The sequence below is a fragment of the Camarhynchus parvulus genome, chromosome 4, assembly GCF_901933205.1.
Source record: "Camarhynchus parvulus chromosome 4, STF_HiC, whole genome shotgun sequence".
NCBI classification, from domain to species: domain Eukaryota; kingdom Metazoa; phylum Chordata; class Aves; order Passeriformes; family Thraupidae; genus Camarhynchus; species Camarhynchus parvulus.
Window position 1 is genome coordinate 24992838 of NC_044574.1, and position 72089 is coordinate 25064926.

General features: G+C 38.5%; 2 protein-coding genes across 6 annotated transcripts; one reads left to right on the forward strand and one right to left on the reverse strand.

The window, feature by feature from the left end:
• Positions 1-6266: 6266 nt before the first annotated feature.
• On the forward strand, positions 6267-29009 carry GUF1 (GUF1 homolog, GTPase). Its single transcript, XM_030947351.1, has 17 exons — positions 6267-6512; positions 8174-8285; positions 9164-9312; positions 9508-9588; positions 9918-9995; positions 10819-10902; positions 11328-11392; positions 13208-13411; positions 14921-15060; positions 16205-16328; positions 16685-16817; positions 18160-18303; positions 19230-19363; positions 21212-21313; positions 23318-23437; positions 24330-24366; positions 25376-29009. Exons 1-17 carry the CDS (start codon positions 6381-6383, stop codon positions 25511-25513), a joined length of 1977 nt encoding a protein of 658 aa, XP_030803211.1. The 5' UTR covers positions 6267-6380; the 3' UTR covers positions 25514-29009.
• Positions 28764-36421, reverse strand: GNPDA2 (glucosamine-6-phosphate deaminase 2). Of its 5 annotated transcripts, XM_030947355.1 has the most exons (7): positions 36287-36421; positions 34727-34890; positions 34325-34426; positions 33652-33834; positions 33156-33340; positions 32888-33062; positions 28764-29779 (listed from the first exon to the last, which is right to left on the reverse strand). In XM_030947355.1, the coding sequence occupies exons 2-7, from the start codon at positions 34848-34850 to the stop codon at positions 29721-29723; spliced, it is 828 nt and encodes a 275-aa protein (XP_030803215.1). In that variant the 5' UTR covers positions 34851-34890; positions 36287-36421; the 3' UTR covers positions 28764-29720. The 5 variants fall into 5 exon arrangements, with proteins under 5 accessions (XP_030803215.1, XP_030803216.1, XP_030803212.1 ...); XM_030947356.1 differs by lacking the exon at positions 34325-34426; XM_030947352.1 differs by having other exon boundaries at positions 32888-33340.
• Between the last annotated feature and the right edge of the window lie 35668 nt (positions 36422-72089).

Below are 72089 nucleotides of genomic sequence, written 5' to 3' on the forward strand. Positions count from 1 at the left end.
GTAAGAGAGTTCTTTAGGAAATTTAAAGATGATTCATTGCCAACTCTAATATTTTCAGGAAACAAAATCCATTCCTCAGGAGAAAAAGCCTCCAATCATATTTATGCATTGGGGGTGATTCACCTTTTAGAAGAAAAATAATATTTATATTATTAATAGAGGACACTTCTTTTTTGTCAAAATCCTATCCAGCAACCCTTATATATGTATGTCACACAGTAAGGAGGGTTTAATTTGTTATTCTAATAGCAATACTAGAAAACACCGTGTGGTTCAATTTTAAAATAGCTGTATCCAGACAATTTGCATACAAAACTTTTAATACTGGCTGACAAGCTCTTTGAACCATTAACATGGCTTTCCAGCAACTCTTGAAATGCTGTCAGTTCAAGAACAGTGACAGAGGAAATGTGTTTAAGTTTTTAAAGAGGGCAATTACAGACCTGTCAGCTAGATGCCAATCATATGCAAAATAATGGAATTGATGCTACAGGACTATAATCAAGAATTAAAGAAGGATATCATAATTAATGCCAGTCAACTTGGATTTGTGAAAAATATACTGCATCAAAATAATTTTTTTTCTTGTTTAAAATAAGGTTACAAGTTGACAGTGGTGGTAAATAACACTCTCAATACAAAATATGTAGGTTTCTATTTGTCATGTAACTTTAATAACATGATAATTTTTATTATAAAATTGCAACAAAACTTTTAAACTGGACATCAAATGGATTGGTGTTATTTGCTAGGTCTCAAAGGTTTGGTTTGAGGAAATGGTCATCATGTACTTGTGCCTCTAGTGGAAGTCTAGGAGAGTTTCCCTTGCTTATAAACATTTTAACAATTCTGTTTATTATTTCTAGGAAAGTAAATTCTAATACAATTTAAAATAACACAAAGATTGAGGATTATTTAGATAATGAGAAACATAAATCACTGATACAAAGCAATTTGAATGGTACTGTAGGGTAGGCATTATCAGACCTGGTATTTGTGATGGGGCCAAATGTTGTTACCCCTCTAGGTACAAACTGGTTTCTGCTCCTATGGCAGCAGCATCAGCTTCAGAAATTTTGTGTCAACACAATTACCCTTTAACACATAAATAGTTTAATAATGAGGAAGGGAAAGCTATGCTACTAGCCTTTTCTCATTAAAAAATCATTAATAGAGAACAATGCAAATGTGATAGGGAAATCGATTAACCGGGAAATAAAGGAAAATAATAACAGAAATGTAATTCCTTCAATCAAAACCTTAGGGAACTTAGTCTGGCTTACAAAGACCTTAAGGAGGGCCTACTAATCAGGTAAGAACTTATAGGAAAGAGAATCTTTCCAGATGGTCTTTTCAGTCCTGGCAACAGGACACTGAGTAATTCAGAATAGATATAATTCCACTTTTTAAAGATCTAAAACTAGGCAGCTGTTAGAGTGATCATCCAATGTAAAGTGTTCTGCATCGCTTACAGCCTTTTAAATCAAGACTCTAGTTTTATTAGTAATTGTATTACAGTGCAAAGAAGAATTAAATCCAGAAAGTACTAGAAACTCTTATTAAGCGCATGTGGAACATAAAAGACCTTTTTTCCCTTCTATCTAGATACATATGATACTTTTTTGAATATTTTGAAATGCCTAGACTGAACTTTGGATGAGTTCAATTTACTTCATTAACGTTATGCTTTTTCGATTCAGAATGCTCTAACACATTCCTTATGAAGTATCCTCTAAGATTTAGAACATTCTCAATAAAACAAACTGGATAATAGAAGGGTGAAAATACATTTAAAAATGGTACATTTCTATGAAAAAATTATTTCATTAGAAATAAAAAAAACCTTTTTCTCAACATGTAGTTTGTTAAAGTAATGAAATCATAGAGTAATTTGGGTTGGAAGGGACCTTTAAAGATCACCTACTCCAAGCCTCCTACAATGAGCAGTGACATCTTCAACTAGATCTGGTTGCTCAGAGCCTTGTTGAACCTGATGTTGAATGTTTCCAAGGGTGGGGCATCTAACATCTCTCTGACTGGCCTGTTCCAGTGTTTCACCACCCTCACTGTTAAAAACTTCTAATCTGCATTAGCCCTTTTTGAATTTAACATCATTACCCTGACAAAAAGAAGTTTGTTTCCCATCTTTCAGTCTCTGTCAGAGACTGAAATATTATAGTTTATGACCTAAACATTTTCATGAAAAACTTTTGCCTATTATAGCAGAACTATGTAAGAAAAGTTGCAGAGATGACCACCACACCCCGAATGGGGCTCTGAGAGGCCCTACAATGTTCACTAAGGATGATAAGATAAAGTAATAACTCAGGATGGGGACATTCTCAACCTTGTATCAACAGGGATGAACCTATTAAATATGTTCAAACTGTTTTGTAAACACAAACCAAGCTAACCCATCTAGTATTCGTGAAGCCTTCCAAGAAAATCTAAAAATAGGCAATTTTCCATTAGACTGGTAAACACATGCAAAACTCTGTATACCAAGAATATAATATAGGGGATAATAAGGGGATAATAAGGGGAAGTAACTTTCTTAATCACTGCTTATTAAAAATACGTTCAAATTACAAGCCCAAGGAAGTTAACAGAACATAATTCTAAAATATTGTCTTTCTGCTTTATTTTTAAGGTAAGAAGTATATATGTGTCTGCTACTTTTGTCAGTTTGGCTACAACAGAAATATTTGGCCATCAGCATCATGAAGTGCCAAAAAAGAAAAGATTAAACTGCATTTTCAAGCAGAATTGGAGAAGAACTTGATATATTGCAGCAATCTGACAAGTCAGCATCAAGGAACAGCTCCAAAATGGAATTTTGTCCTAAGAGGCAAAATATTAACTTCAGTCACTGCTGCCCTTTGTCCATCATTGCTTTGGTTAAGAAAGGTGTAGAGCAGATATAACAGCAAGTATGGATATTGCACAGGACAGTTTTTGATGACAAGAAAAAAGGAAGAAAAGAAGAAAATGATGGAAGAAATATAAAGGATTTGCTAGATTTTGTCCTCCCAAGAACAAGGGCCTGTCAAACTCAAATACCCTGAGGAAAACTGGGTGACTACTCCAGTTAAAAAACTGGCAGACCAGGTTAGTTAATTAAGGTGTCTGTTCAGGTACCTCATTCTGCCACATAGACATTTATTAAGAAGATGAATGTTAGTGACCTGTCCTGTAATGTGTTTAGTTTGAGACTTCAGGTTTTTTCCTGGGTAAACTTTGTCCTTTTAATTCAGGTCATTACTGCGCAATATAAAGTGTTTGAATTTGGCTTAGGAGAATGTACTTTACAGATCTTGAAATTTCTGCCAATGTTATCTTTTAGGTACTAATTCCCTTCTAGCATCTGCTAGAGGGGAAAGAAAGGCTTTTGTCACAGCTATTGCATTTGCACAGTAAGTACTTGTGGAAAATAGAAATCTGTTCTTTTACAGAAATGCTCACCAATGAAAGAATGAAATATTCTCTTCTTTTGTTTTTTGCTCACAGTTCTTGAATGTCACTTTGTTCTTATTTCTGCATTTCCACAATCTCACAGTGCTACCAAAGACTGCTTCCAAATGCAGTGCACTGATGATTGAGTAGCAAGTGGTGCAGTCTCTGCGGTGTTTCACAGATACCACTGATTACAGATCTATTTCGCCTTCTGCATGCAGACATATCTTACACTATGAAATCCTATTTGCATTTTATCAGCTCATACTTCACTACCAAGGAAATGCTGCTTTACCTTTTGTATTACTCATTGTAATGAGTAACTCATTACAATGAGTAATTACAACTCATACTCTTCACCCTTTGTAACTCATTGTTAGGGTGTGCTATTTCACCCTGTGTGACTGTCATAGAAGTTTAGCAGATAACTCTGATCCCTGACTGGGTAAATGCTTAATTTTGCTATATGTTCACTTTATGGGAAAACACAATTCCTGTTAAAACTCAGGCTATGAAACCATGTCATTTAGGGAACATATTTGTTTCTATTGAACACAACTGCCAGGAAATAATACATAACACTAACTGGTTTGCATTTATGGCAATTACATTATGTCTTCAAATTAAATGGTTATTGATAGGACATTCAACACCTGCAGTAAAGTGTAGCTGAAACAAGATACTTGGGAATCAGATGTGCTTGTATTTTGTTTTCACCTTTTCAGTCAGGAATCGGTAAGTATCTGAATTTACAATTTATTTACCATTTATATGCTTGGCTCCATTAGTGAAGGCAGCTAGTGACAGGTACATTTAATTTATCCTCATTACAACAAATGGCTTTTGATGTTCAGGAAATGTGTGCATCCATCCATCATATTTTGACATGTAAATGATCACTTGAAAATTAATATTTCTTGCTCCTGGCTTGCTGTCACATAAATACTTTAATATTTATTATTCTGATGAAGCACACATCATTCTATAATATTTCCACTGAATGTGTTCCATTGTATATAGAGCTCAAATTGATCAAAAATCTTAATATTTGATTAATATATTTGAGCTGAAAAGTAAAAAGAAAGACATGACTGTAATTTTTTTGTGCTCTATCCTAGCTCATGATGGACCTCCAATCTGAAATCCTAGTTAATATATTTTGTTCATATGATTAGTAGTCATGCTTGAAATGCAGTTCTATCCCAGTTTTTCTTCATCTATCTCAGAACTCTAAAATACCTGCAAATAACTTTACATTAAGGGCTGCTCTCTCACAGCATGGACCAGCAGTCACTCCACAGGTGTTCACTCAATGACAACAGGACAAGTTCCAGGATGAAGATGCAGCACATGAGCTCATTCAGTTACTCCAGCACAGCTCCTTGAATCCAGCCACCTGAGTGTGCATGTGGTGCAAACACAAGCCTTTGTTCTCCAAGGTGTAAATATGGAGTGCAAGTGCAACCTATTTGGTTTGAATCATCCTGTTTTTCAGTTATTTTTGAGACTATGTGATTTTGCACATCCCTACACGTCCTGGTAGTGTGAACATGGGGTTTAGCTACCCCTGCTGCTGTTCTTGTGGAATTGCTGAAATCTGCCATCTATGTAAATTGCTCGATGCAAGAAAGTGCTCTCTCTTTAATACAGTATTTAAAGCACATTAGTTTAATTCCCACTAATAGAGCATTTTCTTAGATTTTTTGATATTCATGTACCTTAGGGCAGCAAAGACACTTATCCCTTTAGGAATGACAGTAGGAATGACAGTATTGCCATGTATTGGTCTTCTCTGCTATTGCACACAGGTAAACCAATATCCACAGTGTGCCAAACTTAATCTGTGTGTAGCAGGGAGAATGTTTTCCTCCAAATACAGCTCCTATACTCATACGCCTGCCCTAGATCATGGCTTGGGATTCTTGGTTCCTGTTGCATGTATTCACCATTCAAAGGACATACTTCTCCTTCTTTACACATCTTCATGAATTTGCCAAGGGACTCTCTTTGTCCATTACTACCCAATTTCCATGGGATCAGCCCAGCAGTAAACTACATTAGCAAATTCATTACCGCACAATCCTAAGTAATTGTACATGGAACTCCTGCTGTCTGCACTGCCTATCCCTTTTATGCAGCCTTTTGAGACCAAATCCTTCTAAGTTAAAAAGGAGTAAAAATTTTATACTCATCTCCTGAAATTAAATGATTTTGCCCTCACAATTTACTGTCTTGCTTTATTTGGCACATGCCTAGAATGTGAATCTGATTAAATATTTGCAGTTTTCTTAGCTAAGTGGTCTGCTGGCATTTCTGAAATATTTTACATAGCTACAGGTGAAATCTTAATTAGACTGAGCAAAAGAGAAAGGAGGAGCCAATACATGTAAACAGAACAGCGACTCTTGCCTGCACGTTCTCCCAGGTCTGTGGAACCTTAATGCAAAAATTTCAAGAAAAAACAGCTGAACACGCGGTCACTAATAAACGCTAAACTAGGAAAGCTACAACCTAGAAAAATATCTGAAAGACCCGCAAAGACTGTGATGAAGAGTAACACACGGAAAACGCGTTTAAGAATACAACATTTTTCTGCTTCCAGAATTTAACAAAGCGCAGTTTTGACGGCCACAACAGCCATATGCCAGCAGAGCAGCTGGCATGGCACGCAATAAACCCATCTGTAATGCCCGCAGAGCCGCAATTCCCAGCAGCAGCATCCCTCGGTGCCACCGAGCGCCCCGGCAGCGCTTCCGTCGTGTCACAGCGCGGCCACCGCCTCCCGCCCCGCCCCGTGCCTTCCGGGCCGCTGCGCCCGCCCTGCGCGGCGCGCCCGCCGCGGCATGAGGGTGCCCATGGAGGGCTGGGCTGAGCTGGGCTGAGCTTGGCTGGGCTGAGCTGGGCTGAGCTAAGCTGCTGCCTGCGCCATGGCCATCGCCGGCAGGGCGGCGCTGCGCTGGGGGGCACGGCTGCCGAGCCCCGGCCCCGCCGCCGCCCGGCTCTGCCGTCCGGCCTGGCTGCCCGCGGCGTGCGGGCGGCCCTACAGCTCCCGCGGCAAGGTGAGTCCCCGGGCAGCCCTACAGCTCCCGTGGCAAGGTATGTCCCCGGGCAGCCCTACAGCTCCCGCGGCAAGGTGAGTCCCCGGGCAGCCCTACAGCTCCCGCGGCAAGGTGAGTCCCCGGGCAGCCCTACAGCTCCCGTGGCAAGGTATGTCCCCGGGCAGTCCTACAGCTCCCGTGGCAAGGTATGTCCCCGGGCAGCCCTACAGCTCCCGCGGCAAGGTGAGTCCCCGGGCAGCCCTACAGCTCCCGCGGCAAGGTGAGTCCCCGGGCAGTCCTACAGCTCCCGCGGCAAGGTGAGTCCCCGGGCAGCCCTACAGCTCCCGCGGCAAGGTGAGTCCCCGGGCAGCCCTACAGCTCCCGCGGTAAGGTGAGTCCCCGGGCAGTCCTACAGCTCCCGCGGTAAGGTGAGTCCCCGGGCAGTCCTACAGCTCCCGCGGCAAGGTGAGTCCCCGGGCAGTCCTACAGCTCCCGTGGCAAGGTATGTCCCCGGGCAGCCCTACAGCTCCCGCGGTGAGTCCCCGGGCAGTCCTACAGCTCCCGCGGCAAGGTGAGTCCCCGGGCAGCCCGGGCTCCTGCTCCAGGCCGGCTGCTGCCGGCTCCCCTGGGCTCGGCGCATTGCCAGGCAGCCCACGCTGGCGTCCAGGAGTGAGACGGATGCGTTACTGCTTGGTAAAGCTGCCTTGCTAAGGAGTAGGGCTTGACATGTTCCAGCGATCTCAGTTCTAGGGACAGGTTAACAGAGCTTGGAGAGAACGATGTACTGTTAGTAGTGGGCCCAAAGAAAGCAGAATTCACGGGCCAGAAGGACAGAGCTCCCAGGATAAGGAAAGAACTAACAAAGTCAACTCAGCAAGTGTGCTGAAATCGGCTCTGGCTGAGTAAAAAGGTACTTCTGGCAGGGGAAGATCACAACCCGAGAAACCCACCGACTCAAGAGAAAGAGACCATGCTGGCTAGCTAGCATAAGTGAGGCAATTATTTAACCAATAGAATACGAATTAAAAGACAACTATATAACTTTTAGGCAGTCGATAATAATGCCTTTGTTTGCTAAAATGTATAAATAGTACAAAGTTTTGATAGTTGTTTGCTGGCTTTGTGGATTTTCCACCAAGTGCCCCTTTCTGCAGAGAACTGTAAATAAATAAAATACTTTGACTTTTGTGTGTGGATTGGCTTTTTTCACACTGTAGCATCCTTTTTCACTGTCTGCTTGCTCCTTGTGATAAGGTTGCTACTCAATGAGTCTCTAGGTAATGGCTCTGTATTCCTATCATGCTTGTGAAGAATGATGTCCTTAATGGCCCCCTGAATCCAGTTTTCTTAATCCTTAAGCTTAGTAGTTTCACCAATGTGAAACTGTAAAACAAAGTTTTCCAGCTCCCTATGTACATAGGAACATAGTACCTTTTGCATACTTTCCAGCATAGTTCATGATTGTTTAGTGATAAAAGAATACATGTGTCTATATGGCTAAAGTGAAATGCTGACATTTTAAACAATGGTGACAATTCAAGCTTTTGTATCTCTTTTGTATCAACCTGTACTACTTCTAGAGAAAAAATATTAAAATAATTAATTTGGTTTTTTAAAGGCCAGGTCATATGCTATGTAGAGACTGTAACCTTGATTTATGAAAAGAAATTCCTGTTTTTCAGGAAGAAATAGATATGTCAACGTATCCTGTTGAAAGCATTAGAAACTTCAGTATTATAGCTCATGTAGATCATGGCAAAAGTACACTAGCAGACAGATTGCTGGAAATTACAGGTAAGCATTCTCATTTTATACTACATTTTCTTGTCATGGAGGGTGGCATCTTAAATTCATGTACCATTGATTATACTAAAATTTCTAATATTTTTGCTCTCCTAGTGTTGCTTGGGCTTTTAAGCTCTCAGTTGTGTAGTATTACAGATATATGGACTTTGTGGTTGAGATCTACCTACACATAGGCATAAGGAAGTGAACTCCTGAAAAGGAGTTTGATGTTCCTTGTTCAAGGTGTCACTCCTGTCACTCTAACCAGTCATCCATTAGAACAGTACATGTTAAGTTTATGATGTTTACTGCCTGTGGTTGATGTGGACAGAAGGGGTGAGACTGTCATGACCTGGAAGTTCTGGACTCTCATTTAAGGGTGATTGAAACAAAACCGGGGAGAGAAACTTCTGATGAAAGTTATTTTTTATGATTACCTCCCATGTGTCATCACCATGAGCCTTTTTTGCCTGGTGCCTGTGATAGAATGAGATTTTGAATTCAGGTCTGTCACTCTATGCTAATGCTCGTCTGGCTCTTGAGATTGATTTTAGAGCCATGGGCCACTCTTCCTCAGTGGTAGGAGGGGAAGTTTCCTTAAGTATCAAAATTGTTTACAATTCAAGGGAATTTTTGCTTCTTCTTAATCTCTTAGGTGATGTTTTTTATCCTGCTTATTCAGTTTAGTATTTTACGTAACTTTATTGCGTCAACTTTATTTGACAAATGTAAAGAGTTGATACACTCTTTTGTTTTTGATTGAAAATCTTTGTTTAGCTTAATTGTATGGGAAAGCTTCATTTGCTCTTGGTTAACTTTTGTTTAATGGTATTTTCAAGATTTATGTAGTAAATTAAGTAATAAAGCTTTTTTTTTCTTATTTTTAGGAACAATTTCTAAAACTGACCGTAATAAACAAGTGCTGGATAAACTTCAAGTGGAACGTGAAAGAGGAATTACAGTTAAAGCCCAATCTGCATCTCTGTTTTACAGTCATGAAGGAATAAACTACCTCTTAAATCTTATTGACACACCAGTAAGTCAGATATAAACAGTGTTGGAATCACACAAATCTAAATGTCTTTATAGTTAAAAGTAGGAGATTTCTGGCTTCCTCTGTTTATTCAACTCCTCTTTTATAAGAATGTAAACTTACAAACAAATGAAAGCAACCTAGTACAGAAATTTTTGCAAAAATACCTGAAATTGTAAACATTTGTTTTCTCCATAGGGCCACGTAGATTTCAGCTATGAAGTATCACGGTCACTGTCTGCCTGTCAAGGTGTCATACTTGTAGTGGATGCAAATGAGGTGTAGTACTTAATTCTTGTTTTCTGTTTAGAATTTCAGGATTTCCTTTAGCTAGAGGGAAACTAGGTTGTGGGGTTTTTTTAGTTTTTCTGGCAAGTGTTTCTGCCCCTGGGTTACCTCCATGAGAGTATTACATTGCAGAAAAACAGTAGTGGGATTTTAAAGCAGTTGCGTATAATCAAACACTTTTTATTTATCCATCTCCTAAATGAAAGAGTTGATAGAAAGCAAAGTAATCTTAAATTGTATAGTATGCCTAAAAATACTCCCCAAAACCACACCAAAACTGAGGTGGTTTCTGTGTTAAACTTTATGATGTTATTTTCTAGGGTATTCAGGCTCAGACAGTGGCAAACTTCTATCTCGCCTTTGAAGCACAGCTTTCAATAATTCCTGTCATAAATAAGGTAATAAAGTTATTAGCATTTTCTGTTGAATACTTGGGTTGTTTAAATGTGTATAGTGCTGATCAGAAATGTAACCTCAAAGAGAAGTAAAGAAAGTTATTTATTATAATATTTATAGGATTTAGATTTAACATTACTTGGAATTTTCTGCATTTGCTATCTTTGTAAAATTTTACAGTAACTGCTGTGAAATTTTTAATTTCATGAAATACATTTAGGTATTTAAAAATGTAGCACTGAAGGATGTGCTTAGTAGTGGACTTTGCAGTGCTGGGTTTATGGTTGGAATTGGTGATGTTAAAAGTTCATTAATATTGAGGAAATGACATGACTAGGAGCTCAATATTTAAAAAGCAGAGTCTTAATTTTAAAAGAAATTCTAAGTGTTACTTTCTATACAGTTTTGAGAGCTGTGTTATTAGAACCACAAGATTAATTACTGCTCAGCTTATGTTAATTGCTCTTTGTAGATTTATATTGTACTTAATATGAGATCCTATAAACAGTGTAGGTAGCAATTATTTCAAATTGCTTTGTAAATGGAAGATTTTTACAAACTCTTGGACAAAGGTGTTTTACCTAATGAAACAAGCCAAAACTAGGCTGGTTACAGATGGGATCCTTCCCAAAATCAAGGAAGGAAGACTTTATAAAATGAATATTGATCTTTTCCTAAAGATGGACAATATTTACTCATAAATACATAAAGGTTCTTTGCTGTACTTTGCTGTTCTTTTTGTACTTTCTACTGTACTTTTTGTACAGTACTGGATGATGTGGGAGATGTGGTTTCTTGTATATTTAGCAGTTTGTTGTTTTACAGATTGACTTGAAAAATGCAGACCCTGAAAGAGTTGAAAAACAAATTGAGAAGCTGTTTGATATCCCTACAGATGAATGCATAAGGGTAAGATCTCTGAGTTTTATAACATGGCTGATAATATAACTTTGTAACTAATGACTGACACATGCATGTTGTAAATTAAGAGAGTGCTATCTGCCTGTTCTTGTCTGACATAAGAATTTCTTTAAATTTTGTCTCCAGTAAGAGTGGAGAAAATAAGTCTCAGCTAAAAATTCTAGTATTTTTTCAGGAATAGAACCTGGGATTTTAAATTATTTCTCACTATCAATCCATAAATGATTTTTGTTTCTATCATAAAATTAATTGCCATTCACAAAAGACAAAACAGTCTTTCTTAGTAATAGCATTCTAGAATGTCCTTTTGAGTGCTTTTATGGGTGCCACCCAAACTGTCTAAGTTCACATGACACTATTTAATTAATAAGTGTAAGATGTGTCTTATAAAGTTGTTGTTGGATTTGTTTTAGATCTCTGCTAAACAAGGAACAAATGTTGAAAAAGTTCTTCAGAAGGTCATTGAGAAGATCCCACCGTAAGTCTGTATTTAATTATGTGTCTAATTAACCTTATAAAGTAATTAGAAAAGCATGAGTTGCATTTATGTGGTATTGGCAGTAGTTTTACACTTAATATGCATCTAATTTACTGAAAATATTTTATAGGGAGATGTAGGAGAAACAGAAGGAAAATAGTGACTTGTGCTTAAACAGGAGAGGTGAATTAGTCACCAGCGAGGCTGAAAAGCAGAGGGATGCTTTTTTCGCGTCTGTCTTTACCAGCACTGTTGGGCTTTAGGCCTGGGGAGCAAAAATGCAGGTTGATGCACAGATCCACTGTCAGTAAAGAAGGAGTTGGTATGTGAACTATTACAGGAGTCTGACCCCTGTGCGTCCATTGGCCCTGATAGTATCCATCTGAGGATTGTAGGAGAGCTGACTGTGTCTGTGCAGAGCTGCTCTTTGTAATCTTTGAGAAGTCCTGGAGTTCAGGGGACATCCCAGAAGACTGGAAGAATGCTAATGTCCAATTTGCAAGAAGAGCTTAAAGGAGGATCCAGGAATTTATAGGCCTGTCAGTCTTACTGCAGTCCCTGGAAATGGCTTGGAACAAATCCTCCTGGGGGCTATGACAAGTCAGATGAAGTGATTGGGAAAAGCGAGCAGGGATTCACCAAGGGCGTATTGTGCTTGACAAACCTGATCACCTTCTACAGCAGAGTAACCTGCTGTGTACTGTGAGCGGTGGACAGTGGCTACCTGGGTTTCTCTCTACCTGGATCTTAAAGGTTTTTGATAAGGTTTTTCACAGACTCCTGGAGAAACCACTGTCTTACAGTCTGGAGTGTTCTGTGTCATGGGAGCTGTCTGACAGGCTGCACCCAGAGGGTGGTGGTAGATACCTCCTTTTCAGACTGGCCACAAGTAGGGTCTGCCAGGGTTCCACACTGGGTTCAATGCTGTTTCTTATCATAATAAGTGATCTGGAAGTTGGGATGTGTACCCTAGTGAAGTTTGCCAGTGATACCAAACTGAGAGGGGAAGTAGACACTTCAGAAAGAGGGAGCAACTTTGCAGGAAGACCTAGATAGGCTGGAAGAGTGAGCTAACAAGAACCCTATGAAATTCAACAGATGCAAAGGTCTTGCATCTGGGAATACATAATTCAGGAGCATAGCACAGGCTGGAATCTACCTAGCTGGGGAGCAGCTCTGTGGAAATGGACCTGGAGGTCTTTGGGGACAACAAAGTCAATGTGAGTGAACAGTGTGCTGCTGCAGCAAAGAAAGACAACAGCATGCTGGCTGGGTTGCCTTGGGACACCAAGGACAGGGACATCAACAGCAGAGATGAAGAAGTCGTTATCCCACTCTGCTCAGTGGTGGTCGGTTCTCACCTGGAATACTGTGTTTTGTTTTGGCCCCTTCTGTGTACAAAATGTGGACCAGCTGAAGGGGGGCCACAGAGATGATTGAAAGACTGGGCAGCTTACCCTTTCAGGAAAGGTTGAGAAAAATGGACTTGTTCAGCCTTGAAAAAAGAAGGCTTAAGGGAGACCTTTTGCTCTGTCCTGGTATTTAAACAGCAGCTACAAAGAGCCATTGGAATAATCTCTCCAGGAAAGTGGTGGATTCCACAACATTGGACACTCTCTGGTTTGTTTGGGCAGAGTGCTAGGCCATCTGGTTAAGCCTGTGTTTTTGTCAAGAAAAGTTGGACCAGGTGATACTGGAAATCCCTTCCATCCTCGAGTGATTCTGTGAAAGTGTTTGGAGTCGGCATGCTTGCTCATTCAATATTGAATGAAAACACACTGCATAATATATTGTTCTAATTTTTTTTGGTGACAGACCCCAATGTAATACTGCTGATCCATTGAAAGCCTTAGTATTTGACTCTACCTTTGACCACTACCGAGGTGTCATAGCTAACATTGCGCTTTTTGGTGGGGAGATTGCGAAGGGACAGAAAATTGTGTCTGCACACACTAAGAAAAGATATGAAGTAAATGAAGTTGGAATTCTGACTCCAAATGAACAGCCAACACATAAGCTGTAAGTAAAAACTTCTTAAAGTGAAACAAATCATATATTGGGGTAAGCTACAATGTCCTGCATTTCTCTTTGATTTTTACTTTGAGAGGTAAAAACTGGGAGATGTCTAGGTTTTTGTTCTTGTTCTTTGGTGGTGGGTTATTTTAATAATTACTATTTGCAATTTAATGCTCTGTGTAATTTTCTATTTTGGGTATGCTGAGGTAGAAGGTTTAGGAAGTGCCTTTTGGGCATTGCTGTGGGAGGAATCCATTATTTTCTGTAGTACATGGAACATCTGGACAGCTAGGTGTTTAAAGGCTAGTGTTCTATATTCTTATTCAGCTGTCCAATTTATTTCTAGGAACTGCCCTGTTTGAGAGTGGAAGGGAATGGGGCTTCATCTTAGTTATTGCTGCAGCATATTTTGAGGGTGGAAAACTTAAAATCTATGAATGCAACAGCTTCCAGAAACTGGCTTCTCAATGGCAGCAGTGGGAAGAAAATCAGGTACTTAGAATCAGTGGAGAAGTTTTACCAGTTTGCATCCAAATATACATTAATGACTTTACTGGGGTCATTTTCAGGTTACATTACTGTGTCTGATGGGTTGAACCCAGCCAGCAACCCAGCCAGCCCCCTGTTCACTCCCCAACCCTAGCAAGATGAGAACTTGTAAGAAGAGGTACTTGTGGATTGAGATAAGGACAGTTTAATAAATGAAGGAGAAAAAAAAAAGAAATAAAATCAAATGATGCAAAGACAGTCCATTATTTGCCACCTCCCACAAGCAGACTGATGTCCTGCTAGTCTACAAGTAAAAGCCTTGGGAAGACTACACTTTTAAATTGCTAAGCATGATATTCTGTGGTATGGAATGCCCTTTTGGCCAGTTGGGATCTGTTGTCCTGGCTGTGTCACCTCCCAGTCTCTTGCACACCCTCAGTCTGTTCACTTGCAGGGGCACAGCAAGAAACCCATTGGGCTTGCTCAGCAATACCTACATTGGTATGTTATCAGCACTTGTTTTAGTCACAGTTCCAAAACACAGCTTCATACTAGGCTGCTTTGAAGAAAGTTACTCCATCCCAGCCAAAACCGGTACACTGTGTTTTGCTCAATATTTACCATTTATTTCCCTCCTATTAGCATAATGTGCTGATGGAAAGTGTTTATCTAGTTTCATCCTAGAGGTATATGAAACTTGCAGTGCTGGCAGCTGGGAACTGTTCTAGTTTCTTTGTCTTAGGAGGTTCTCCAGGGTCTAGCTCCAGCTTTTAAACTGAGAGCAACACAGTATTCAAAATCCAGAATCAGAAATGTAATGTTCAGCTGTAACAGAAAAAGAACCTAGTTGAGACTGTTCACAACTCAGAGCTGAAACAACTTAAATCTCACTTCTGGACTTTGGATATGGGCTTTTTAGGGAGTGATTTATTTGAATTTCTGGCTGGGCAAAATCAAGTAGAAAAATAGTAGAAATACTGCTAATGCCAACAATCATGTCCATATAATAACAATTTTATTTAGCTATGCAGGACAGGTGGGGTACCTGATTGCTGGAATGAAAGAAGTAACGGAAGCCCAAATAGGAGACACTCTGTTTTTGTATAAACAGCCAGTGGAGCCTTTGCCTGGCTTTAAGTCAGCGAAACCAATGGTTTTTGCAGGTGAGGAGTACATCAATGTAAAGTGGAGTTACTTTTTTCCATTGACAAAAGTAAGAGCTGTTAGAGCTTTTAAAAGAAAACATGTATATTAGGAGCTGGGAGGATTAGAATTTTAGCCGAGGTACGTCACTTATGTATATTTGTGTGATTTCCCTCTGACCTAGCAGGATTAGTACTAAATGCTAACTGGTTTTGCATGAGTACAACACAAACATGATTATTGTTTCTAATGCCAGTAAACTCTTAATAGCTGGAAAAGAAAGGTTGAAATTTTAAAAAATAAAGGGAATTATTCATCTTGAGAATCAGGTTTCTGTAATTATTGTGTTGGTTTTTCTTCTTTTAAAATCTAGCAACTGTTTCATTTTTGTTAAACATGGTAAACTGCCAGAGCTAATATGCAGAATGATCCTGTAAAATATTTGACTTTTTGAGCTTGAATAATTCTGTTCAGCTGTTGCCACTAGCTTCAGTAACTACTACAAATGCTACAGAAGGTGGCTTTAGAATTATTTACATTATTCTGTAAATAATTTTCTAGACCTGTTGTGAAGCAGTGCGTAGAACTCACTTGAACTGTCTCATGGAGACTGGGCACGTAGATGATGTTTTTGTGTGCATGTGTGTTGCATCTTGATGTAGATGACATTTTCTGAGCATACAAGGATGTGAAAAGTGATACAGTAGAATCTGTTTTAGGTAGTAGTTATACAAACAGCTGTTTTTATTAATTTCAAAAGAATAGAGAAATATTTGCAACTTTGAAAAGATGCTTTTTATTTTTCACTCACTCTTAGCTTTGGGGGAACACCTCAGTGAAGTCTATACACTTACACTGCCAAACAGTGGTTATACTCACCTATGAGTCTTCCACAAATGTGAAGGATTAGATGAGTACAGTGATCCTACCATTATGTTTTAGATGTTAGTTCTGAGGTAATCTAAAACATTTTTATGTTTTGACTAATTATTTTTTTGAGGAATAAAGAATCCTCATGTTGTTTTTCACTAAAAACTGATGGAGCGGAAAGTAACTATTCCGGATTTTATTACTCTGTTAGCTGTAAGTGGCATATTTGAAACCCACGGTACATAGTAGCTAAAACTCTCTGTCACATCACTTCTGTTTAATATATTTTGGCAGGAATGTATCCAATAGACCAAACAGAATATAATAATCTCAAAAGTGCTTTGGAAAGGCTGACATTGAATGACTCCAGTGTAACTGTTCATCGTGACAGTAGCCTTGCCTTAGGAGCCGGATGGAGGTGAGGTTTTTGTGCTGCTTTCATTTTTTAAACTGTTCATAAGTTAAGAATGCATGTTTAAGTGAAGGGTAGAATTAATCTTAATTCAAAATTGGAAGCTGTAATTCAAATAAATGATAAAGATCATTAATTTCATTTGATTTTCTTACATTCTCTGTTTGCACAGAGAATGAACATTTTTGTGATTGTTTTTGTTCTCGAAGAATTTTTCAACTGTTATTTGGTCCCTTGAAGGTTGTTTGCTCTGCCTGATACTGCCATACTAGCACTGTAAACATGGTGGAGGGTGAAAAAGACCACTGTGAAATTCCAGGGGATACACAAATACTTTTACCGACAGGGTATTTATTTTCCAGATTGGGTTTCCTTGGTCTTCTACATATGGAAGTCTTTAATCAGCGTTTGGAGCAAGAGTATAACATGTCTGTTATTTTGACTGCACCTACAGTTCCATATAAAGCTGTTCTTTCCTCAGCAAAGTTGATAAAGGTATGTTAAATTCATTAAAAATTATGTAAATATAATAAACATCTAGAGTCTCTTCTTAAATGTAGGCTAGTACTGTATTTTATAGTAAGCATTAGAAACACCAGTATATTACTTAAATAGTTTTTAATTTTTTAAAGATGTTAACTGCTCTTTCTCCTTTCATTTCAAGCACTCTCTTTTTATGTCTTATACTTTTCCTTGAAAATGGGAGTATAGGACACATACCTTGCTGTATTCTTTTAAGTGCTTACTGACTGGACTGCATTAATAGCAGGTGAAATAATCTTCCAGGCTTTATCCATCAGAAAACATGAACGTTTCTAGGAATAGCTTGTGATGATACTGTAGATTGGCAGGGGCTGGTGAAAGAAAGTGAGATTTTTTTGATCACAATTAAATGGGCCTGTGCCAACTTCATTAAACTGGGTGCAAATAGAATTACTGTGTTTGAGTTCTAGATAGAGAAAGAGGTAGACTTAGAGCACCTGCTGACAGAGGAGGCTGCAAATTGACTGGCTGACTGTCCTGTAAATTACTAAAATCTTGTATTAGAAAAGTTTCTGTACTTACAAGGTGTGAGGCATAAACCTTTTATCTCTCTGGTTGTTTTTGTTTCTTACTCAGGCAGTATAGCAGCTAGGAATGAAGTAGTTGACACCTTTAGTGTGTGATTCTGGACTGCTGACATGGGATTCTTTTCAAACAATGCTGTAAGTTGGGTCCCTGTCAGTGCACAGGGAGGAGAGGGAAGTTGCATTTTCACAATAAGCAGCATAACCTTCCTTTTACCGTGGAAGGGTAACACCAGCCCTTACTGGGATGTTGGACTGGAAAAAGTAGGTAATGAAAGCACTTACACAGGAATCAAAAACTTCATTTCTAAATCCACTTCAGCATGTGAGGGAGCCTGAACCCAAAGTTCTACTTAGGGAAGAAAGTTTCCATCACTGAACTCTAAAATATTTAGAGCAGGTCTTCTGTTGAAGTTGTGTAGTAGTTACTTAGAGGATCAGGATGAAGTAAGAAAGATCCTCAATTTACGGGAGAGAGAGAGACCTGGAAAGATGGATAGAAAAGTTTTTTGTATTTCTATCATTTCCTAAGTCAAAAGCTAATTTCTGCATAATGATGTTTAAGGATGTACTCATATCAGACTTCTATATGTTTTATAAAAATCTCTTCTAAAATCATCCTTGGTTTAAACTTGGGTTGCATAATGCACCAATGTTTTCAGGCAATTGAAACATTTTTTAGCATTTTTTCAATGCTATATTTGTTTCCTTTGCTGTTCATTTTACTTCTCTCTAAAATTACAATATCTGGTTTATTTGTTTGTTTTCAGGAGTATGGAAAAGACCAGATTACTATTATCAACCCTGCTCAGTTTCCTGATAAACTTTCAGTATCAGAATATTTGGAGCCAACTGTTCTTGGTACTATTGTAACACCTCATGAATATATTGGGAAAATAATTACCTTGTGTCAGGTTGGTGTATAGTTTTAATTTTGTCTTTTGCATTTTTTAGCTTTTCACCTCATACTTAAAGTGAAGACATGAGATAATATGATAATAGATATTACTACTTAAATAGTATCTTTGAGGTAATTATTCAATACTTTTGAAAGATAAAATAATTTTTAACATTTTATTTGTAAAATTCTGAACTACAGAATCCATAAATTGAAAAGTTAATGATGAAGTTCAGTGACAACAAAGTGCCTGGTCTGTACTAGAGTAATTCATAGCTAATTCTGTTCTCCTGAAACCGTGGAGCCTGCAGCAGGGAAATAAGATGTATTGGTTTTTTTAGAAGTATATTCATGGCAATACAACTTCTGCCAACACTTCTGACTATGTGTCCATGTACTTTTTTCAGTACATCACTGAAAGTAAATTTACTATAGTGATGGCCAAATTTCCCTAACTGTATTTGGAATACTTCTAATTGAAAATGTTTTAACTGCCATGCATATTGTGTTTATATTATTTCTTCACAATATTTTTCTTAGCGTTTAACATTCCAAAATACGTAATACAAAGCAGTACAGTGAAGAATAAAAGCTATTGAAAAGAATTTCTAAATTAACTTCAAGAACACCTTTCTGGGAGGAAAGAAGATGACCCTGCAAGTCCTACAGTGGCAGCAATAAGCAGAAGCTGTTAAGGATTTCAGAAATTCAGCATTTAGAGAGGAAAGGCTTGAATTGAATTTCTAGTTAAGTTATAACCACTTCATTTGTTACAATGCTGCAGTTTGTCCTGGGACTTTAGCGAACTACCAATGAGAAAGTTACTTTGGGGCTTAAGTACAGGAATTCTCTTGTGTAGCTTGATTGCTGTTCATTTTAATTTGCTTTGTATTTTTTTTTAGAAAATTTCAAGGGAAACTGAAACAATTTTTATTTGTCTAGGATCACAGAGCAGTCCAGAAAGATCTGTTGTACATTGATGAAAACAGGGTTATGCTGAAATACCTCTTTCCACTGAATGAAATTGTGGTGGATTTTTATGATGCTCTTAAGTCTCTGTCTTCTGGCTATGCAAGGTAACTATCTCCCCTGTTCCCCCTTCTCCTCCTCCCACCCTGGACCCTGAAGGGGGGTGGTATGGTAAAAAAAAGGCCAGAGGAACAGCTGTGCAGGGCAGAAGTAAAGAATATTCCTTTATGGTGCTGCTGCAAATCTAGTCTCTCTTCACCTTGAATGGATTAGATTCACTGTGAAAATGGATGGAAATAAGTCTGAAAAACATGAAAAGTGTGTTACTACCTAATAATCATTGTTTTTGGCAATGAGTGTATTTTTCAAGAGCACCCCCTGAAGTGGCATTGGTTCATCTATATGAGTAAGACCTAAATGATCTGTCCTTGTCTGAAGTGACACTATACAATTTTTTTCAATGGAGTCACTGAAACTGTACTACTGCTGTATGAGCTGTCTCTTGGTGGAAAAAGGAAAATACCACATTGATTATTTAAAGCTAGTAAAAACAATGTGGTATTTAAAACAAGCAGTACTTATTTTATATACATGCTTTATTTTGTGAAAAAAGAAAATCATGCGTATTTTGAGACAAGATTTTCTGCTGTGGGTGGCTGCTATGAATTCAGAGTCTAGCACAGTGCTCAGATATTTGTGAAGAGCCTTTGTGAGTTTAATGGAAGGGAAAATCTTGCATGGCGATGAGCTTGTGCTCCAGGAGGCTCAATGGCTCTCACAAACCTGGTATGTTGAGATGTCATTAATAAGATATTAATGACACAATAGGAACTGGTATACCTAATTATATTATTTATTTTATAAACATAAAAATGAATTTTATTGAAGGTCTGAATTTGCTTTGAGTTTATGTTTTCTTTAATTATGTCTTAAAAATGTAAGTAAAACACGTCTTGCCCGGTTTTATATATGCAGCAAAAGCATAAACAAAAGTGGAGAGGCAAGATAGAAGAAACAGAGGGATGGAAATTTTGAATTTCCTCTCTGGATCTAGCTCCCCCACTACATAAAACCTAACCTGTTTATCAAGAACCTGTCTCATTAGCAGAATTATGTTGGGTTTCCTTTGATTTGGGGATGATTGCCAACGATGTTGCATTATCTTATTTATTAGTTTTTATTTCCGGATTGACTCTTTAATACAGCTTGTGTATGTAGTGCTCTCGGTAATCATATTTCTGTTATATGGATCCATTCACTTATCTGTGGTTATTAAGCCAACTAAGATAGAAGTACTTTGAAATAATCTGAAAGGATTTTTCTCCCCCCTTTTCTGGTATTTCAGATTTGACCACATTACAGTGATATTGATGATCCTCCACAATTATACTTACACACAAGATCCATCTGTCTGTCTGTCTGTCTGTCTATTGCATACACCACCTCTAAATCTCTTCCATTTTAAGAATTTTTGCTAACTACCACACAGACATCAAGGCCCACACCTACCAAAGAAGAAATCTGGTTTGGAAACTGAACAAAAGACGTAATTGTCAGAGACAGTGATAATAGGGGTCACATAAAAAGTGAGAGGATGAAAAGAAGACAGTCCTAGGTGTCTTGATTCCTGTGACATTCAGGACGTTGAGTGTTCAAAAGCTGTGTTGAAGGGTTCTTTAAGACTGCTTTAAGCATGTAGATTTCTGATTGCTCATTAGATTGGAAAGACATCCTTGAAGTCAAGATGACATCTTTCTACATTGGAGGGGACATTATCTAAGGTACATTTCCAGTGTGAAGATGGACTGAGAGAGTACTAAAACTGTACTCCCATTATATTAAAAAGTTTAAGTGTTTTATTAAGAAATATTTCTATAAAATTTATGGAACAAAGAATGCAAGATACAATTTATAGAATATCATGACTAATTTTTGAACTGCTTTTATTTTTTTAGTTTTGATTATGAAGATGCAGGTTACCAATCAGCAGACCTAATCAAAATGGATATCCTTCTAAATGGAAATCCAGTTGAAGAACTGGCAACTATCATACACAAGTAGGTTTACTGGACTTCTTATTCAAAAGGAATAACAATGAAAACATTGTCTATTAATAGGACTTGATGATCTTAAGGTCTTTTCTGACCTAAATGATTATATGATTCTAAATTACTCTAGGTATATGTGTTACTCTTGATACGAAAAATATGTATGAGCATTGAAGATTTTTCCATCTGACCACCTTCATTACCACTGAAGAAGATAAGCATTTTGTAGTATGAAAATTAGGAAATATGTATCATAATTAATAGCAATTTTTTTACTTCCCTTTCTCAGCTTAAGTAGTGGATGTCATATTTTTGTGGAAAATGCAGGGCAGAGAGAAAGAAACGCAAAATGCCAATCTTCTAAAGGGCTGGAAAAATTTAAGCGCAGACCAATCTAGGAGATACCAGATGAATCATTTATGATGCTTAATATTGACAAAAAATGATTTTGTTCTCCCAGTAATTCCTGTACCGTAGAAGTTTGTTGTTACCTTGTTTCCAGACAGAGTACCAGGAGAATGTAAATATTTACTGGATGCAATTACCTCAGAATTTTTTTGCTGAAATTATTCCATTTCTATGAGCATTTCAGGCATTAGAGGTGAGAATAATGCCTTTCCTGTTTCCAGCTTGTCCCCTATCTTCTCACAAGGTTTTTACAAGACTCCCTTCTGTAACTTCAGCATCCCTTTCCAATAATGCCTACTTTTGTGGGTTGTTTGGTTTTTCTTCCAAAAATACTTGTAGTTGCTAAATATTTGTATATTTTTTTGCATAACTGCAACCTTGAAATCCTTAGAATTCTGTAACTCCAGAAGGCTGACATAGGAAAATAAACCCCTTGCCCTGTTCAGAAGGATCATGGGGCTGAAGGGGAGTAACTGTCTTGCATATGATTGCTAGTTAATGCATTTCTCATAAGCATGCAGTGTTTAGCAATCTACCTGAAAAGAAGCAAAATGGAGTGGTCCACCTTGCAAAAGTTAGTTATTGCTTTAGCATGTAGTTTTTTATCAATTTAGCCCATACTCTGAACTGTTTTACTCACTAAAATGAACTGTTTTTATTCACTAAAACTGTTTTACTCACTTTACTTTCTTTTGGCTTTAGATTTCAGTTGTTTGGTTTTTTTTAAACTCATAGTTGCTGTCATTTTGCTCTTGCTGCAGGTATTCTCAGTCTTCCCACTGTAAAAACTGCATCTGTAAGAATTATGCTGAATAACATTTATAGAGAAAGCATTACAGAGATTACTGCAAGCTTGGTATTAAGATAGTCATCAATTGTTCTTACTGTACTAGTAAATACATGTACCTCTTAAAACTGTAACGCTCAATGAACATGACTCAAGTACTTCATGTTTAAACTGTTTGCTCTGTACAGGTGGCAAGGAGTCACATTGCCACTACCTGAAAACATGTATGTTGGTAAAAAATATCTGCTAAATATGGATATTTTTATACAGATAGACGCATTTCTTTCTAACAGCTTATGAAAGTATCTGTTAGTAGCTTCATTAGACCTTTTGTTGTTTTCTCTTTCCAAAACCTGAAGCATATGCAGATGCTGAATATATTTAGATAATTTTTATTAGCAGATGACGAGAGTATGTTAATTTATTTTTTTCTTGTGATATAAAACCAGACTTTGAAAGCATTCTGTAATACCTGTATTTTGACCACTTGGACCTACAATCAATGAAATTTCTCCTTGACCTAGTTTAAAATTTCACTTGAAGCTAAGCTGTGGCAGTATTCAAAATGTCTTCATTTGTGATGGATAATCAGGGTATTTTTTATAAATACTTGATATGATGTTATATACTGAGGTTAATACAGTCTTATCACTTGTTGGTATGAAACAGGTGACATACAGAGACCACTCATTAGATGTAAAATTTGATCTGATCAGCTTATCTTCTGAGTTAAGAAGAGAAAACCCTCTACTAAAATCCTTCAATCAAACAGTTTGATTTATGGATATATTTTAAGTGTTGCTGACCTTTTTTTTCAGGGATAAAGCCTATGCTGCTGGTAAACTCCTATGTGAACGTTTAAAAGAGACTATTCCTAGACAGTTGTTTGAAATAGCCATCCAGGCTGCCATTGGCAAGAAAATCATTGCAAGAGAAACGTAAGTGAAGCCCTTCTGTTCCCCTTCTTTTTTTTCTGTCTGTATTTTAAGATACGTAAAATACAGACTTGTGAAGTCTTACCTAGTTTTATACATTACAGGACTTCGATTTTGCTATAAAGTTGTATTTTTCTTGATACATGCTACTTGAAGAAAAAAACCCACATTTGAGCAGTGACTGTTGACTAAACATTTTGAATTAAATTTATACAAAGAAATTGTATTTCTATTTAAGATTGCTTGGGGTCAGAATTGCACTTAGTGGATAAAGTGTAACTTCCAACACATGTGTCTACTTCCTCTTTGGCAGTAGAAAAAGTTTCTTACTACTGAAAAAAATCAGTCACTTGTGGAATACTTTGATGTGAGAGTCAGCAAAAAAATAGCTGATTTTTGCCGTTCCAAAGGAAATATGTTGCAGCTGAACACAAAAACATTTTCCTAACACACGCTTCTTTAAAGCAAACCATTTCCTTATATTGCGTTTCTCATCACATTTTTCTGTTGCTGTTTAAATAGGATTTAAATAGTGGTAAAATAATTAAAGGTCAGAATTCAGCAGAGGTGCTGTAAGAATTTGTTTATATATATATACACACAGGGATGTAACGCTTCCTGTGAGTCATAGCAGAAATTCCAGATAAAAAGCCAAGATTGTGATTTCTTTTTGTACATATTATATGCCCTAAGTGATGTTTCTAGAATTGAAAACCATGAATTATATCTTCTGTTTAAAGCTTCATATTTTGTATACAAAATCTGAAAATGTTATGATTCCAAAGCATCTTACAAAACTAGGAGAAAAACAAGTAAAATTTTAACAACTAAAGTACTTAGCTTCACATGCAGATGTTCTAATATGTTAAGGTGTATGTGTTATTTTATTTTGCAGGCTGAAGCCTTACAGAAAAAATGTTGTGGCAAAATGTGTAGGTATTTTTTTTCTCTTTTCTTCATGTTTCTGACATTTGTAAACCTTAGAGTCATGCTAAGATTATATGCCTATCTTCCTAGAAACCCAGCAAAGACATATTCTGTTTGTGCTCCTAAGTGTCTGTGGAATTCTAACAGATACTTTTAAGCTTTTATTTTAAAATCCAACTCTTGTAACCCCTTGCTGCAGCTTGAGGAGTGGATCAGATAAAGTAATGGCATTTTCAGTCACACACTTTGAGTGTGTCTGTTTCATCATCTCATCATTTTCTAATAGTTGCAGGCACACAGTAAATGTGTGTGTGTGTGTGTTTGTATGTGTGTGTATGTACACAGGCATATAGGTAACTTTATGTTTCCTAAATTGGTTCTCAGGTGATAGAAGGAAATATAAATGTGCTTCTTTTGAGACTTGACTGTGATTAAACTTCTACTTCGGTTTGCAGTAATACATTGGTAATAAAGCTTTAAATGTGCAATAGTTGACTATGGACAAGACTCAACAAAGCTGTTGGAAAACTGTGAGGCCTCTTACTTAGCTTGGATTTAACTCTCTGAAGTGAACATATTGGAAAATATTAAACAAGTGTCCCTTTCTCACAACTGCAATAGAATTCTTCTAAGCCCAGCTGTGGGATGGTGACTGTTCATCACTGTACAAGGGTTTGGGTCACTTTTCTAGATGTAAGCACCTTATGCTAGTCAAGATGCCACAGTGTATCTGAGCTGGTATCCTGCTGCTATTCCAAGGGGATTTGGATCTAATGTGTTGTCTAGTGTCAGCCAGGCTTACAGGCATGTAAGTTGTCCAAATTAATGTGCTTATTTTCCTCCTTGTTCTTCTTAACTAGTTGCCTTTAGGCCAAACTATTTGGAGTATAAAGTAATATTTTTGTCAAAATATAACCAGCCTTTCTGACTATTTTTAAACCCTGGAGTTTTGTGTGGCTGGAATGTACTGTAGCTGCAGTTGTAATTTATGCTTAGTAATTTTTTTTTCCACAGTATGGTGGCGACATTACAAGAAGAATGAAGCTTTTAAGGAGGCAAGCAGAAGGCAAGAGGTTGATGAGAAAAATTGGCAATGTTGAGGTTCCAAGAGATGCCTTTATACGTGTTCTAAAGAGAGAAACTGACAAATAGAGATCAGTGACATCTGATCTTCCAGATCATGTCAGCTTTTGCAGACAGTAGCAAAGTGAGCTAATACAGGATTTATCAGTGTGAGAGGGAACATACTTGACTTTAAACGGTATGAATTTGGTATGTGTGCGAAGATTAATTGACTTAAAAAATGTACATATATTTGTAGATTATAATGAAACTAAAGTTACACGACTGCATCCAAAAGTTCACATTATATTGTTTTTTCATTTTATTCCATTGTTTTCATACTTTTAGCACTTAAAATTAGCATAATTTCAGGGGTTTTTTGCATTGCAAGTCTCTATATATAGCGAGGAACCATACAGCAAAAAGATTATAAAAATAATTTAAAGGTATGTATAGACAAACAATGCTGTGTTGGTTTGGTTTTTTTCTTTTAAAGTTTGAACTGTTGACACAAATGTATCAAGCTGTTTCCTGTTTCACTTTCTCTAAAGTTGCTGTTGTCAGGAAATTGTGATGCTGGGAAACCGCATCAGATGAAAAAATCAAAACTCTTTAAATTTACCATGCTGTTAATTTTAAACCAGTTGAAGTGTGTAAATTTACCATTAGTTCAGCCTAGCTGTGCTCATCTCCAGGGAAATGGTAAGTTTTCATATATTAAAACACAGGATCTGTAACTGTTCCCCTAGTAAGACCAATTCAGGCCTTAAAAAATTATTTAACATGAAGGTTTGGTTATAGCATATCTTGGTGTAGTTGGTGAAGTTTTATTTATATTTTTTACATATTAAAGTTTGTCAGTACATCCCCAGTTAAATGCTGCAGTGTAGTGTGTGTAACATGAAGTGTTACTTTTGGAAGTGTACACAAGGCAATTATAAATATAAGTTAATGACCCTACTATATATTGTATTTACAACTAGTTTACCTGCATCCAAAAACTTTTAAGCTGCAATAATTTTTTTGATCTTCAGGGACTAGTTTTGCTCTTCACAAATCTTAATTTCTTGTTATTAAATATTTATTAGAGAACAAATTGCTAGTCGTACCTGCTAAAGTACTCAGTCACCAGGAAAGTCTGCCCTTAAATTTAGGCTTGTACCTACACTTTAATCATAAACTAGTTTTATTTCAGCCTGTGTATAAGGAGGAATTGGGAAAATCTTTGGAGGGATGGAATGGAACAGGACACGTTCCCTTTCAACCTGTATTAGTTTCAGAGTGTAGAAAAAGGGGAGAGGGAGTTCTGATACATTAATGCTTTGTTTGGGCTTTTTTCTGTTTGGTTGTGGTTGTGGTGTGTTTTGGGGTTTTTTTTATTTGAAGCTGTTTCAGGTGCACTGAAAAACCAAAGATCTGGATGTGAACAAGGTATCTGTACCTTAAATAAAGGTACCTAAGCTGCTGCTACTGACACTGAAGAAAGGAAGGATGCTGTGGATAAAGGCTCCCTAACACACTTATTATTCCTCCCCTATAAAAGCTAGCATGTAAGGAACTACAGCTGCAGGGATACAGGCTAGGAGCAAAGGAGCTAAAATGAGGTCCTCCCCAGTCCTTGAACCAGACCTACAAGCAGTGATTCTGTATTGAGGAATAAGGCAGAAACTGAAGGTGAGCTAGAGATTGTCCAAACAGTAAATAATATCCTTGCTGAGTGACAGACACATCAAGGGTATGTTACCTAATTAAATGAGTTACATAGATGGATAGAGCTGCCTTGAGAATCTGTTTTAGCTTTACTATAGTCACATGAGGCAGAAAAAAATTACAAATTATAGTCTTAATTCTGAGAGGACTTGTACACATATCACTTTTCAGAACAAGAACTTTAAATTAAACTGGTCAGTACCTGTAAAGTACACGAGGTACTAGTTTTTGACACAAATGTACCTGATTCTATCTAGTTACTTTTGATTCCCCCTTTCCTTTGGAAAGACCTTAAAATGAGAAAAAGAATAAAATGGTAACCTTGATCTGCTAGGCTAACTTAGAATTTACTTTTAAGGCCTCCTGAACTTGAAAATGCTTGCTTTGCCATTACTGCAGAGTAACAGGTTAAATCTTATGCAACTTAAAGGGTTGACTTGTCTACTAAAGTAGTGGACAAGTTTGGAAGGTATTCTCCTGAAGAAATGATATTTCATAAAATGAAATTGGAAGTATCTTAAGGAATGAAATAACAGAAAGAGTGTGGTAGTACTTAAAAAATTACATAATATAGCACTCAAAATTTAAAAAAAATAGTGTAACAAGAGAAACAAGCTGGAGAACAACAAAAGCTGTGCATTAAAAGAGGCAATAATAGTCCCAGATCCAAGTACAGACAGGTTCTGCTGTACCGGTATTTAAACTGGCCTGTGTTTTACAGAAGGTCGAGTAGTTAAAAATGAAAAAAATATATTAATTCTGTGATCTGGCACATCTTGACAACACAGAGGGCTTTAGTGACTAAGGGTGCCGAGCGAGGCACATGACTGAAAGGTGTGCTGGAATAAAGAACAAGAATATTGTTTAAATAGCATTCTCCATTTTGGCACATGAAGGATAATGATCATCAAGATGAAACCTGTATTCAATTTCATTAATACTAACCTAAATTAATTACTACTTTTAGTTTCATGCTTTTGTAATAGAATTGTTTATAAACTTGCTTAGATGTAAAGTCTAATGGCAAACCTAACATTGCATTTTGAGTCATACATTACCTGTAACAGCATTCTTCTGAAAGGCAGTCTTTTCAACTTTTTTCCCCACAATGTTGCATTACGCTTCAAAAATACATGTGCATAAACTGAGCCTTAAAGCTGAAAACCTTTTTTAAATATGTGGATGTTCAATGTACTGTTGAGAATTGAAACACTAGGCCTGGCTTCCTACACTGCTGTAGACAGATTCTTCCATTCTTTTGTAATTTCACAGAATCAGAGAACAGTCCAGATTTGAAAGGACTCTGTAAGACCATTTATGAGAAAGGTGAGCCTAGATGAGTCTAGAAAAGTCACCTAGATGAAAGGTGAGCCTGCCACATCCCTGGGGAGATAATGTGATATTGTAATAAAGACTACATGCCTGCCATTTGGGTGAAAAGTTGAATTGTTGAAGTTATGGTTAGTTGTACTTTCTTGCAGTGAGTATTTTCAACAAGGGCTTTCCCAAAAAAAGTCTTCATCAGTAAACTCTTATCTTTCTCCTTTGGTGCCTAATCACTCCCTGAAATTCTGAACTATTTACTCATGACAATTTTTATTAGAAATGAAACAACTTTGAAACGAAGAGATTTATATTTAAGTTTTACTTATATTCAAAGTAGGAAATAACATTCCTTGTAACAGCTCAATGTTTATAATGATACAGTGAAAAAGTGATTAACAGTTGGCTTTAAATGATCATTTGCAGACATTATAGTCCTGTAAATTAAGCTCTTTTCAGGCATTTAATTGTAACATCAGTTATATAATTGACCAGCTACCTCCAGAAAGGTAGGTTGAGATTTCTTCCTTATGTATAAAGCTTGATTACCAAAAATATAAAATCCTAAAGTAATTTGAAGTACATGAGAGGAAAAAGTGCTATTGTAGAAGTTTAATATTTTTATCCATGGAGCAAGTTGTAACTTTGAAGAATTTGGTGCATTTTTAGGCACTGTTTTTGTATCTTCATTTGCCCAAAATATACAGCAGGACTTGAGATGCCCAAAAACTGTTTAAGACAAATTTAAGGCAACCAAGTGCAAAAGCTCAGTGTACATTAGATATATGTAAACAGAACATTTCATAGTAGAAATTGTACAACTATTACAAGTCCGTAGTAATAGCAAAGGCCAAAACCATTCCACCTAGAGACACAAATGCAAAATGTAGTTACACTAACCAAGCCAAAAATTAAGAATTCTGGGAAATGAAGTGTCATCATCTCTAACATGAGGCAGATGCAATACATTGCTGTGCTAGAGTAAGTGCTCTGCTTTTCCCTTCTCTACATAACGTGCAGTCTCTCCCAAGTTTGTTTCTTTCCATTTAGTGATGTACCAACAGCGGAGCTCCAAATATTAAAGCAAAATGCACAACACAGCAAACAGATGGAATGTGAATGTACAGATATTGGACCTTTTTAAAAATACAGTACCTAGGATTTCCCATTTTAAACAGTTTTCAGCATATTGCATAGCAGTGAACTCATCTGCTACCTAAAACTGTTGCTGCTGACCCACATGGAGTTCCTCTTCAGTCTTCTTTCAGTTTTCTTTCATACTGTACAGTGGGTCCACAAGCTTATTGTGCACATGCATTAAACCTTGGGGGGAAAGCAACAATGCCAGCTTTACATTAGTTATACTTTGTTAACATTTCTTCTATCCACATTTTTATTTGGAATTTGCTTCAAAGTATACATTTTAAATAATTCATTGAAGAGAACAAAAATGGCTATTTAAAGTAGTTCAGAGTCAGAGACAGCAGATATATTCCTGTATCACTTGCATACTAATGACATATTCAGTATCAGCTGAGCAAGGACCAGACAGTTCTCTAATAACAGACCCAAAAACCACATCTGGAATACTTCCAAATGAACTGAATATATCTTCATGTATTAAAAACTGTGTAACAGCAATGTAATTCCCTCACATCACAATTTGCCATAAAAATTCGATGCACACATAGTGAGACGTTGACAGCTTGAGTTCTTTTGAAATGTTCTAGCATTGTGGTAATACTGTCTTTGTAATAATCATGTACTTGTGGTCCTAGACAGGCAAAATCAAATTAAATTCTCCAGACTCTTAGTGCAGACTCAATTTCAGCAGTTCAACTGTTTTCTGTTGTAGCTGGGCTTTTTCTTGTCATATACAAGTCCTTCATAGCTGTGATTAGGGGGTTAATTTTTTTACTCTTGAACTACTGTAATTGTGATAAATGCTGAAGTGCAATTAATAAAAAAATGATGCTTCCTTCTTAACTTTGCTATAACTTAGTAAAAATGTTACCTACATCTAGGTATGTGTGACATTGGATCACTGGCAGGTTATACCTCATTTCACCTAGTGGACTAATAACAGTAATGATCAGTGTTCACAATCCGCAAAGTAAAAGTCCATTTTAGTATTGAACTAAAGACTTAACTTCTAAAATTAAAATATGCAACACTAAAAGTAATTTTCTTAAAAACCATGAAAGAAATCTCACATTACTGCATATTTATTATCTATGGTAAAGAATATTCAAATACCTTTGCTACATGATGCAGCTGGTGGCAGCCTTAGTGTCACTGCAGCAACATGAAATTTGTGTTAACTATACAATCTAAGGTCATTACTGTAGGTGACCATAAAAAAAGGCATCTTATGCAGCATCTATTACTAATCACTATGTGATTATGTAATATAAAATACAGATGTTAGATCAAGTGTAATATTTTTTCAGTTTAACAGTGACAAAAACTTAAGTATACATTTGACATAAAAGTCAAATGACATAAAAGAGTAAAAGCTGCATACACTATGTAAACCAGAAACATGTTTTGAGCCTTAAAACATTTAACTTCCTACTAATATTTTCCTCTTCTAAAAAGGGGAAATGAAATAATTATCTACTTCCTAGATGCATGAAAAATGGTTGCAAAGCATAGCTTCTGTCATACTTAATGAAGAATATTTAACCAGACTTGGTAGATGCCAAAACAATTATTTCAAAGGAAAGTCCCACTGGATATTCAAGTATGCTTTGAATAAACAGATTTCTGCACGCAGTTTTAAGAGGAGCATGCGTAAGTATGGAAAAACCTTGCGTAAGTATGGAAAAACCTATCCTGAACTAACTTATCTGCAGATAAATCAGTAAACTCAAAATTCATTTTCTGTTTCATTCTTCAAGAAGGTTGCAAGTAGGACCATAAGCACACTTGTTAATTTTAGCCTATTATAGGTTTTCAGAAAGTTAGAAAAAATTGAATAGGTTAATCTGTTTACCAGCCAGTGTGGTACTTGATTATAAAACAAAAAAAAAAGCAGTTTCATATTGAAAGTTTTAAGTGGTGAAAAATCTCCATAAATCACTACTATAAATACCACTATTAAGAACTACCTAGCTTCCCTAAGAAGTCTAACCTGAAGATCAAGTTTCAGAAATAATTCCAAATTTGACCCACACTGACTTCTCCATCTTACAAGGGGGAAAAATCTCAGTGATTTGAGAGCAGGCAAAATTAATTAAGTTTAAAGTAAACCATCTCTTTAAAAGTTCTATTGCTGTGTATTACAGGGTAATTAAATACAGTGACACAATAGCACACATTCATAAATCCTAGCCCTTGATATTTTTTAAAGCAATGTTCAGTGTAATTTATATTTAGTGATTCTACATTACGTTTGTATTTCCCAAGCAAAGCCTCTGCTTATATAAAATACAGGATAATGTTTAAAACTTATCCAAGCAGTTAGAGAAAATTATCTTTGAAAACAACAATAAGTGCTATCTAGCAGTGTGATACAAGAGAAGACTAACCCTCCCTCCTACCCCACAAATACATAGCAGAGAACAGCATACTGAAAAATTCAAAATTAACAAGCTGGCCACAAGAGGTATCAGGATAAATATCATAGAAGTGTCCAAACTGCAATCCAATACATATATGAGCTCTGGTAATATAATGCTCTAAAAAAGGATTTAATAAATTACAATCTTGATCTCTGATACCTCAGCTACTACAGGTACCCATGCTAGTGAGAACAACAACTGAGTCACACAATTGCATGTGCTGTGCTAGTACAGTCAGGAGAAAACTACTTTTCTCAGCTTCTACTGTCTCAGTCAAACAGAATTCAGTCTAGGAAGTCTCAACTACTATCAAATATCCTGACTTTAAGTTTGCCCCAATATACCTACTACAAATACAAAAAACACACAAGTAAAAAATGGTGCAATGTTTTCAAAGCCAGGATACACTGTTATGCTAATTGCACATGAAAAATGTTCCCAGGTGGCTTCAAAGTCTGTATTGCAGTTTAGTAGACATCACATTACAGCACGTAGCAAAAGCAGCATGGAAATGTATCAGGATTAATAAATGTATTAAGATTTTTTTTAAGGTAAACTTTCTAGTAAACTTAAGACCAGTATTCTGGAACACCAGATTACTGCTGTTTAAAGTTAAAGATTACTAAACTATTGTTTAAACTGGAAGCAAAGGAAATACTCTTCCCAAGTATATTTTCTGGAATGTAGGTAGCACAAGTTATGCCTCCTGGCAATTTTCCAAACACAAGAAATAAATTAATATTTATATTTTGACTATATAGCATTATACATTAGTGACTGCAAAGTGTTGGAAGGCTCAGGTTTAAATTAGTATAATTTCAAAGCTGTCGGTTTTGCATAAACACATGACCTGTGATTCAGTGCTCACCTTTAAAGTACTTCACAGTTTTAACTCTTAGTTCTAAAGTAGCATCTTCATCACACACAAAGATAGTGCGAGGGTGTTGCTGGAAAGCAGAAACTGTCCACATATGATTGACTCCTTCTTCAATTGCTTTGTACAATGCAAAAGCCTTGTGTGCACCTGTTATAAGAATCATCACCTGCAAAACAAAGGTCTCTTTACTTTTAATCCCAGTATCAATACCAACTAATCTTGAAAACACACATGCAACTAGAACTAAATGAGTTCTTACTTCTCTAGCATCCATCACTGTACCCACACCAACTGTTAGCGCCATAGTTGGTACTTTAGATAAGTCTCCATCAAAGTATTTAGCATTTGCCAAAATGGTGTCCATTGCTAAAGTCTTTAATCTTGTTCTTGAAGACAAACTTGATCCGGGTTCATTGAATGCAATGTGGCCATCTGGACCAATGCCTTTTCAAAGTTAAAAAAAATAAATCATTCCAGACCTGAGAGTCAACATATATCCTCAAACATTGTAAATTAATAAAAAAGGGCTCATCCTTTCCTCTTGCTTCCCCATTTTCAATAAAAACTTACTTAAGTCATTAGAAACTTGGACACCAACCATTCTCTTTTGAAATTTATACTGATTCTTTGTTAGTCACAGAACTTTCTTACACAATAATTGAAAAATTTGTGTTTTAGTCAAGTTATGAAAATAGCGATTAAAGAATTGGTGTATGTGCTTGAATTGTAACTAACCGTAGAGCATTTCTTCATACCTCCAACAAACAGATCAATCCCCCCTGCTTCTTCAATTTTCTTTTCAAATGCATCACATTCCGCCTGTAAGTCTGGTGCATTCCCATCAAGGATATGTGCGTTATTCGGATCTATGTCAATATGCTTAAAGAAGTTATTCCACATATAGGAGTGGTAGCTCTCTGGATGATTTCTGGGAAGCCCTGAAATGATTTATAGGGAAATTACCATATGACAAGATTTAACCAAACAGCCTTAATTCAAGTCTGTATTTAGCCTTAATTCTAGTGTGTATGTATCAGATGTAGGGCATGCAAAGCAAACCTGAGTCAAATAAATCTTTCAAATAAAGATTTGAAACTACAACAAGAAGACAGGTTTCCTGTTGGCACAAGGTGACTGGTTTACACTCCCTCCACATACATCTTATCCCAGAGTGTAAAGTCTTCAACAGAAATGCAGTCCTAATATTACATGACAACATAATTCTACGGAAGTACTGTGAACCACTGGATTTAGCCCGGTGTTTATTTTTGCATTTTTGTAGATAAAGGAACAGAAGAATGCTGGGACACCAGTCTGATATAGGAATACAAATATACTAGACTAACCTGGTACTTTGACAAAATATTTAATAATTTTTATAAGGAAAAAACCCACTACATGATGTTCTCAAATAATAGCACATCTTACCTACATACTCATCCATGTTGAAAGTCTTTACGTATTTGAAAGAGAGATCTCCATTTTTGTGATATTCTATCAGCTTTCTGTAGCATCCCAAAGGTGTGCTTCCTGTTAAATAAAGTTTTTCTACTGTTCTGTGTATTTGCACATTTTCAGTGTATTTAAATGTCTTCACAGTCAAATTTTGCTACAATGCTTTTCAACATACAAGCAATCTGCTGTTTCTCATTTAGTATTTATCAGTTTCTCAAACTATCACAACTTTGCACAGAAATCAAATTAATATTAAAAAAAAAAGTTAGAAAATTACCAAAAATACTTATGTTCTTTTAAATACTGTATCTGCTGCCAGTGGTACAAACATTGTTCCAGGCTTAGTTATTTACAAAGACATTGAATAAAACTTGCCTGTTGGTAGACCAAGGGTGAAATATCTTCCTTGACTTGGCTTGAACTGGATAATACGATTACAGATGTATTTGGCTGCCCATTCACTAGCCTGATCATAATCTTCAAGAATTACTAGCCTCATTATGGCAGTGAAGAACTTGTATGATAAAACAAACTTAAACCTGGAGAAAATGTTGAAGTTTTAAAAATAAGCACCACATTAGTTGCAAAACTCTTAGATTACAGAGGAGATTAAAAAATCATCTTCCATACCAATGACTTGTATTAGCATACCTAGTTCAAGCTGGACAATCAAGAGAAAAGCTACAGAATCCAAATGATAGATTATAGTCAAAATATTTATCAAAATCCACAGACTAATTTCAAGCTATTAACAGGAAAAGCTAAAACAAGATGAGAACAAGCCATTTTGAACTTCATTATTTTCGTCATTACCGTCAGAAAAGAGGAAATACCTATATACCAAGATTAATTCCTGTTTCTTATGACCAGCTGAATGCCTACAACTTGAAAAACAAGACCCAGAATAATCCCATGTTTCTATAACCAAAATACCTAACTGGGACTAAATTATTAAAGCTCCTTTCACTCTCATTCTAGCTCCTTAACAATGCTTCAGTAAGTTTATTATCTGCAAAAAAACCAAAAAACCATTAAAGCATTAGAGATATTTGAAATGTTTACAGTTCACAGGAAAAAATATGATACCACATTTTTTCTTTGCCACATAAATTTAAACAAAAATTTAAAAGGCTTTGAGTGCAATTGTATCAACTTTTAACATGACTATCCAGAAAACAAGCTTGGTTGCTAGAAGTATACAAGCATCTCTTGCATTTAAGTGAAACTCATTTTTTCCATTAATTTCTGCTTAACAGTCTGGTAATTACTCCAGAAAGACTGAGGCTCTTTCCCCAGTTTGGGATGCGTTACTCTTCCCAGGTCCGGGTGGGCTCAGCATTAGCCAGAAACAACACAGTTCTCAGAAGCCTAGGGTCACCGGTATGACAGACCACACTACTTTTAGCTGACCCCATATGAGCGGCTGATTTCAAAACAGATATGAATTAAAGTACTCAACCAGGTTTGTCCCACTAAAGAAGAAAGAAAGTGATGATCATCACCGTGTGCTGCCTGTGCCGCTCCATCTCCCTGGACAGCTGAGCCATGACAAGTCAAACTCACCTTTGCCGAGGAAACGCTATTCGCACACACCCGAGAGTTAGCACACATTCCCGAGAAGGAAAAGCGTGCCTTGAAAAGCAGGACAGACTGCGCGGCTTTAGGCTGGTTTCATAAAATCCCAGCAATTTTACGCTGGGAACACGGGGATGCTCTCAAGAGCAGGGAGCCACGGACAGCAGCAGAACCACAGCGAATTTTCGGCTAAGGACACTTTTTGGGTTTTTTTGGCGATGGTGGAGACGGAGGGGTGATAAACCTACACTGGCAGAGAAGGAGACCTGCAGCCGGGGCGCCGCCGGCACAGCAGCCCCGGGCCCCCGCGGCCTCCCCTTCCCCGGCCGGCCACTGCGCGCCCTGCCCGGCCCCGCTCACCCGGGACAGCCCGCGGCGGCCACTAGCCACACCAGGACCAGGACGAGATGAAGGAGGAGGAGGAGGAGGAGGAGGAGGAGGAGGACGGGAACCGCCGCCCGCCCCACAGCTCCCGCCCCGCCGCCTCCAGCGGAACCCGCCCCGCGACCCGGAAGCGGCCGGCGGGGACGGGAAATGGGCTCCTCGCCCCGTGGGCGTTTCCGGGCCGGTGCGGCCGGGCCGGTGCGGCCGGGCCGGTGCGGGAGCCAGCGACGGAGCGCTCGGCCCAGCCTGGCCCAGCGGCCCGGGAGATGCCAGGGGTTCCAGCTTGGAGCACGGCTGTGCTCGAGAGCTCCTCTTGCAGCCCCTCTGCTGCGGAGCACACTGAGATCTTAATGGAAAAAAAGGTTGCCCTATAGCCTAAATGTTTGCGTGATGTTGCTGCAAAAGTCGTGCGTAGTTACTGGAAAAAATTAATGACGTGAAGTATCAACGTCTTGGTGAATCAAGGTGACCCTAAGCCGGCGGTGCCCTTGCGGGCAGGAAAGGCAGTGGTATCCTGGGGGTGCATTCCTGGGGGAACAGTGGCCAGCAGGGCGACAGTGATCCTGCCCCTCCACGCAGCCCTGGTGAGGCCGCATCTGGAGCTGTGTGCAGTTCTGGGCTCCGCAGGGCAGGAAAGGCAAGGAACTACTGGAGAGGGTCCAGTGGAGGCTGCAAGGATGATGGGAGGTCTGGAGCAGCTCTCTTGAGGAGAGACTGCAGGAGCTGGGCCTGTTTAGTCTGCAGAGGAAAAAACTGGGAGGGATCTCATCAGTGCATATAAATATTTCAAAGGAGGGTATCAGAGAATGCTGCCAGACCCTTTTTGGTGGTGCCCAGCAACAGGATGAGGAGTAATGGGCATCAACTAAAACAAGAAGTTCCACCTTGACATGAAGAACTTCTTTACCTTGAGAGTGGCAGAGCTGTGGAACAGGCTGCCCAGGGAGGTCATGGAGTTTCCTGTCTCTGGAGATGAAAAACCCACCTGGACACATTCCCGTGTCACCTGCTCCAGGTGATCCTTGCCTCAGCAGAGGGGGTTGAACCTGATGATCTCCAGAGGTCCCTTCCAACCCTAACAATTCTGTGATTAATTTTTTGCTTTAAAAGCAGTCAAGTAATTCCACAGCCTTAGCTAAGCTGTAATTAAACAGGTAATCTAACAGATAGATCTTGATGTGTGGAAAGGGCTAATAGTCTGAAAGGGTGGTGCTTCAAACTGGAGTGAGGAAACTGGAGTAGGGGGATGAGCAAACAACATAATTCTGAATATATGTGTATGCACATACTTGTAGGCTTCACTGAGGCCTTACCATGATAGAAGACCAGGATAAATCTGTTTACTGGGTAGGAGCATGATTGTCTGAGGAAAAAAATGATTGAACAGTAAAACAGGAAGCTAATAAAGGGGAGTGTGTATTTAAAAAATAAATAAAATTCTGGAGTCATGCAGGAGCATAATGATACATTTTTTTGGCAAGACAGTTTAGCTCAGGTTGTTAGAGCATGATGCTAATAATGCCAAGGGTTTAATGTAGGTTTGATCCCCATGTAGGTCATTCATTTAAGACCCATCTTTGCGGGTCCCTTCCAACTCAGTATATTCTGTGGTTCCGTGAGCCTGTCTAGCAAGGTTTAGAATGAGAAATTGTATTTCTCTTTCAAGGTATTGAGAAATACTTTGCCAAGGGCATGAAAGGTGTGTTTGCAAGCTTGTGAGAGAAAATATGTCTTTCTGAGATTTCTGGTGCTTAAGGCAACCAATAAAAATACCTTTTGTTTCAAAACCGGCCTTTCATTTGAATTTAACTTTCTAATATAAACAGTTTTAATTCATGCATATTCTTCTGATAAGTCTTTATCTCAGAAATTTTACCAGGTCCTAAAGTATAGTGTTTTGCGCCATTTCTTGAGTGGTGCTCTGAGCCTCTGCTGCTCTCATAGTTTCAGAGTATACTTGCAGTGGAGGTGATTTTCAGATTCTATGTAAGAATATAAGGTTTGTCTCTAGATTTCAATTCTGGTTTTTTTCCTACCTCTGTGGACCATGTGTAACACCTCAGAGGTAAACTACTTCTGCATACTGTAGGCTAGTTAACACATTTTTTTGGTATTACTATACGCCTAGGTACCTGAAGTCACACCCCTCTCCCAAAAGCTGCGTTGGTTTCTACAACTTGAAAATTCTCTTTTTTTTTTTTCATCACTACAGAAGAACTCTTAAAATTCAGGTAATAGTCTCCCCCTTGTAGCATGTTCTCCAGGAGGTCTGAGAATATATGATGTACTGTTCCACACTCAGTGGAAGTTGTTCTTTTTCCTACTGCCCCTAAATTTGGAACAGCAGCTTGTCTGTTGCCTTTTAGCAAACTTCACAATGCTATCAACTGCTTCTATTAGATAGACAAAGTCTATCTAATGTCTTTTGTAAACATATTCAATTCTTACTCTCATTGTTTGTGTGCTAATACCTAGGGGATGATTTTCCAAGTCATTCTTCAGAATTTCCTGTCTAATTAGTAGCAGATGAAAAATGCTCTATATGCACTGAATGTTATAGTTAACGATTACTAATTAAGATGCTAAAAAAAAATCTTAGTTCCTTATTATGTTTCACTGAGTAGCATAACTAGAGATTTCAAAGTCTCACAGTTATTTATTATAAGTATCTTTTGGTTTTGGAAACAGTCTTTCTGTGATTTTTTAAATTTTATTTTCTAAATGGCCCCTTCTTTTAAGTATTAATTAATTTACTCTACTCCTGGTGATCTGATTTGTACACATCTGCTATGTGCTATGATCAGCTCACTTTTTTAAAACCTGTGTTTAAGTAACTATGAATTTAAACTGGATATACTTCCATAGTACCCAAACTACATTGAGTTTTACCTGAGGACGACCACCTCAATTTCAGCTGAACCCAGACTTTTAACAAGATAGCTCTGTTCCTTCAGATTCCCTCTGATTCAGTTGGAAGAACAAAGGATCCTGCAGAAAGCTGGGACCTGTGAAGGAAAATTTCTCATATGGATGTTGACATGTAGGAAGGACTCTGAGAACAAAACAAAAAAGTTGCAATGAAAATACTTGCCAAGGCATTAAATGTAGAGATTGAGAAACAAGTAATTGCTGAAAACACTTTAAAACAAGACTCACTTTTATTACGTTGCTGAATGAAACACTTCTATTGAGTCTGGCTGAGGTGGGATAATTTTCCCATAGCATTTCTCACAGTGCTGTGCTTTGTATTAGTAGCTAGAAGGGTGTCAGTAACACTCCAGTGTTTGGGCTGCTGCTGAGTAGCCCTCCACAGCATCAAGGCTGTCTCTCCAGCATTCCCCCTGGCCAGGAGGCTGAGGTGGGCAGGATCTTGGGAGGGCACACAGCCAGGACAGCTGACCCACTGACCACAGGATATCCATAACATAAGATATCTGCTCAGACACAACATTTAAGAGAAGGCTGGAGAGGGAAGGGTGTGGGGAGGAGAGAGCCAGGTATTTGTTATTAATAAATGTGTTATTTATTTGTCTTCTTAAGCAACTGGTACACACACTTCCTTGCTTCCTGGGAAATAGCTGGACATCACCTACTAATGGAAAGTAGAGAATAAATCTTGTGTTTTCATTTGTTTCCATGCACAGCCTTTTTTTTATCAAACTGCCTTTATCTTGATCCATGAGGATTTTGTCCATCTTATTTTCTCCCACTGTCTCCTCAACCCACCAAAATTCTGCTGTGTAATGCCTGTGCAATCAAGCATAAGGATACAAAATAACATGAGACCTTTTAGAGGGTGGTAACTGTGTGGGGAGAAGGGGAAAAACTGCAGTGAAGATTTTTTTTCCTAATTTTCACAACTCTGAAAGAATGTAAAGACATTGGTTGTTACCCCAGCTGCTTCATTTAATGCCACAGGGTCAATAGTCTGCGGTTTTCCTGCCATTAAAGCAGACAATTTCTGCTAACTTCATTTCTCTTCTGGACATAAGCCTGAGGGGACCAAATCCACTTGGCAGCTTTGCTTAGTTCTCACAAAGACTGAAGATAGTTTCCCATGTGCATTACATCCCTGTACTTTTAACAGCTTTCTATAAAACTTCACTGGTTAGATCTCACCACGCTTCTATCAGCTGAGGTGTACATGGCATGTGATGTCTTTTGGGTTATGCTACATGCAACCAGCCCAGGGGAGCCATTTTCCAGTGAAATGGGAAACATGAGATTCTGGGATGCTAGGACTGTGTCAGCAGATTCACAAATGAAGCACCTAGCTAATATATAGCACCACCTTAATTTTCATAGGCAAGGCTTTGAGTCAGTTTGTGAAGCTCTGCGCAGTAACAGATCCCTACCCTATGCTTTTGTTTTCTGGTTTTGTTCTTGCAATGTGTTGGTGCATCCTGCATGGATTCTGGTGGAGTCTGTACCAAAACAGTCAGTCAGTACCAGCTGGTTCTGAATGTAAGAGTTGGTCACTGCAGAGTAAACAGTAGAGGGGATGAGAGGAGTATTTATTGTACAATCGCTCTATTACTTTTTTGCTGGTGGACTCTTCAGTTCTGAGAGTGGGGGTTCAGTGTGGGAGTTTGCTACTTGGTACTGCTTCATTTTGCCATGTAGAGAGATCTGATGCTGATTGTTTTCCTGTGTGCTGAAGTACCAGGCTATTTCTCCACAAGTCTCTCTGCCAGAACAAGCAGGCAGAGACACATTCCCTCCACATCAGATCTTTGCCTTTTAATGACGTGTCAGCTGCGTCACAAGTATGGGTGCACTGATTGATGGTTGGCTCTGCCCCTGCAGTGTGAGCATTCTTGATGTATGCAGCGGTGGTGAGAGAAATTTCTGATAGTGCTCTCAGCTGCTGTTAAAGCCTGTTCTTTCAGAGTACATGGTTTAGACTGGGCACAGAAATACACAGGGTGTGTTTAATGCTCCATGCTACTCCAGATGTGCAGATGGGAAATAGGTTCCCTGGTTTTGCAGCCAGGCCGTTCTATGTCAATCAGCTGAGTGCTTAGGCATGTTTCTGGCTATATGTTATTTGTGAGTATCAAAAAACTTTTTGAGTCCTTAGTGCTCATGTAAATATTCTCATTTGACTGTGTTTGTGCAAAACTAAACCAGGATTTAAAGTTTCATGCTAGTATTCGCAGATGCTGAAAGATAACCAGAGTAGTCAGCAAGTGTCAATAAGTGTTTTTTTTAGTATTTGAAAAGAATGTTGCATCCAATAAAGATTGTTGCTTTTTATTGTGGAATGGACTTTGTATTTTGCATCTTTTTTTTAATAAAAGCTTGGAGAGATCAGTTATAAAGTGTGGTGGTCCCAGTTGTGGTTTCTGAGTCTGGATTGAAGGTACTTGAGATGGTAGTTCATGTTTGGACTCAGGTGTTTATTATCTCTTATCAGTAAAACAGTCTCACTACTGTGAGTTCGGCAGCTTTTCATTAGAAGGCACAAAATGGCCAACAATCTCTTGTTACAATGTCTTTTAAGACTAAACAATCCAATTAAGAACTGACACCTAGATTATTTTCCCTTTTAACCCAATAACTGATCCCGAGGAGCCCTCAATGTGGACTTTTCTGCCCAATTACAAAATGCCACCCAAACCCATGAAGAAGAAGGAAGAAGGATGTAGAAGAAGCCCAGGACGACACCCTGTGCCCTCCATCTTGCTTCCATCCACAGCATACTAAAAATCCCAAAACCTAAATTTATCACCAAGTGATACACCTACACTACTCTCTATAATCTATTTCACACTTGTGGATTCTGGTCTATCTTGAAGCCTAGGAAACTTTCTCCATGAATGAGGGTCAAAGTCAGTGTTCCCCTGAGTGTCAGGGCACCCCAGAGCAGACAGAGAAATATTCCCTGTGCCCTGGGTTTCTACAATAAAGCATATTCAAAAAAATTAATTTGGAACTATTATCAGTGTTTTGAGTAAACCTTTCAAATATCAGCTTTGGGTTTGGGTTTTTTTTTAACCTTTTTGACTCCCCAGGTGCCGCTGTTTGGGCAGGGTGACGGCCGGGGCTGCCCGGCGCGGGACGATGGCGCGGCGCGGCCGCCAGGTGGCAGCAGCGGCCCGCGCCCGGGGATCCCTGGAATTCCCGGGCTCCTCGCTCTGGCCGCTGCCTGCCTGCCTGCCTTCCCACAGCTGCCGTCACACACACAGAATCACCTTCAGACTCCTTGAAAACATAAATAAATTTGTATCTATATCTATGTAAACGACTCCAGTAAAGTGGGACTCATACATTTTTTTTTACAGCTGATTTCCGTCACACACATGGAAATTTGTTTTTGGGAACTTTGCTGATGTCCTCTGCCGTGGGGGCCATGCTCTCTGTCTAGGCTGAGGCATGGCTCGGGCAGATCAGAAATATATTTACACTTAGCTTGGAGAATGTAGAGCGAAGTGCTGCTGGGTGTTTATCTGGACTCACTTGGTGTTTTCTGTGCTACCATTTTAATTAGAGACTTTTTCAGTCTATGCACACTTGTCTGCAGCAGCCCACTATCAAGTAGAGTTTAGAAAATGGTTATCACACCGTGCAGCTGCTGAAGTGTGGGTCCTGCCTGGGTCACTTTCCCAAAAGGGAAGATAATGCTCCTTGCCCAACCTGGGGATATTATAAAAGAACTGAGAAAACAGAGGAGGCTTAAACAAATTCCTCTCCCAGGAGAATTCCATTTTTTTGTAAATCTGAGGAACAGGAGCAGCTGCCTGTCACCAGAGAGTAGGCTGACTGTACTATTTGAGGTTGTGTATGTACCTGTTTCAGAGACAAAACAGCCAGTCTCCAGGTGTCTCCCATTACAAACCCTTCTTCTCTCTCAGCATAACTGACTGGGGTTTTTTTGTGTGATTTTTCTGCTTATATGAGGACTTAGAGATCTCCTATAGCAATGCAGGTGTGTTGCTGTTCCCACCCATTCTACCCCTATCCTGGAACCAGTCAAAACTTCCCTCAAACTTTGGCACTGTAAAGCACTCATCATTCTCATCAACTTTTTAGTATAATTTTGAAGTTTGAGAGAGATAAATTGTAACAAAGTTAAATAGTGCCTTTAGAAATGTATTTATATGTCTTAAAACTATCTTAGATCTAGCAGTTATGTGATAAAATGTGGGATGAGGGACTATTTAGACATGACAAAGCCTCAGAAAGAATATTTTTTTGTACCAAATTAATTATTTGGCATATATATGCATATATGTGTAGCTATATAAGTGTGTGTGTGTGTGAGTGTAAAACAGTTTATTTGACTTGCCAGATCTCTGTCACCACCTCAGGCCAAGAGGATGGTGATCAGCAGCAGAGGAGGTGAGAGACCTGAGGCCAGATTTGTCCCTCTCTCTAACATTGTATGCTGTATTTCTTTAACAAGGTCTGTGTAGAGTCAGGCTTTCTAAATACATATTCATTTTTTAAGATCTAAAAATATACAAAATGCAACCCATTTACTTCAAAACCTATAAAATCTATTCCTACTCTACAGGTGGGATAATACTAACAGAATTTATAATTCACCTCAAGGTTAGTGCAGTTGGTGAAAGGAAATACATTTTTGGTTGACATTGCCTTTGGTTTTAAGTGTTGTTTATAGCAGACACTTGGGCAAGCTTGAAACTGTGCCAGGATCTGACTTAGGCAGGGAGAACAGGCAGAAAGTATCCACCACTCCAGCATCTCCTGCGTCTTCCAGGGGCACAGGGGGACAAATAAAATAACCATAAGGTAGAAAAAGCTGGAAATCACAGGAAAATATTTAGGATGGCTTCTGTTTGCTGAGCTTTCCTGACACTCAGAGTTGCACCTGCAGACAATTTGGCAAAAGGAGTAACTTCTCTCCCTGTAGGCCAGGATGTAAGGGTAGCACATGTGATCCAACTCACCCGAGCAGGGACTTAGGGTGTCACTGCTCTTTGGTTAAGGGTTTGCACCCAAGGCTTTATGAGTTTGCCTCTCCATGCTCAGTGTGTCATCCTTAAACATCACACTCTTTCCACATTCCTCTCATGGTCTTTCCCTGCTGAGGCTTTACAGTGCTTGATGTCCTTCTCTGGCAGGAAGGATGGGGCCTCTCCTAGTCTTGGCTTGAACGATGTAGACAGAAGCTAAAGACACTTTTCAATGAGTAATTGCCTAGCTACATATAAAACTAGTCTTTTTCATAGGCAATGTTTATGACAATGGCCCATTTCAGTTAATTTGTATGTTATCAGTGATACGAATGTTTAGTCTGTTAGTGGAAAACATGTACTTCGTGCTGAGCTCCTTTCAGAAGCTTCACATTGGTGGCTGCCTGTGTGTAGTGGGACAACAGCCAGTATGTGGGGAGCTGTTTTCTTCAGGCTGCTCTAGCACTCCCCCGGGATGTTTAGATAATGCAGAAAACAGGCTACATATTTCCTGCTGTGGCTTTGGCTTTCCCTAGGGGAGAAGGGGTACTCTGAGAGAGTACAGGGTATACTCTGGGAGCTGGGATGACCAGTCAGTTTGTGAAATGTTTGAAGAATTTGTAGACCCTGGCCTGACTTGTGATGCAATGTAAGTTGTGGTAAAACTCACTGCTATGTTGATCCTGCTCTCACCTTAGGGGTTTTTACCTTGGCAGGACAGGGGGCTCTGCTTGTGGCCTTAAGGTTGAATAGAAAACAAGGTGGGGCAGGCTCAGGACAGGTCTTAACATGTGACAGACACACCTGTACTGATTATTTGCATGAGCATATTGGGCATTTTTAAGATGTTTTCTTCTTTTCAAATATGCAGAGCAGAGATGTGAATTATAAAGGGAGCACATTTGTGAGTGATAGTAGCAAAAACTTTCAGAAACATTTCTTGGCTTCATTTACTTTGAAATTCAATAAATTAAAAAGAAGTCTTCCAGCACAATTAATCTAAATTTTGCTAGCCTTATTCCTAGAATGACTGTCCTCCTACAATAGCAATGAGCTTATGTTTCTAATTGCTTGTTGTCACATCTCCACCTCTCTACTTTTCATACCTCTGGTAAGGTTAAAAAGCCTCAGCAGGAAATAAAAAAGCATTTTAATGCTGCAATATGTTTGTGACACCATGAGGCAGATGAAAGCAGAACTTGCTCTGAATATGAATGATGGTTGCAAATTGTGATTTTTTGGTGGCGGTCTGATTTGTGGCTGGACCTGTTGGAACTTGCACACAGCACCTTGGGCTGCTTGCACTGAAATTCAGTCTCATGCCTATGTTGTTACAACTGACATCTGTTTCAGTAACCTGCAGCCAATGTTCCCCATGAGTTCCTGTAATTGCTGCTGGCAACTGACACAGCCAGATTATGTCTAGGAGTAGGTGCTCCTGCTGATTTCAATTTAGGCAAGGCATGAATCCACAAACAAGAAGCCACAAACGGATGGAAGGAGTCAGCTCATAACTGATTCACTGATGTGTGGTGGGAGTGTACTGAGAGCAAGTCACATGGATGGTTTTTTACATACAGATGGCCTCTTGCTTAAAGACCTTATTTGTTCATTCTGGAGATATGTCAAATACTCTTTGACTAAGGGACAGTTGCCTCCATCCTTTTAGCTGCTTCTAATTCAGAAACTAGTAGCACCCACTATGCTAAATTCCTCTTCTCATTGTAGAAACTGCTGGGCAAGATGAATCTTTGCTTTGATCCATTACAGCTCTTCTTGTATTCTTATAAAACATTTAACTATAAAATTAAAATCTAATTATAAATACTATTATATAAATGTTATAATTTATTATATAGAATTACTATGACTATATGAAGCTAAAATTTAATTGGGAAATTAAAATTTGGTTGTCTTAGAGTTTATCTACAGATGAGGAACATTCCTGACACAGAAGAAGCCAGCTGAGAAGAACATACTGTTGGTTAATGCCATGGAAAAGCAGTGGAAGCTGGAAATACAAAAAAAATCTAAGAGAATCTAAGAGAAAAGTGAATATGGTCTTGTGGGAGAGAACCACTAGAGAGATACAGAGAAGGTGATACAGAGGAAAAGTATGGTTTTACTGCCTCCAAAACACAGAACCCATTCTGCATGAGTTGGGTTTCAATTCTGTGCACAGTGGCCCAAAACAATTTTATGTCAGTGTTTAAGTTATTCTTTGCAGGTTTTCAGGTGTGCACATGGATTTAATTTGCAAAGTCTTTTACTTGTACAAGTTTAGCTGAGCTTCTTGAACTAGCCCATCTCATTTAAATGAATTTCCCCAAAAAAACGCCTCTTTTTCCAGTTCACCCTTCTGTTTCCCCATCAAAGCCCAAAATGCAGTGATTTCCTTTCCTTCCCCAGTTCCCAGCTTAAATGCCTTGTACCTCCACCTCTCTCCAAATTCATAGGGCAGCTGGTCTGCGTGGTTTTTAGGGCAGTGGGTGTATACTTGAGCAAGAGGCAACAGGTTGGACAAGAGACACTCCAAATCTGAAACTCCTCACTTGAGTGAGTCCCAACTGCTGACCGTCCTATCCTAGTAAAGCAATGGATTTAGGGCAAGCAACACCTGAACATATTTCACTGCATAGTTCTGAGGTTGTTCTGAAAGGCACTCCCTTTCCTGCATATCTCCTAGGCTGGGACATACCAAACTTTTGGCTTGCAAATTTCTCTGATGATCCTCCAGTACATAAGATCACAAAGATATATTATGCTGTGGTAATTAAGCATCTAAGTTCATTTGGACAGTAATTGTGAATTAAAATTCTGATTCAGAGGAAGGATTGTCAAATCATTTGTAATTTATATTGCCTGCCCTACATTTTGAATTTATCTGCATTGTTTACATGGCAATAAACAGAAAAAAAAACCAAAAAAAGAAATGTTGCTGGTTTTTATTCTTATTTTTTCTTCCTTTCAGCCTAATTATTGCTAATTGGGAAAAATTTGCTTTTTTTTGTACTGAAAAAAAATTGCTTGTGCATCATATTTTTCTGATTTTCCATGAAAGACCATTTTACTCACAGATTCATAAGATCATTAACATTAGAAAAGACCTCTAAGATTGTTGAGTCCAAACACTAACTTGACACTGTCAAGTCCACCACAAACCATGTCTCTAAGCACCGCATCTATGTGGTTTTTGAATACTTTTAGGGGTGGTGATTCCACCACTCTCCTGGAAAGCCTGTTTCAATGCTTGGAAATCCTTTCAATGAAAAAAGTTTTCCTGATATCTAATCTGAACTTGCCCTGGCAAAACTTGAGCCTGTGTTCTTATCACTTTTACCTTGGAGTAACCTCCCTTTAGACAGCTGTAGAAAGTGATAAGGTCCCCTCTGAGCCTCCTTTTCTCCAGGCTCAACAACTCCCACTCCCTCAGCAACTCCTTGTAAGACTTATGTTCCAGAATGTTCACCAGCTCCGCTGCCCTTCTTGGACATGCTTCAGCACCTCAATGTCCTTCTCACAGAGAGGGGCCCAGAACTGAACACAGGCTTTGAGATGTGACCCCACCAGTGTCAGGGGGCCACCACTGCCCTCATCCTTCTGGCCACACTATTTCTGATACAGGCCAGGTGCCACTGGCCTTCTTGGCCACTTGAGCACAGCAAACTCATGTTAAGCCAGCTGTTGACCAGCATCTCCAGGTCCTTTTCTGCTGAGCAGCTTTCCAGCCACTCTTCCCCAAGTCAGTAGTGCTGCAGGGGGTTGTGACTGAAATGCAGGGCCTGGTTCTTCACCTCGTTAAACCTCATACAATTGGTTTCAGCCCATCAGTCCAGCCTGTCCAGATCCCTCTGCAGACCCTTCCTACCTTCCAGAAGATCAACACTCTCACCCACTTTGGTGTCATCTGCAACCCGACTGAGGATGCCCTTTAGACCCCCATCCAGATCCGCAATAAAGATATGGAACAGGACTGGCCCCCAGCACTGAGCCCTGGGGGACATCTCTCATGATTAGCTGCCAGCTGGGTGTAACTCCATTCACCACCATCTCTGGCCCAGCCATCTAGACAGTTTTTACCCAGTGAACAGCGCACCCATCGAAGCCACCAGCAGTTTCTCCAGGAGGATGCTGTGGGAAATGGCGTCAGAGGAAATGGTGTCAAAGTCCAGGTAGACAGCATCTACAGCCTTTGCTCACCCATTTATCATATCACCTTGTCATAGCAGGAGATCAGGTTGGTCAAGAAGAACCTTTCTTTCACAAACTCATGCTGGCTGGGCCTGCTCCACTGGTTGTCCTGTATGTGCCCTGTGATCTCCTGTAGCCTCTTACAGCAGCAGCTGCTGTTACCTGACACTTGCACAGAAGGAACTTTTAGAAAACTTCTCCTCAAAATCTCTTTCCCTCTTCTTATCTGTCAAACTCTTCTGCTAGTAAGGTGCAATACCATGTAATACCTATCAAACCAAAGGCATTTGATTGACCACCTGAGGGTGCGTGGTGTTTTATGCTGAACTGAAACACATCCATCATTTCTTCAGGAGTTTGAAGGCTTCAGGGAGCACACGTATTTGCATACAGGAGGAAAACATTCTTTGGCATCAGATGTACAATGTACTACACTGTCAAGAACTAGGATTAAAGGGTTTGCCCTACCATCTGTCAGATTGTCATTTTCAATAAATGCTCTGTTACTGTGATATTACTATGGCAGTGTCTCTGTATCTATGTATTATCACAGTAAAAGTACATTTGTACACATCATCCTAGGAGGATATTTCTGAAGTAAAAAGAAAAGATAAGGTGTGTCAATAAAAAAAGAGTGAGGTTTTTTGTTTGTTTGTTTTTATTTTTTCACATCTGTTGGAGAGAAAAACAGCCAGAACTTCAGAATTTCTGTGGAAGCCAAATACTGGACAATGAGGAAAAAAACTTTCTTCTTGACCCAGTTACATATCATACACAATATGTCACAGTCATTTGAGACCATCACATGTAATATAATTGATCCAAGCCTTGGCCTTTTTTCTGTGTTTATCTGTACTCTTAGCTGGGAAGGGCACAGCCCAGTGAAAACAGTCATGTAATCACACACAACTGTTCCTGCTGCTTTGCAGGTAGGAAGGCAAAAGCATTCCAGACACACTCTTGCTGGAGGGCTATTTCTCATGGGAACTAACTGAGGCTCCTTGAAAATATGGGAAAGTTCATGTTGTTTTTGGCTGTTGGAGATGCAGCAGAAATACTAAGATAAGATCTTTAATTGATAAAGTAATTTTTTTCATTGGAAAATGTCAAGAAGGAAATTACAGAGGCTGCTGTGGGTAGTCCTTCTCAAACTGTCCAGTGATCTGTGCAAGGCAGTTCAGGATTTTCACGAAGACTTGACCTGCTGTGCCCACATTTCTCTGTCTCCCAGTAACACACATGGTCTGGGATAATCTCTTAAAAATATCCTATGCTCCTTTCTACAGCTGGGTAAAATTAAAGCACCTTTATCAGAGATAATCCCTTTGTTGTTGGTCTCAAAAGTAGCCAGGTGGGCTTTTCTGTGTGTTAATGATGGTGAAGAGTCCTTCAGCAATGCAAAATGCAGACAGATGTGTGCACAGCAAACTGGGCACTTAGGAGCTGTACCTTCTGAATGCTGACTTTCTGGTTCCAGCCTGAAAATGCACACCAAGACATTCGAAAGCTGTGCCTGAGAACAAAGGCAAGAACTCCAGAGATTTGCATGTTGTTCTTGTGAATATAGGGGGTTTGGTTCTCCTAAAATGCTTTTTCTATCTACAAATTTCTGTGCAATCTCAGTGCATGAAAGTGACACGTTTCTCTTTCAGAGATTTTTTTAGTCCACTGTTTTCTTCTGCCAGTGCTAGCTTACATAACTTGCAGCATGATAAGGATCCCTTCACAGACAACAGCAACCCAAGCATGAAATCAAGATCTTTTGATCATGTTTAAAGGAAGAGCTTGTTTTTCTTCTTTTGCAATTGTATTGGGCTGTCCTTTCTCTTCTGGTGCCATTGAAGTTAGGCAGTCATAAGTACAGTTGCATAATGTATGAGATGAAACACTTATATAGTCATTAATAAAATGGCTAAATTGTTGACAGTTCTGCTTCTGTCTCTGCCAGTTACCTCATTTCCATTCTAGGAACAAATTTGGACCACTTTGGGCTAAATGAGACATTCTGGAAAACATGGTGGTAGGTCTTTGTGCCAGAAGAGCCCAGGAGTCTGTAAAACAGTGCAGGTGCTACAGGTGAGCAGCAAGAGGAAAAGTGCTTGCTAGTACCTCCCGAGGCAAAACATGGATCAAGGTTTCCCACATTTTGGATCAGGAGGAAAAATTCCAGTATCTGTTACTTTATTATAAAATATAGACAAATCAATTCTTTATGTTTAGTTTTATTTCCAGGGAATAGTTCAGGGCATGAATAGGCCATAAGTCTATAGGGAATCAGCAAGTCATTAAAAAGCACTGGTCTTTAAGAGAGCATTTAGTCCATTGCTCAGCTCCAATTGTAGCCGTATCTTTCCAGGCTGTTTCTTGTCTAAACTGTTTTTTAAAACCTTCTCTGGTGGTTATTTCATAGTCTCCTCCAGTGCTCAATTATCCTTGCTATTGTAATGTCTGTTCTGATGTCTAACCTAAATTTCCAGCTTGTGTCATTTGATACAATTACATTTGCTTCTTATGCAGAGGTCATGGCATCAAGGATTCCTTTTGTCATTGCAGATGCCTTTCTTCTTTTTGAAGACCACTCTGATGTTTCCTCTCTGTTTCCCCATCCCTAGACAAAACAGCCCACAGTCTTTCAGTCTTGATAGATCTTTTTTCTCCTTGCTTCTGTGTAAGACAAGAAAACAGCTTGCTTTTCCCATTTTTCTGGCTAACTGCATGTTCAGAATATTAATCATGTTTCACCTTTTCTGTTCAATAATCATTTGGTATGATTTTCTGAGTAGATCTGAAACTCATCTAACAAAGATAGGATAGAGGCAGAAACTGCTCAAAAGTCATAGTAAAAGAAAGTAGAACATACAAGCTTTGGATCATACAAGTTTAACATCTAAGGAGGAGCTGTGTGTGAAATGAAAAGTGCATGGGATATCTCAGAGGGAGGTTACTACAGCCTTGGCACTCAGGTCCTCTTCCCCATCTCTCTCCTGTCTTCTGTGAGAGCCATTCTGGTTCTTGCAACATTTTTGCAAGAGAGTTATGATTTGACTACAGAAAGTTACAGTCACAAAATTACTTGCAAATCTCTTATAAAGAATAGGAGAAATGAAGGGATTTTGACCCTGTGATGAAAACCACAATGTTTTTTCTTCCTCTCCATCTGTTGAAGAGTTAATAAGTGTACGTCAGAAAGACAAAAAGCTGGAGGGAGGAAGGAAGGGAAAGAAGATTTAGCGCCACTTCCTGACACAAAGACTTTTCTGTGAGTGCCAAATAGATAGGAAAGTTGTTTTTCCAATCTTTGTAACAGCAAGTGTCAGTGTAAGTGTGTTTAAGTTTGATCCTTCAAAGCATTCGATTTCTCTAATTTTGGTGAAAGCACAGAATAGAAGGAAATTATTCAGGATAGCTACAAAGCTAGGGAAAGTAATGGGTGAAACTCAGATAAGATGAAATCACTCTTTCGCACCATCAAAAAAGGAAGCAGAACCCATTTCCAGGTCTTTCCACTTCACTAGCAGTGAAGATGAAGATGATCATGATTGAGTGCTGAGAAGATGGAACATGTTTTATTTCTACACAGATGTAGCAAAGAGTGCCTTTTCATCAACTGTGTTGTTCTGAAGGGCAGAGAGCTGAGGTTTCTGATGGAAGCCTTTGCTATTTAGTTAAGTCCTTTGCTAACAAAACTGCATTGAACTGATTTTAAGATCTATCTAGAAATAAGCAAATGATAGTATTTCTATTACATAGATAGAAATGAATCATACTTGAAAACTTAAAATGTGAATTACCTGTACATATTGGAGAACTGGTCAGGGATTTGTTCTAAAATACAAAATTAGTAGACCACTGACTACTGAAAAAAAAAAGAAAGCCATATGTGCCAGTTTTTTCTACAAATCTACCAATCCCTTTCTCAGCTTGCATATCTAAATAAACAAGTTGAAGAATTAACTCTTCTGTGCCCTAGAAATTATGAATGCAAGCTGCACTGGATGAAACTTCTGTTCCTTCTGCTATATATACTTCAACTTTTACTTCTAGTGGAGTCCTTTCTGTTTAAAAGCAATCCAAAAATCCAATATTTAAAGTAAGAGTAATGTACTAAACAGTTGGCAGTGTGTCACAGAGGGTGCATTAGACAGTGGAATGACCTGTGTTCAGTTATGTGAGAATTGTTTTGGTCAGGGACTTTATGTTCTCCTTACACATTTTTCAGCAATGAAGTGTGTGCCAGCAGCTGCCCTGGGTGCAGACCATGTGTTTGCATGTTACAAGCAATGCAGAGCAGTCATCTGTGTGCCTTGCTCAGAGGCAGTCAGCCTCTGACTCGTCTCTCCAGACAGAGCTAGTTTTCCTTTCTGGTGTGTTCTGCAGTCTGTTCAGTCTCTTGAGCATTAGGAAAACCCACCTTTGCTGTCTTCCTCACTTTGATCTTACTGTGTAGATATTTAATTGCTCCCATGTGCTCAGGACAGTGCTGTGATTAGAGAGTAATCCTCAAGACTCAGAACTCTGTTTTAGGAACACTGGCAAGAGTTTTTAATGAAGTGTCATGAATAATATTATGGCTTTATGCATACTTATGTCTTGGAGTGAGGACTCCATATGGTTTGAATATATGGCCATACAGCTTGCTTGGTCTCATGTGAACAGAAAAATCTGGGCCAGAACTTCCACTCTGTACAACGCTTAGGGCAGGAGGTGGGGAGCACCAGCTCCAGAATTCAGGATGAGGGGGCAGTACAAGCTGTGATCAGGACAGTCTGTTCCACGGCAGTACCTGCATATCCACTCTCATGCTGGATGATGAGGCTGTATTTGGCCAGTGGCAGACTGTTTACAGCACTTTGACAGTGTCTCTCCATCATGATGCTGCAAGGTGCATTGAGGTGCCAATGGACTGGGACAGGACTTTTGACAAGAGCGTGCAGTGATACAGCAGGGGTAATGGCTTTAAAATGAAAGAGAGTAGGTTTAAATTAGGTATTAGGAAGAAAATCTTTATTGTGAGGGTGCTGAGACACTGGAACAGGTTGCCCAGATTTCCGATGTCTGGGAGATGTCATTCTGCTACAAGAATATGTACATTTAAATCTCAAAATAGAAATTGCTCAATTTGCTCTTTTTCATTTTTTTCAGCTCTCAGCCACAGCAATCTAACACATCTTTGCATGTAGAGGTGGATAATTTCACAGTTAAAAGGTAGTGATTTCTTTAGTAGTACCTTCCTTACTTGCTCCACTTAATGCCATCTGTAAGCTGTGCTGCTAATTCCCCTTAGAGAGCCTATTTGCATGGCCAACTGCTTTTTGAAATGTAACTTACAGGGATCAGTGAGTGACTGACACACATATACAAAGATAATAAAACCCTATGAATATAAATTACTGGTTTATCCATGATTTTTGTCTGAGGCACTGTTTCATTCTGTATTACAGAAGCATTAAAGAAACTGCAGATCCATGTTACAACCCTTTTGGTGACCAGCCTAGTTTAAGAAGTTCCAAAGTCTTTTTCATCGTCACTTCTGAGAGGGTATCACCTCCCTCAATTGGGCTGATTCAACTCTTTGATTGTACCTAGACTGCTAAATTATCAGTTTAGAAAGTAAAAAAAAAAAAAAGCATTACTCGTTCCTGGCTCAGCCAACCTGTATTATTTTGCTTCTTCAACAAAGTTTCATTAACATTACTGCCAGAGAATCATTCCCATAAAAATGATAAATCTTCTGCATAAGTCAGGAATGAGTGATGGGGATGAAAGGTCTTACCCTGTGTCTAAGTGCTAAGAAAATAGTAAAATGGAGCTTGAGTTTCAGTGTGGAAATTGTCCTTAAAAGGCAAGACTTTAGGTATACGTTTGTTAGGTCTGCTTCGGAAAACAGCCCTGGTACTCTGCAGATTTACATTACATCAGTAAAAACAAGAGACCTTGAATACTTGAAAGAAATAATCCCAAGATATGCGGGCACAGACATGAGTCCAGGCCTGACTGGGAGCTCAGAGCAGCTGCAGCAGTGTGATCCTGGTGCTGTCTTCCTCTCTCTACTGAGAAAAGCAGGGCTGACATGGAGCTTCCCTGCCTGCTGTCGTGGGGCCAGTTGGGACAGCATCTGCTGGGCCACATCCCATCCTGCTGCCTGCCACGGGGCAGGTCAGAGAGCTGGGCAGTGGTGCGGCTGAGGGGCAGCAGCTGCTTGCAAGGAGGGTGGGTACACAAGGCAGAGGCTGATTCAGAGCTCAGGTCCAGTCTCCTCAGCTGCCAGGCTCAGATAATCTTAAAAGTCCTTCTTCAAGTAGGACTTCTAAAGCAGTAGGGTCATAAATGACAGAGAAAAATGGAGAATTATAAATATATGGAGTAACAGAGTGTTTACAAATTCAGAGTTTAGAAATCGGATTAGTTGTTTTCAGAATTTCTAGCAGTTCTACTTAAGGTCACATATCAGAATATAATGACTATGTAACATGGAGAGGCAAACCCATTAAATTTGAAGGACTTTTATTTGAACTGGGAGCTGTAAAAGGAGGAAGGTATGGCACACAGTGCAAGAAATGTGCAAAGAAAAATTTCTGCCTTATCATAAGGCCAGCAAAATTATTATTGCCTGGTACTTTACACAATGATGCAACCTTATTTTAGAAACTCAAACTGCAAAAGTGCTTTGACATCTAGAAGAGATTTTTTTTCCCCCTCATTTTCTATCAATCAAATGATCCACAGGAACTGTATAATCCTAAATTTGTTGATCCTCTTCATTTTAGGCCTAAAATTGCATTAAGCCATGGCTGTCTTGAGTAGCTAAGCTCCCATGTCCTGATTAAATTCTTATGGAATTTTCATGTGGGGTTATGTAGTATAAATGCCTACACACATCTTATTTAGGGATGATGATCAGAAAATTACTCATGAAATTGATACATGCTTCTTTAGTTTTAACAGCAGCCAGACAAACAGGGGTTGTAGAGATCCATTTTTCCTGCCTGCTACAGTAGCTTCTGTGGTCATCATATTTCGAAAGTCCCATACCTTCTCGGTGATTTCTCATGGGCATCTCCTCACAGCACTGACTCCTTCTTCTTCACAGCACAACCAACAAACTCCAAATCTCTTTGCAACTAACTAAACCACTCTTTTGTAGCACTCGTCTTCTTATTGGACACAGCTGTGGCCTATCAAGGGCAGGGCTGTCCCTAATCTTTGCTGATTAGTACAGCTGCAACTCCTCAGGTGTGAGACTGCCTTCTGCACTATCTTTATTTTCTTACATTCTATCCCTCCACAGCTTCTGCAGTACCCATTCAGTCTTTCTGGAGGCAGAAAACCTCAATTCACCAAGTCTGTAATAAATGGGGCCCAAATTATAATCCCAAGGTTACTTCTCTAGGTTTCTCTCCCTGGCTATGTTGGCTGAATACATTCAATATAAATAGAAATTTAAAGTCTCCCATATGCTACTTGAGTGAAATCCTAAAAATGGTACTGTCCCGCTAGTATTTTGAGTATCACACATGTATGGACCTGCTTCCTCTGTCATAAGTATTATGTGACACCTGAGGCTTTTCTTATTCACAGTATTGCAGGCTAGCATTTTTTTTAGTTCTCTAGACTTCTAGAAAAACTGTCACTACTCAAGAATTCCTTTACCAGATGAAGTGAGAAGGGGATGACTTCTCTTTTCCCCCTGCAATCTTAAATTTATTTACACAGTTTTCTTCTGATAGCATCAGCACTAAAAAAATGTGAGGTATGGCAACAAAAATCTATGGGTTTTTTTTTTTAGTGGTTTGTTAGAAAACAGTAAGCTGCTGAATTCTGACCAATGCACAGTAGGGGGACATGTACCTTTTTATGTCAGCAGAATGAGAGATTCCAGTTTGTGCTGTCCCCGTTCCAGGCTTGTGTGAATCTTGTAACAGTGCTCTGCTCTTGCAGAGTCACAGAATGGCTCAGGCTGGGAGGGACCACAGTGGTCATCAGGTCCAACCCCCCTGCTCAGGCAGGGTCATCCCAGAGCACAGGGCACAGGATTGTGTCCAGACAGTTCCTGAATATCTCCAGTGAGGGAGACTCCACAGCCTCTCTGGGCAACCTGTTCCAGTGTTCAGTCACCTGTACAGTAAAGTTCTTCCTTGTGCTCAGGTGGAACTTCCAGTGCATCAGTTTCTGTCCATTGCCTCTTTCCTATTGCCTGGCAACACTGAGAAGAGCCTGTACCCATCCTCTGACATCCTCTTTTCAGATACTTGTGCATATTGATGAGGTCCTCTCTGCCTTTTCCAGACTGCAGGCCCAGCTCCCTCAACCTTTCCTTGTAAGAGATGCTGGAGCCACAGAAGACACCTTCAAGACAGAGCTGCACTTACAGCTGAACTTCAGTTTGGAAAATGAGATAGTTCACATCCCTCTAGCTCTTTGCAATTCAAGATTGAAAAAATGTGACATACAAAGGGAGAGTGGAACATCTAATTTATTAAGCAATGTAATCCTAAGTATTGAGATATTACCAAAGTAAACTTTCAAGGCTCGGTAATGTATGTATTGATAAAATTAGGATGGAATTGTTTTAGATTTTTATAGATGCATATGTGTGCAAAACAATGGCTTATTTCTAATTTTATCACCTTTATATTTTGATACAAGTACTGATTTTCTGGATGGCTTTAATCCTGGTTTTAATTCTTTTTTTTAAATCAATATCTTTTAAAACTGAGGAGGCATGTTGTTATGCCATTTGGCAGGGAAAGAAATCAGATCACTTAAAAAATCATGCCAAATCTGTGAAGGAAGCGTTGTCTAAGAAGTCATAAAACATAGATTAATCCCTTCATGAGTGAGCATGGAGAAGCACTTTTGAGAACCTGAAAGTGATTTGAACAATGGGAATTCATCCTGTACCACCAAAACAAGAAAGTTCCAGGATGGAATGGATCCCTGCTGACCTGCATTTTGTCACTTTCTGGGAGTCAAGCATTGATTTATGCTGTTGATTTTGAGCATAGGGTAATGCTCTTTCATCTTAGTTTTGGAATGAACTTGACTACGCAATCTGTAGGTGCTCCTGTAGGAAGCCCTGGACGTCTGCTAAGTGCTTGCTCTAATGGCTGCATGGGCTTTCTCTAGCACTGCTAAGCATGTGAATGATTAGCTTATTATTGATCACCACAGAGAAATGGTTTAGAAATTGATATCCTTTAATAATGTATTTTTTAAAAGGAAAACTGGTTTGTTTTTTAAAATTCATACAAGAGCTACGCTCCTACATAGATTGGTTGTATATGAACAATCCAGAATATCAACTCAGTTGCTTAGAGCAAGAGTTCAGATGGTGTTTAGAAGAAGACAATATGTCTTTCCTTAGTCTTTCAGTGCTAATATTTTTATTGTCGTTCATAGTCCAACAATGTGTGCTTTTAATTTAGCTGGTATACCTACTACAGCCTGTGAAATGAGAAATTTCTATGCCCATTAGAGGCATTAAAAAATGAAGCATTTCATTTGGGAACCAGAAAGTTTCAATGCCACTGATTTGCTTCCTGGATTTTCAACTCAACAGATTTGATTTATTGAGACAGGACTATGATTTTTTTTTTAAAATGCGATGGCTTGAATAAATGATGTGACATGACATGGTTCACCTCCCAATGGCAACAGTTAAGCAAAGCTGATGCTGTCTCATATGCAGTACTTGGAACAGATGCACATGGTGTCTGTTCCCGACTGTTGGCTACACAACATGAGACAGTTGTTGCTTGGCAGCGCTTAGAAATTGTTTGACAGATAATGGATTGTAAGAACTTGGTCTCTGTTGAGCAAGAGGGCTTGGAGGTTATTCCTACTGTCAAATTACTGCAAGTTTAAAAAAAGCTTGCTACAGCAAATCATTTAGCCTTTCCACACAACAAAAAAAGGGATGGTTGAAGAAGTGGAAGGAGATAAACTTGCACTAAATCTGATCCTATTAAGATGTATTTAGATTGCTAAATTCTCAAGATTTTTGTAAAGGACAGACCATGCCAAAAGAAATCACACTCTTCCTGTGTTCGGAAGCATTAAATTTTAAATTATGTAGGTTCTACTACTTTTTCCTAAATCACAGATAAAAATAATGGACAGCTTGGTGCCCAGCATTCTTTGCTCTGTTCTATTGGAGCACATAAATTAAGAATTGCTTGAGTGACCTTGTTAACTTTTAAAAAACAAACAAACAAACAAAAGACCCAGACTCTGAAGGTCCTGTTTTTATGTGAATAATTACATTGTTTCAGTTAAATTACATTGTTTAGGTTAAATTAAATTAAATTTCTGGGATTGTAAAGGGGCAGTTTGCCCCAGATCATTAGTGTTAGAAGACCCATATAGAAATTGCCATGGGATCATATACGGATGTGATGTACAGATGTATTTATCTGTCTTTATTTCACCTGTTGCTGGGCTTATGTGTGTGCCTGACAATCCTGGGCTTTTCATCTCATCTGCCCACATAGGAGAGCCAACAATCAGGAAAAAGGGGGGATGAGAACGATGTCCCACTGGGAAGTTAGTAAGGCAGACTGTGACCCCTGCTGGGATTCCAGTCCTGATCAGCACTCTCAAGGTCAGGAGGGAAAATTGCCCTTTCCAGTCTTATTAGAATATCTTGTATACTGAAAAACCAACAGAAAACAGAAATCCTTTGTCATTAAGGTTGGTTTTGTGCTGCACAAATATTTTTCAACTAACATTGCAGCTGAGCTGGTGAGTCTGAACGCCTCAGCCTTGAAGGATGACTGCTGGAGAACTGAAAATGGGTGAGCTCAGGGTCATCCTAACCTGATTTTACTGCACATGGGTGTGGCCTTTATTGTGCTGTCAAGGGCAGAGCATTCACAAGTCTCTCTCACAGCCACATCCAACAGGGAAACTTATCTCTCCTGAGTATTTGACTGAATGGGGGTAATGTGGATAATGTAGCTCTGCCCTTGAAAAACCAGCCTGCAGCCTGCTGTCCAAAGGTGATTTGGATATTCAGAACCCTGCTACTGACCAGTAAGTATTAGCTTTCTGCACCATAATTGTCTTCTTGCAAACAGGTTACCCCCAAAAAAAAACCTGCATACAGTGATGACACTGCTAATTCATTTCTACAGGAAAGGTTAGAGAAAAACTAAGCAATCATGGCTTAACCACCTCAGCACATAAAGCTGTACACAAAGGCATAGTTCAGACTATGACAGAGACAGGTCAGTGTCTGGGAGAGAGAATGACCTTGCTTGTTTAAGAATTTATAACATACCTCAATTCCTTGAGACCTTTTCTGCAACCGAGGACAGCTCACAGATCTGACACATTTCTTTTAGTACTAGAGAATTAACTGCACAATCATACTTGTTCTGAGAAATGGAAAATGCTCTGGAGGAACTGACTGGGCACTTGAAAAAATGTGGATTTTTTTTGGAAAGGAATGCCATCATTACTCTGTAGAGCACCTTTCATCTTAGTGTTGCCAGCAATAAACAGAAGAAACAAATCTTCTGAAAGTGCTCATCTGAAAATGCTGATGTTTCTGAGAAGATCATCTAGACAGACATTTTCTTCCTCACTGTATGGCAAGAGATTGCAGCATATGGAAATGTGTCATCAGACAACTACCCCAAATGCCAACCTCCTTCTTTCCTCCTTCATAAGGCATCAGTTCCAAATAACTAACAGAATTGTCCTGGAAACTGTGAAGTGTGAAACCACCTGGATGAACCCCCTCATTGATCTCTGACACATGATCAGTCTTCTTACAATGAGGACAAAAGGATTTATGCCATTTCTGCAAAACTTGGATGATGCATGGATCTCTTTGCTAGACTGATCACTGCCTTTTGGAATACAGGCTATCCATCATGTGCCCAGACAGCCATCTGTCAGGGAGACTGATCTTAGCAAATTCAAAAAGGGGCTGGTACACAGTGTAGCTTTGAGGGTGGTGTTAGTGAGAAACTGGGCAAAAAATTTTGGTCTGTCTGATTCTGCAGTTGTGCCCTAAACAATCATAGTGATTCATTACCAGTAAAGAAGAGGTCAAGTATATGCTTTACATACTTGCTTTAATATGGTAGCCACTGTATTTTTCACTGCTCCATTAAAAACCCATGAAGAGAAATTTTACAAGACCTTCTATACTGTGATTTCATAAGGCTTCAAAATAAGGATTTGACTAAAGAGAGTCAAATACATCTAAGATAAAGTCCATAATTTTTTTTATTTCTAACTTCATGGCATTACAAACAAATCCCTTTGCTGTGCTTGTAGTGACACTTATGTTTTACTGTCCTCAGTGCAGAGCTACCCAGGCATTCCTCATGCACCCAGAAGATGTTACTGCCAGTGCAGCTGAGCAGAAACCCTTCTCAGCCACAATGTTCCTTGTGCAGCTACAGAAGCTGCAAAAAAAGATGTAGCTATAAAGGAAAAGTGGTGTTTCCACTGATTTTATTTTCTTTTATTGTTTACCCAAACTTTCAGTAAATTACAATGCTCTCCAGGTTTGGATGTTTCTACTGCACCCATGTATAAGGTAAAAGTCATATTTCACAAGACAGCTATTATAACATCTTGTTTGTCTGCACTTAGAAACTGGAAGGCTCAGATCAGGCTGTTATGCTGTCTAAACATTTATTTTGCAGACATAGCTATAAGAGCTCCCTGACCTCCTCCTAAAATATACCAACCCCCTCCCAGTGCTTGGAAGGCGACTTTAGATACAGATATTAGCAGGGGAATTCATTGGAGAGCACTACATTTAGGATGCAAACAGTGAGAAAAGGTACCTCAGCAAAGCTCAGTAAACCTCATGAAACAATTAGAAAATTTTATCTTCAGTCAAACAAGATGGAAGCCTAACACTGAACTCACTCTCAATCAATGCGTCATCTTCTCCACAGCTGTGCCTGCACACAATAAATAGATGCCTTTTCCTCATTTTGGGACTGGGGAAGAGCTCTGACCTCAGACCTAGGCAGGAGCAAGGCTTGGCAGAGTTGGGAAGCTGTGAAACACCCACCAGCCCTGGGCACTGCTGCAGCTGGTCAAGCACCAAAGCCATGGCAGGGATTGCACCATTCACAGCTTCCCAACTCTGCTTCTGTCCTTGCTGAAAAGTACCACCTGTGCCAGCTCTGGAGTGAACAATTAATGCTGGGAAAGGGGAGAGGGAATGGATGGTGAGGGTGGTCTTGCTGATCTGTTGCCTGAACCAACTGCCCACCTACCAGAAGCAAGTCCTGCTCATTTTTTGAGGCCAGTCTGTGCTCAGGTAACAGAGTGGACAGCCTGCAGAAGTCATTATTGATATTACTCTGAAAAAATGACTTTTCAATGAGGTGACAATGAGGTGATTGATATTTAAATAGAGATTATCTGGATTATTTCCTCCAAGCTCTCTCAGAATGAGAGAGAAGTTAATAACAAGGCAGGTGTGGAAGTCAAATATGTTACAGTTAGTTGATGTCTATTTTGACAGGATCATATTCTAAAGCTCTTCTAATAAACTTTGAAATGTCAGGAAAAGTTGGGAATAATTACAATTTTAAGCAGAAAACACCATTTCCTATTCTGGAGGCAATTGAGTTAAAGTAAAATTTAATTAAAGGCATGTGAGTAAGAAGATATTAGAATGATGAAACACCCAGGTTAGAAGAAACCTCAAAAAATCATCCATTCTAACAACTGTGGGCAAGGGAATCTAGATTATTATCTAGCACCTAGTCCAGTTGAAAGTCTCTGTTGATGGAGACTCTGCCACATCCCTGGGGAAGTTGTTCTAGTGAATAGTTGTTCTAACTGTAAAAATCTCTTTATTATATCAAAAGGAAACTTCTCCTGAGGTTGGGTGTAGATATATGAACAATAAGAAGAAAGGCTGAATATAGCTGTTGTGCATAGAAGCAGAATATGTTCAATAATCCTTAGTTTGGGGAGTGGATGTTTTTAAGTTAACCTAGGGTCTATTGAATTCTTCACAGTGACACAGCAGGATATTTGTACCTCAAAAGCCATTTCTGCATTTCTCTACACACTTCCATGAACTTTTACATATTGCTGGTAGTATGCTGGTAGATTATCTAATTGCCTGTCTTTGGGTCTCTCTGAAGTTAACTCCATATCACTGCTGACTGGTTTGTTTCACCTCTCTGCTTGGTCCCACTTCCAGGATGTGAACAAAAAAGTCATTCAGGCTTATGAGGAAAAATAAAGGCTTATGGCCTGCTCTTTGCAGGCCCATGCTGTTGCTGTTCATTTAGCAGTTGTCTGTCTTGTGTTTTGAGATTAATTCCCTTATCACTCAGTCTGTTCCTTTTGCCAGTACTGATGTCAAACGAAGCGATAATGTTCTAGGCTTTGCCCATCTTCATTACAGGGTGATACCATATTTGCCTCTGGGTTGTTTTGTTTCTAATTAATTTTAGATAAGTATGTGCTAAACCTACCTTTGCTTGTCTGAGTTGTAAAAAACCTAGCAGAGGTGTGACCTTGCTGCCTTGTGATGCATCATCTTGAGCAGAGGAAAGGAACACAGGTCTGAGGGGTAAGAATCCCTTTCAGGGGATGCTGGCTCCCTAGCACGTCAGCGAGCATCCTTGGATACAATCCTTGCTCCATTTATTTTACAAGCATAGACATAAAATCTTTTCACCTAAGAACATAATGGCCAAACTGAAATCTGGATGCTGGCAAGGCACCCAAGCCCTTTGCCATATGCCATGCTCCTGAAAGGCACATTTTCTATATTTTGTTTTGCTTAAAACAATGTCCCAAATAGGCCCCAGAGGGCACCTCACCTAGGGATTCAGTCTGGATTTTGTGTTGTATGTGCTCCAGCCTGCAGTTATATATTGCCAGCAGTCAGTTACTTGTATTCATATTGGGAAAGATGTGGAAGAAACTAGCAAGCACTTTAGAGTAATCAAATCCCCCACCAGCTGGCAAAATGATGGAAGGAAAATCCATCTTAAAATTTATCCTCTTATATTTACTTCTATGTATTAGCAATCTTCTGAAAGTATATCCTCAAAAACATCAAACTCAACACAAGATGAAAATCACAGTTACCATTAGCAACAAATAAAACAGTTGACATATCTTGAAAACTTCAAGCTTGTTAAAAAAATCTTCAGAAGCTACTTAGCATCTGTATTTCGCTCCTTAACAATTTGTACATTGAACAAATATTGTGCTTTACAGTGGTGGTTGTATTTTGTCTGAGAATTGAGCTGTCAGATTAAATTTCCTCTTAATTCCAAACTGACAGCATTTTCCTTCTTTCTAATTGCCACCATGAAAAATTAACTATTTTCTTTTTCTCACCTTTGTTTTATATTTATAGCTTCATCACCTTCCTCCCCTGCAATTTTCTTTCTCATTCATTTTCTCCATTTATTTATGTCTCAGCATTATTGCCCCTCTGTGTCACATTGCTTCTTCATTCCAGGTACTTTTTGTCAAAACATAATGATGTCTCCCAGTAGAAAACTGCATTAAGCTGAAGAGTTTGTGCTGCTTTATGATAACTCAGATAAATATCTGAAAGTATTAATAATTGTATTCAACCCAGATTACTGTTTATCTGTCTTTCTCAGGCACAGTTAAACTGTCTGGGATAAAGATATTGCACATAGATTAGAATTAGGGATGTGTTTTGTAAGTCTTCATTGAACTTCATCTTTTGATACCTGGAAAAAAAAGTTCAGTCAGTTGCATTTTGTTTTATGGGACATTCACATATTTGTGAAATAAATTTATTTCCTTACAGATGTGACTGATGGTAACAGCAAGAACCAAGTTTACTGGATTTGAGTCTTTACCATCTCTGGAGTAAATGCTCACTCTCGAGTCTTTCTGGTCCAGAGGAAGAAGACAAGTGGGCATTTGAACTAATACTATTCTTTAAGAGCCAGAAAATATTATTTAGCGAAAAACCACAGATTGACTAATAGAAAAGAAGAAATAACCCTCTTATTTTATAAGTAGTACTGGATTTATCATTGCAGAGGGATATTAATAAAGTATTGAAAAACATCCTGTTTAAATCCTCATAATTTTTGATCAGAGCTTACTGATTTTTTTATAGCCTATTTAAGTCATAAAGTACCAGTGACAGATTGGCACCACCCATGCACGTATACCTGCAGACCCCTTTACCCAGTCAACAGAAGAGCTGCAGAGAACTTGAGCAGTATCAAGAGAGATGGTTGCCTTCATAGAAGACACACAGTGAACTGGCCATCTTTGAAAGAGGTTCCTATTAGATAAGGGTATTTTGTTTGGAATGCATGTCTTTTAAACTCATTGGACTTTAAAACAGAGTATGGAAAGCAAAAGAAACAAAAATGAGCCACAATGAGCTGGGCTGCTGAGTCATCTTATTGGTTGCTTTCGATTGTAAATACCTCAGGTGATTATCTATTGTTACTTTTCTGAAGACCATCTGTACACTACTGCCAACATTTAACATCTTCACAAGAACGCTCTATTTCAGAAGTTGTGTCTTCTGCACTAAGGTGTTTCACATTGGCGTGAAAGTCAGTGGGTTGGATTCTGAGGTCAAGAAGCAAATGTCACCTGAAAAGCACACTTCCACTGCTCCTATCAAAAGAATGTACCTAGTTTGATCTATTGCTTACAATCCTCCAGGTTTGAAATTAAAGCTAAGGCAGGCCATCAGCTAGATATTACAAAGTGATTGCTATATGCACTGCATTTCAACTCTATGGTATCAAAATTACAATTTTTATTTTGGCTTTTCTCCAAGCCTTTCCAATATGCCTTTCATTTCCTTTGCCTCCTACCAGTTACATAGGCCATCTGTTTTCCCAGTGAAAGTTAAAGAGCCAATATATGAAAAGCACAAGCTCCTTTTAAAATAACTTTCCCACTGTTTTGTATTCATGTAATTTCATAATGATCAGACTGTTTCTTGTTGCTCTTCCTTAGTGCAGGCGAGATTTGTTAGCTATCGAGGGTGTTGTTGTTAAGTAAATGTTGTTTGAGGTTTTCCCTTCAAGTGCAGCTCTCTGAGAAGACATCAGTTGGAACAATCTGGTGTTCTTTCATGAAGGTTTTCTCTCTGGTTTGAAAGTGACATATGTGTAGGATGAAAATTACATATTTCTTCAAGAGTAGATGCTATTTTTGGCTATTGTGATCTGTACATTCTGTTCATGTTCCATAAAAGATGAATGTAAAAGGCTTTTCTTTCTATTTTTGAAGTTCTTGGAGAAGGTCTGCACTATTCACTCTGATATTACAGAAAGAAATTCTGTCCCAAAAATGTATTAAAAAGTAACATGGAGCAGATTCTGTTGTGCAAGAGAAATAATAGATATATCCCAGCTGGGTCCTCGTACTCTCTTAATTTTCATTTACTTTCATCCGATCAATTCTTTGCAGCTCTGTCTGGTAGCTGATACAGTGCATCAGGGAAATTACAGCTGATTTCTAAAACCTATTTCACGGAAAGCATTGAATGAAACTAAAGACTCAGCACAGAAGTGACAGAAAGAGATAGCTTTCCTGCTCCCTCATCTATAAAGGCTGTACTGCAAATCACTATAAATGCTTCCTTCCTTAATTACTAAAATGTAAGGGGTATTGCTTAAATAATCACATTGAAAGCAGGGGATTAGGAAAGAATTTTTCTCAAGTTTTTGATATAACCAGCAAAACCTTAAAAATTTCCAAACTCATAAAAAATAGATTAAACACTTTCTAAGGCTCCGGTGTTAGATCTTGTGCCCAGAGGTACAATACTCTTATAAAGATGTTGATGGTAATTTCACTTTCATATACATATAGAAAGGTACATTATAAGGGGTTAGCTAATCTATAGAGAGATGTGTGGTGATAATCTCTATGCCAGCTGTGAAAAATTAAAGGAAATTAATCTGAAAAATGCATTCTCATTCTATCTGTGACTTCTGAAGTGTAAGTTAACCATGGACCTAGGTTTCATATTTTTTGAAGACAAAAATAAGAACCTTATTTCAGTAAAATAGATGACACTGCTTATGAAGGAGATGTAAAATTCAGATAATCTGAGTAAAAGATTCCTCTTCTCAGTTTTTCCTGTATTTCACACTTTCCCTAGTAAAGCAAACCAAGAATTTGGAATAAGGTTTCTCCAGTGTTAGTTAATCAGTTTCAAAATGGCACTCATACAGAATTTTTTATTGTTGCTATACATTGTAGCAGTAGGTATCCTAAATAGCATGATTTGACTTATTATAGGATACAGACAACATGTGAATAATTAACCTTTAATGCCAGAAAAAATGTTAATAATACCATCCATTACATAAGAGATTTTTGCCTCTGGTTTCCAGCTTAGACCAGTATTCATGCAACAGGGAAAAAATATTCAAGATTGAATGAAATTAACCAAACTCATGGGCAGGTTTTTAAAATATAGAATTATAGGCCTAATGGATAAAGTGAACAAAAAAATTGCTTTTCATGGAGAGCTACAGGACCTTCATCAAACCTCAGGGAACAGCAGGCTGTGATACTGCCTTCTCAATACCATCTGTTCTTTGGGTTTGAAATGGTTTATGGGAATTGTTCATGTTTTCCTGTTGACAACTTCAGCAGTGTGCACTCAGGAAACAAATGAAAGTCTAAGCAAATATACACTACCACTAAAATTTACTCTCCTGAGAAAATTATAAGATAATTTGAATTTAGAAGCCTATATCAATAAAATGTTATTCAGTTCAGTATATAAACACATTGAAAAGAAGATACTAGTCCTCCTTGCTGCCATCTCACCAGGGACTTTGGGTAGATATTCAAAGTATCCACTTAAATTGTTTTAATATTACTGAAAAACTTACATCAATCTTCATGGGAATAAGATTGAGCCAACACTGAGTACTTCTTAATATCTCTGCTCCTTCTCATATTTCTTGAAATTCTTGTCTAAAAAATATATTGTCCCATATCATCCACTTACATGATACTGAGCTCTGCAGTACTGTTTAAACAAGTTTTTTATGCTGTTTGAGGATGGTTTTGCATTCAGAACTACTGTTTTCAGTCTTGGATGCTATTTTCTTAGCTCAGGTTTGGAGCATGCCATTTCATTTTCATGTATTCCATGCCACTGGTATATAGGCAGGTCTCTCATGAGATGTTAGGTAGCAACAGGACTTTGTAGGAAAAGTGATTTTGTTGGGGATTATAGTATTCAATTTCCCATCCTCAATCTCTGCCCATCAGGGAAGAAGTGCTGAGCAGTTGGATCTGGCCAGATGATGGCAATTCCAGTTAGGATCCACTTATGAAGTTTCAGAATTCACACTTGCCTTGTGACAGATCAAAAGGCTTACAGTAACTATCACCAAGCTCAACATGCCTGTCCTTTGGAAATAAAACTGCAGCTTCTTGGGTCCTGAGCCTCAAATCAACTTCCAGAAGTGTTTGCACCATCTTCAACCTGGTGACCAAGGCATGAAACACCTGCCTTTGATTCCTTGCTGTAATGCAATCGTAATGCATCCCAACCTCAGTTCTTTCCAACTGAGGCAGTGAACAAATCTCAGCATGAGCTTCCCACACTGTCAGCAGATTGTCAGTCACTTGGCTAAAGGATTTGTATGTTGGTGTTCTGCTGAACCCTGTGTTCATGATGATTTTTGGTGAAACTCCTACATCTACTTGAAATTATAATGATTACAGTTAAATTTGGTTAACAAAACACATTAATAAAACCTTGGTTTTGTACTAACTCAAGGCAAATCTTACCCAAATCAGTAAATGTTTTCTTTATGGAAGTAAAGACCATAGTAAAAAAACCCGTGGGACTTGCTATCCCATGGAAACTCTAGAAGACAGCTTCTCAGTGAACTGGGAGATGAAGAGACTGCATTAATCTTTCAGGCCCCTCAGAGAGCCAGGATGATGCGGCTAATGGCATAGTGACAGCATGCTGCAGTCCTTATGAAGAGGTTGATCATTATCCACCATTTAATTTTACATCCAAACTTGGCAAGATCTATTTACAATTAAGATCTTATTTTCTAGCAAATCCAACATGTGATCTGTGTACATTTCTCTCCTAAGTCAATAACTTAATGAAAAGGATTATGATCCACTTAATATTTTATTATTATTCCAGAGTTTTGTTTCTTTTCCCCTTGTTTCCATAAGCTGGATCAATGCCAGCCTCGCCCACTTCCTTTACAAAGATTTAAATTCCGCTTTAGTCCCTCACTTCCATCACCCACTTCATTGTTTCTTCATTTCTGCATATCTCTCATCATGTCTTTTCTTGCATCCATTTCAGTTTTCTACTCAGATATTCTGAAAAGAATACCCAGGGGGCAATAAAAGAAAGCATTGAGAAAACTGAACAAAATAAATAATATGCCAATTACCAATGTATGTTCTAATATGTATATAACCCTTATTATATAATCTAAATATGATCAAAATAACTACCTAAATCATGTAGCCATTTAAGAGAGAAACAACATGATTAATAGGAAACTACCAGTTTCCATCAATATTCTAAGTATGTCCAATTCTATAAAACATTAATTTTAAAAACTTTCTGTATGGAGTAAGAACTTGGTACATAGAAAGACTATAGCATCATACCCGGGTAAAATACAATTGCAAAATGCTTAAAAATATGAAGTACTTTTGTAAGCATAACTATTTTCCAAGAAGTAGTAATGTCCTGGAATAGATTGATGGAATTTCATTGTATTGATAGAAATCCATTCTTCGGTGAAAATCACAGATTCAAATCCTGCTTGACTTCAGTGGTAGAGATTATTTAATGCATTCCTACTTTGCTTCAGTATGAACTTCCTACCAGTAACAAATAATTTTTAATCATGCTAGGTATTTTTTCTTAAACTTCAAATTCTTTGTGTTTATTCAGAGCATAAAGTCTGAGGAGAGCACATATTTTCATAACAGTTTTTTTTATACAGTGGCAGATGATACTCATATTTCCAGCGCATCAAATGTAACAGCTTGGTTCTATTTAATCATATGGCTTTTTTTTGTTTCATTTCACATTGAGTTGTAATTGCACATTAGGAAAAAATTCTAAAAATCTGACCTAATTTCCCAGTAAAAACAAATTATTTACAGAAGAAACACAAAACTTAATATTTGACAGGTACAAAAATGCATTAATTGTATGAAACATCATTTTTGCTGTTCAGCAACTGCCCCAGTCTACATCATCAGTTCACAAGGATCTGGGTTAGCGGCTTAAAAGCTAAGCAGCAGGATGTCTTTTTGCCTTCCCCAGTACTTGGAAAAAATTTTCCATTAGTATCTGCTGCTCCTTTCTGGATGCCTGCGTTAATCATATTTCTTATTTCCTTGTTACAGTAGCAAGAACTTCTGTAAGGTGGGATGAAATAAATAGGAAAATATGAAACACGTTTCTCAATGTGAGAAGATTGTAGTGTAAGTAGTTACTGAAATATAACCTGAAACATCTTCAAATGCCTGATACCAACCTTATGCAATTGAAGAATGAGGAAAGAAATGTGTTTAAGTAACCATCCAACATCCAGTAAAGCTTTAAAAATTGAAAAAGGCATTCAGTCTAATCCTGATTTCAGTCTGAATTTAGCATGGCTCAATTCCTTAAATTTCTCAGCATACTTCAATTTAACAGGAAACACCTGTAGCAAGGCTGTTCACCATGTTGCAGTCTAATTCAAATAGAAATCACGTAATAAGTTTAGTACTCAGAACACCTGCTACCTTAAAACATATTCCTTTGAGACACTTTTACACTAAGCTTTCCTACATCTTCAAAAGACTGTGAATAAAGCTCTTTCAAGAGCTTTACTATTCCCCGAGATAAAAGTGGAAAATGTATAAATTGTTCTTTGTGAAAACAGGATGACAAATTTCACAACTTTCCACCTAAATCAGCTCTGTTTGGATGTGGAACTCAGTTGTACATCCTGCACAAAGAACACATACAATTTTCACAGATTTTGTTGGGTGATGTTGGACAAAACCAGAGTGGTCTTAAAAATAATGAATCCTAATTTTCTGCCATTCTTTTAAGAGTTCTGATGTTCAAAACTGTCCCAAATTCAGCAAAGTATTTACATTCCTAAGTCCTGCCCTGTGGACAAATACAATGACTAGTGATGGATATTTCAGTGGTGTCTTTCCTCTCTCCTATGATAATAGGATATCCTATGATAATAAGTTATCCTATGATAATAGGATAACTTCGTGTAGGAGATCTAGCAGGGCAGCTGTCTCATTAGTTTTCTATTTTTCTGGACTCAACTGACTAGGAAATAATTTTGCAAATGAATTGCACCTCTTAGCACCCTTAAGATTTTTGACAGAACAAGACATCAATGGCCCCCTTCAGCAATTCAGAAAATGCTGAATGGAGAAAAATGCTAGAAGAGACCATCCCTACAATCAAAGAATAGCATGGAGCTAGGCAAAGGGTGGAAGAATTAGGATCTAATGCCAGTAGTCATAATAAATGCGAGCTTAGAGATAGAGGCAATTGGACTTTCAAGCTTTCTCTCTAGAGGACATGGCTGGAACATCAGTTCCTGGATGTGAACTGCCTAGGTAGGAACAAGTTCTGTGCTCCATCATCCATAGGCATTCCAGCACTTCCCAGGGGACAGTTGTGTAGTCAGCAACCCTTGCACCTGGTCTGCAATTCAGCCTTCATGTAAACAAATGTTGCTTCACAATCCTGCCTTTTAAAAGCAAAAACTAAAGAATTCCATTCATCATTTTTAAAAACAGCAATAAATGCAGAGCGTTGCTGCTTCTCTTTTGGGGGAAAAACCTCAACCACCCAAGCACAAAATATCCCACACAAACATAATGTTTCACATTATTGGCTAGCATACTAAATACACAAGGGTAAAATGCAGTCCACAAGATGACAGAGATAAAGGGTAGAACTCATTTTGCATCCTACCCTTTTTGTGCATGGAGTCAGACTGCAGTATGCAGAAAACTTCTTGGTTAGGTGCATGTATTGAAATCAAATAACAATCAGAGAATGTGTATAAACAGTTAAGACTTTTAATTAATGAAAATAAGGTTTGGGAACTGGGGAAGAATTCATTTCTCGGGTGGCTTAGCACCTATTCTTTATATTCGCTAATTAAATTTTTAGAGTATATCCAATGCTTCTTGCTTCTTTGGCTTTTCATTTTGCCATTAATAAATAATTTATGCATGGTACAACATGTCCGCTTTACTGATCCTCTAAGATGTTCTGTGCATCTGAAAATATTTGGGTTTGTATTGGAACCGTTTCCCAGGAACAAAAGCCCATGATTTATCCCTGTGTAGTTGCATATATTCCATGCTGCACTAATCACAGAGCATTATTATTTAAGTGATAGCCATATATCTTCATTCTCCAACCACGGACTAGTCATTTGAAAGCTATCACTGCAGTTTAATGTGATTTTGCATAGCAAGGAAGGGCTTTTGTCTCTTCTGGCTCTTTGCTTACCCCTTGGGGTTCCCACTCCAGCTGCCAGAATCCCCCCTCTTTCTGCAGTTACTCATTTCAGCTGCTCACTGCCTTCTGTCTTCTCTCATCCTTTCCAAAGAATGGGGCTTGTTTTCTGAACATTGTTTTTTGGAAATTTTTAATGAATTTCCATAGTTCATAT

Coding starts and splice junctions, on each gene's coding strand:
- GUF1 (XM_030947351.1), top strand. CDS start 6,381: ATGGCCATCGCCGGCAGGGCGGCGCTGCGCTGGGGGGCACGGCTGCCG. Junction 9,996..10,818: donor TAATTCCTGTCATAAATAAG/GTAATAAAGTTA, acceptor GTTGTTTTACAG/ATTGACTTGAAAAATGCAGA. Junction 15,061..16,204: donor GAAACCAATGGTTTTTGCAG/GTGAGGAGTACA, acceptor ATATTTTGGCAG/GAATGTATCCAATAGACCAA.
- GNPDA2 (XM_030947352.1), bottom strand. CDS start 34,850: ATGAGGCTAGTAATTCTTGAAGATTATGATCAGGCTAGTGAATGGGCA. Junction 33,341..33,651: donor GATTGATCTGTTTGTTGGAG/GTATGAAGAAAT, acceptor AACTTTGAAAAG/GCATTGGTCCAGATGGCCAC. Junction 29,780..32,887: donor AACTGTGAAGTACTTTAAAG/GTGAGCACTGAA, acceptor TTTCCCCCCAAG/GTTTAATGCATGTGCACAAT.